The 72,089-nt window shown below is 41.5% G+C and overlaps 1 protein-coding gene and 1 long non-coding RNA gene across 5 annotated transcripts in view; both read left to right on the forward strand.

Moving 5' to 3' along the window:
• The first annotated feature begins 15,159 nt into the window (after positions 1-15,159).
• Positions 15,160-51,228, forward strand: N4BP1 (NEDD4 binding protein 1). 2 transcript variants are annotated; one of them, XM_032787074.2, is made up of 7 exons: positions 15,173-15,650; positions 26,891-28,686; positions 42,226-42,356; positions 43,489-43,585; positions 45,770-45,877; positions 47,932-48,039; positions 49,665-51,228. In XM_032787074.2, the coding sequence occupies exons 1-7, from the start codon at positions 15,405-15,407 to the stop codon at positions 50,008-50,010; spliced, it is 2,832 nt and encodes a 943-aa protein (XP_032642965.1). In that variant the 5' UTR covers positions 15,173-15,404; the 3' UTR covers positions 50,011-51,228. The 2 variants fall into 2 exon arrangements, with proteins under 2 accessions (XP_032642966.1, XP_032642965.1); XM_032787075.2 differs by lacking the exon at positions 45,770-45,877 and having other exon boundaries at positions 15,160-15,650.
• Positions 51,229-60,427: 9,199 nt separating this feature from the next.
• Positions 60,428-72,089, forward strand: part of LOC116828665 (uncharacterized) — a 72,964-nt gene continuing 61,302 nt past the window's right edge. For all 3 annotated transcript variants that reach the window (XR_012657262.1, XR_012657261.1, XR_004374576.1), the window contains exon 1: positions 60,428-60,472. This is a non-coding gene — a long non-coding RNA (uncharacterized LOC116828665). The remainder of the gene's footprint in view (positions 60,473-72,089) is intronic.

Here is a 72,089-nt window from a genome sequence, read left to right on the forward strand (position 1 = left end):
TCTATAGGTGTTGCCCAGGAATACTGCACAGAGTTAGGATACCAGTATATAGTCAATATTTATAACTTCAAATACAAAAATAATATATGCATATAAACAGGATAATCATACTCAGCCCATCGTAATTTTTCCATTGACACCTTACATGACATACTTCGTACAAGACTTGTGGCAATTGTCTAACAGTGGCAATATTAATGATATAAATGGTCATGTTTCATTCCTGCAGCATCACAGCTAGTATAAGTTTCCAAATTTTGTGGTGGCTGATAAGACTGTGTGCTGGGCCAGTATTTTTCAGCAGTAAGGCTGCAAGTGAGAGTTAACACCAGAGACAGAAGCTACATTTTCTTCCTTTGCTCTTCTTTGGTGTGTGTGTTTGCCTTGTTTTGCCTCTTGGAAGTGGGATCAGACTTTAACAACAGCAACGACAGTTTCATCCCATCTCTACTAATTTCTTCTCTTTTCCCCAAAAGGACAATTATTACTATTTTTAATGCCACCTAAGATACTGTCAAACAGCAGGGTTTTCCTTCCAAAAGGAAAATGAAGAAAGTAAAATGTTGTTAAAATGAAGGCCTTAGTTTCTACTTTACATTTCAAATGCTTTAACTGTTTTTCCTTCTTTTCTTCATCTTTAATAAATGGTTAAAAAACTAATACCGTGTTTGCTACAGTACAAAGCAGGCTAAAGTTTCTGTATATCAAACCGCAGATCTTGTTGAACCCTGTTTAATGTTAAACCATGCCTGGTTTATGTTAACACTTTTAACACATATATTCCATCTAAATTAATACAACACACCTGACCCCATCCCCTTCTGAACACCTAAAATGTGATTGCTAGATGGTGTTAACAGGCATTTATCCCTCAGAGGGATCCTACTCCATAACGCACCAGCTTTGGCTCAGGACAGAACATCACAGAGTTACATTACGTGTTTGGTGGCCTCTCTGCTGTCCAAGTAACAGCGTGAGAACTAACCAACCAATCTTTTAACTGGTTAAAAACTGAGCTGAATCAACATCCCAGCACCTCCTGCTCAACCACATTTTTTATTTGGAGCTATGTCTTCCTCCCTAGCTACTGTCATGGAGATAGGGGTCAGTCAGCTCTCCTTCTTCTCCTGGACACTATATTTAATTAATAAGAATTATATAAGTTGTGTCAATACTTCCACATAAAGATGATGTGGTCTGCATACACTTCTGATCAAGGGTAAATAGATGAAAAAGCATTGTCAAGCTTATCTTTGGATTCCTCTGACCTTGGAATTGCTGCATGTTGGGCCAGTCCATAGACCCTAATTGCTTCTCATGGCCCCAAAGTGCCAAAATCACAGCCAGAGATCAGTGTAGCATACAGGCTTCCTGGACAAAGCCTCCTTTCTTCCAAGCATGCCCCCTACCCCAGCTTGCCTATCCTGGAATGATCTTCCTAGGGCAGGATACTGCAGACCTAAGGTCAGATTCCATCAACAATACACCACTAAGTGGCCACAGTACATCCAAGTATTTGGCCCAATAACTACAGCCCAAATTAATTCCTGACCTCTGCCTATTTGAGAAAAAAAAATCCCATTTGAACTGTAAAAGTGGAAAAACAAGTGTTTACTATTCTAAGTCTACATTTGAATAAGCTATAAGCACAATAATATTTTAAAAAGTTTTGAACTTCCCACATTACAACTTCAGCAAGAATATTTCCTTCACTGACAGTTTCTGAAACTGCAACAAAGTGTATTCCTTTTAAACTCATGTATAGCGTAGTAATTAAGTTCATAATGTGTGTGTAACATTTCAGCTAAATTTGGGGCAGCTACTCCTAAAAGACAAAAGACAACCCAAGAACATCACTTGTCATTCTTGCAAGTAACTTAATAGTATTTAATTCTCTGGTAATGAAGATTATATTCCTCCATTATCATTTATTTGTCAACCATTCAAATGAAGCCAGCATACTTTAAAACACCACTGTGCATAGACCAAATAGTGTTGAAAACTTTAAAATGACTCATAATCATTCAGCTAAATATTTACATTAAAAAACTCTCTTCTGGAATACTTCCCAGTCTCACTAATAGTCTTTGCCAGCACACCTGCAGCTTTTTGTAACTAATTAAGGAACTCCAGCAAACACATTCAAAAATGCCTCAAAAACAGATGCAGACTCCATTAATTAAAAAAGCTAACACCAGCTTCAGCAATTGCTGAGTCTGTAATTGGAAAATGTGCTTCTTTTATTCCCTTTCTGAAAATTCAGTGGGTTTCAAAATTCAGCTTGGGGGTGGGGGGAGAGGTAATAAATCAACTGCTTTTGAAAGGGAAGGGACAAACTCAGGTCAGTCAAAAGAACTGTCCTAATTATCGGTACTAAACCTACACTTCATGTTGAATCATTTATAGAAACTCATGCTCTTGGAATCAAAGAAGTAACATCACTGTCTAGACCAGAGCATATTATACGCTAGGGTCACTACAGACTAGCTCTAGCAATAAGCTCCATGCAGGCAACATCTCCTTGCCTACAAACCACCAATCTCCACATGAGCATACAGGTCAGCAGTGAGCTCAGTGACAACATAATTGAAAACTTGAACAATGCAGTCTTCTTCATGCAGCTCTGTGAATCCACCTCAGTCTTTTTTTTAATCTATTTTTGCCTTTAGCTTTTTTTATTTCTATAATCAATGAATACAAGTCCTTAGAACCTCCCAAGGAGGACTCGACAGAGCCCTTGGAAGTGTGTATGTCTTAGGGAGAGGTAGTAGGTAATCAGGATTGGAGAGTGTTAGAAAAGTCGAAATCTTTTCGTTTCTGGGCCACATCATTCCTGATGTATCATTCCCAGGAAAATTGGGCAACTGTAATATTTATTGGATTGGTGTAGATTTAATCTTAGTTTGCTCTCAGCAGAGTCACACAAAGTAATTGTGTGCATATTTGTGTTTTAGGCCCTGATCCTGCAAACACTTACGTATCTGTTTAACTTTATGCACATAAGTAGTCCTACTGGAGTCAGTGACACTATCCACATGCATAACGTTATATGCTCATGTGTAAATGTTTACCAGGATCAGGGCAGTATTTGTTATGGGTATCATCAAATCATGACCGTCTCATTGAACAGCTCTTCTGTCAAGGCTCTAAAGGGTGATTTTGGGAGTGAGTCTCTACTCCATGCTGTGTCAAGCAGCAGCCCATGCTGTGTAGGAATGATCCCGGGCCCACAGGCCTGGATACCTTATTACTGAGGCATTTTGTTCTTGTCTGCAAACTGGGCACACCTGGTTTCTTATCTCAGGAACTTGGCCTTCCTCCATCCTCCCCTGTACTTTCACACGGACGGCCCCATCTGCATCTGGCGGTGTTTTGTAACTTCCCCCCTTTGCTTTTTCCCAGACTGCTGCGTTTGCAGCTGGGGGTTTTGTGCAGTCTGCTATGCCGTGTTGAGCTCGTGATGGGAGATTTTTGGTTAAGAAATCTTGATCTTGTGATGTAACATTGCGCATGTGTAACATCTTAGATAATAAAAGACGGCAGGTGAACTTCAGAAAATGCAAGCTTTTTCACTCTCTGGTTTTCCTGCAAATTGGTGTCGAGTCTTTCCTTCATCTGGCGCCCGAACGTGGGGCCCGAGCAACTTGGAACAGAGGTTTAGCTGTTGACCTGAAGGCACTTTCGCTCACCAGCCCGGCAAAGGTTACAGACGCATCTCATCAGAGCTCTTGGATCTCGGTGAGTATGGAGTCTTCCCTATCAGCAACGCGCTAAGCATAGGGATTGACTGTCTTAATTTGCTCGTAAGGCTCATCATAAATGCATGTGTAAAGAGCTTTCTGCTATGCTCAGCTAATAGCGGGAACAATGCCTTGTATCGCGGATGGGGCGGGACCTACCAATTATCGACTGGGTAAAAATGGCCGTACGTTTGCATGCTGAAACTAGGGCAACCGATTGAGGTGCTGCACTCTGGGATCTCTGCAGGGATGCGTGGAGCACTTTGCTCCCTCAAGGCTCATCGTTTGCTTGAATGTAGTACCTTCAGCAGCCTGCCCTACTATTTCCCCTCTGCACCTGTTGCTAAACCTAAAGTAACCCCCCTGTACCTGCTCCACACCTTCGTGGAACAACCTTTGCCCTCAATGCCCCAGGGCACCTTTGCCAGTCCCGTGACACTAGCACCTTCCTGTAAGGTACCGCAGCAAAACTGCTATTCAAAAGATGGTGGTATGTGCTAAGGTACGTCCCATGACTTTATCAGCTCAGAATTAGCTTGACTCGACGGCTGTATGCCTGTGACTGGTTGCAGCGGGGATCGGACGGGACGGTAAGATCCTACCGTTATTGGCACCTGGGCTGCAGTACTACCTTTCTCTGTTATGAGAGAGTTCGTATGCTATTAACGAAGCTTTGGATTGTGTTCAGCACTATTATAAAGGACTTATTGAGGGCTGAGGACTTGGGTATGCTTAGTAACATGTGATTTGGATAAGCATCACTGCATGAGAATGTTGCTTAATACCCTGGGACAGATATATGTGATCTTGGTAAGTGATTTCGTCAGGATGGCTGAGTATGCAGGCTCAAGTCCAGCCAATGTTACCCGCGGCGCGTGGTGGGTCGTTGATCATTGGTGGCCGGGGAAGGGGCGTGGGCGACGCCAAGATACAGCAAAGTCGCTACCTGCAACATTATCGCCCTCATCAATACAGCTTGTAGCGCAGCATGCGCTTTAAAAAGGTTTCCGACAGCAGAAAGCCAACTAAAAGCTATCGCCTCCATACCGTCAGGGTTGGCTACAGAATCGTTTTAGATTTTAGCAAATCGCCTGCAGGAAGGCCATAAATCATCAGTGTTGACAACCCGGGGGGATGCTCGAGGAGAATTCTGTTGAAAATGGGCCAGTAGAGCAGGCTAATGAGGATGTGCAAAAAGGCATTACAGGCAAGCTTCTGCTACCACAAATCTTTCAACTCTCAGACATGCTGCGTGCGCTGCCCAGAATTATTGATCTCAGACTCATAAGGCGGGTCTGTGCTGGCTGGGCCCTGCCTTAACCCGGAGAAACAGGACAGGAAGAAAATTGTTCTTTAAGTGGGAAGCCAGGACATTTTCCAGCTGGAGTGTCCGGTCTGCTAATTAAATCAGACATAAAGACCGTCCGAAAAAGTGTCCGAAGTGCCAGAAGGCGATATATCATTGGGCAAGATCAGTTGTCGCAGTTCAAGGGTAATCTGAGAACCTCGGGAACGTGGCGGAGAGCGGGTGTCAGCCCCAGACCCCAGGGGAACAAAAAAAGTGGCGTTCCTCTGCAATCCGATTCCCACGGGAGCAGCCAAGCCAGTGAATCAGCCTACGGGCTGCTGACGGCAGGCAGCGCTGGGTTGGATTTGATTATGCAGCCAGAACACAGATTTCACTCTCCCTGGTGAGTACATGTAGTTGAAACACGAGGCCTAAGAAGGACCGTCTTTCCGCAGGAATGGTAGTCTTGTACTCCCCGACGATCCCATGCGTGGTCGAACAAGGGATTTTTGTAATAGCCCAGGGGTAATTGATGCAGACTATCAGGGGATTATCAGAAGTGCAAGTTTGGATCAAAACCCCCCCTACCCTCAGAACTCTGCCCAAGGATCAATCCTATTGCTCACCTCATTTTATGCCTTATTCAGGTTCCTGGAGCGGTACAGCAGGAAAGAGGGATGCCGGCTTTGGTTCTACCTTGATAGGAGCTGACCACCACGTGTCACTGGCACCCCGGCCTACGCGGTTGGCATTAAATTGAAGGCGTCGCGTTTTCCTTGGTCTTCGCTGATCACAGGAGCCGACGTGACTGTGTCATTCGCCTGCAGGAGTGGCGTCTTCCTGGCCCTCTGAGCCCACAAAGAGAGTGTTGGGGCGTATGGAGGAATCAGGCAAGCAGTGCGAAGTCTCTCCTGGCTTTCAGTGTACTTCCAAAGAGAAGGTAGTAGCGACTATATGTCCATTTATAATTGCACCCTGCCCCATTGAATATTTGGGGCAGAGATTTGTTGGAGAAAACTTCGATGCACCGATTGAATAAATTGTGTCATGGGAACTCGCGTTGCCTCTTTACGTGGTGTTATACAACAAATCTGTATGGTGGAGCAAGTGGCCCGCTACAAGTAGAGGGAAAGTTGGACATTTGCATGGGCCCTTGGTTGCAGAGCAGCTTGCAGCGAGGGGCAGATAGTGAGAGTATGTCCACTAGTGCCCTGGATGGCACCGGTTTTGTAATACATGGTAAAAGTCAGAGGTGGGAGGGGGAGTGTTTGCATGATTTAAGGGAAATTAATAAATGTATTCAGCCGCCATGGGCCTCTTTCAGTTTGGTCTCCCAAATCCTAAATTGATTCTAATTCTTGATCAAATGTGTGTTATTGATTCTTAAGCGATTGATTCTTTTTAACAATTCCTTGCTATAAGCAGATCAGGGAAAAATTTGCATTACTGTGCGTTTCTATAACCATGCCCGAGTGCACCCGACACAACGTATCCAATGGAAGGTTTTTGCCCCAAGGTATCGCTAAATTCTCAACCAACTGCTTATGTGTAACATTTTGTTGATCTGGCTTTTGCGCGATGTTTCGCGTAACACACCCGATTCGGAGTTAGAGATTTATCATATATGGTGACATTTTGCTGCTGGAGTTGGTTGTTGATGAACCTTTTTGTTTTACAAGGCATTAGAACATACACTTTTGCGTTTGTTTGGCCTTGGTAGTTGCCTCCAGAGGTAAGGTTCTAAAGGAAGCACTTCTGGTTTTGTATTATCTAGGTTCGCATAAAATGCTTATCCACTTATCTGCCTCTCCGGCAGCCCCTGGAAGTGGTAATTCCCAACACCCTGACAACTGGTGGGGTTGTCAACGAATTAGTAGGGCACCTAAATTGGATTAGCCTTTTTTAAACTGCCACAAAAATTGTTACAACCTCTGTTCAGCTATTTTGAAAGGACCCAAACATCCAAACTGATTGATTTTCAATTACTCCAGCATTACAGCTTGTGTTGATTAAGTTGAATGTGGCTTAGCGAATGTATTTGTTATCGCCTCCAAGGCTTGGCCCTTTAAATTTAGCTTCTGTTACAGACTGCCACACCCCTGACAGGGTGTGATATGGTGTCGATTAAGGCAACCAAAATTTCTGTGTATAAGTTATTGAATGGGATGTAGTTTGCCTGTTCGACCCCCCACAGGAACCCCCATATACCCATATATGGATGCTTTGCCGATTTGCTTTCGGTAAAGCGTAGCATCGAGCTTTGCAGTTGCATTAGACTGGTTTGATCTTTTTTAAGGTCCTGTCTTGCCAATCACAGTGACCTAGGGACGGAATTTTCAGCGCATTTTACAGCAACCATTATCCTGTTTGGCAAATGGGGGCCTTTTCGATGATTATGTATAGAGAATAATTGCATATAATTCCCCTAAGATCCTCGTTTAGGTAATTGTACACAGTGTCCACTTACGCTCAAATCCCAAGCTTTTCCCCTGTATACCTTACAAGCCATTACAGTATTTACTGATGGTTCCCCACAACGTGGGGTTGTAGCCTAACCGGCCCCTGATACTAATGCATGGCAGACTCAGGTTTATCCTTGCCGTACAAAAGTCAGATCCCAACAGATCAGTAGATTGCAGCAGTCATTTTGGCTTTTCGGCTTTTTTGTCAATCAACCATTTAATTGTGTAGTTCAAACTGTTTATGTTTATCAGTTGCTGGATCACCTTCCACAATTCCTTAATTAACCCCTCCACTGCGATGCTGATTGTTTGTCTCTGTTCCTTACCTTCAATACTGATTACAGTCGACGGACTATCATGTTGGTGTGTTGCTGTGGCATGTGCAGGAAAGCCACGACCGCTGCCTGCCAGAGCATGCGCACACCAGAGGCAGAGGTGCTGTGATGCTGCTTAAGCACATTTGAAACACTACGGTTATGCATTCTTGTTTCTGATCCTATGATTCAAGTCATCGCCTTTTTTCATTCAAGTCTCTTAAAGTTTTGGCTAAAATAATTCTGCGGCTCCCTCAGCTCAGCAAAATTGTCCGGTGTCCTTAGCCCTCACTGTGCCATGATCCTATTGCCTTCCGCTCACGCGTAATCCAAGAGGGAACAGAGGCTAACCAGTTGTGCAATGGAATGGTGTTTTTTGCAGTTTGCTATGTGTGACTCGTGATGGAGATTTTTGTAAGAAATCTTGATTTGTGCTGTACATTGGCATGTGTAATCTTAGATAATAAAAGGCAGGTGAACTCAGAAAAAGCTTTTTCCCATCCTCGTTATTCCTGCAAATTGGGTCGATCTTCCTTCATCTGGACGCCGAAGTGGGGCCCGAGCAACTTTGGACAGAGGTTTAGCAGTACCTGAAGGCCTTTCCGCTCACATGTATCATATTTGTTGTTCAGCGTCGCATTAGGTCATCGGATATTACAGGTTTCCTTGGATGATATGATGATCCACTCGAATTTGTACTTAACAGACAGGATAAATGAGGAAAGAGTAAAATCTACGGATGATCCCTTTTAGAACCACTGGTCAAGAAAAAATTACAGAAAGTGGATCCATTACAGACCATACACCTATAATCATAGTTTTGGAGACAATTCCGCACTCGGCTTGGCTCCGCCTAGCCCTTGGTTCGTGGAGTCAGTTAATGTAGTGAGCTTCCCCTAATAACAGGCCTGCAACTGCAGATATATCGCAACTGAAGAGCTAAAGTTAGAAGAGATGGGGAGTTAGACCTTAAGTCTTATTCTGACTGGGAGTGGCCAGCGCCCTTATACCGTAAAAACCGCCTATTTGTGAAATAAACAACAATAAAAAAATGCCACCCGTGGAAACGATGAATTACAATTTCTGCAACAGCTTCCCAAACAATCCTGGAGCGTAGAAGGCTGAACGGAGAAAAGGAGCTAGGTATTATGGGAGTCCCACGGAACAATATGTCCTTGGTAACCGGGAGGTGGGCGGTATTTCCTTGTATTTTCGTTCCCATTTCTTATCGGGATGGGAAAAAAATTGGCCGTACGTATCGCATGCTGAACCTAAGGGCAAGCCGAATTGAGGTGACTGCAACCTCCTGGCATCTCTGCAAGAGGATCAAGGTGGAACGACTGTTGCCCTCCTCCAGAGGGTCTCAATCCGTTCTGCTTGAATTGTCCACCAGCAGAACTTTGCCTACTATTCTCTCTCCTCTGCAACTGTTCCAAACCTAACAAGTACCCCCTCCTGTACATGCCCACACCTCTACGTGGAACTAACACCCTTTGCCCCTCAAATGACCCCAGGGCCACCTTTTGCCAGTCCCCGGACACTAGCACTTCACTGTAAGGTACCAGGGGCGCCGCAGCAAACTGCTATTTTCAATGAATGGTGGCTGGCAGCTAATTTCGCCCGCCCAGTGAATTGCTAACATCTCTTCTTCTCTAGTTGATGAAATGAAGGAAGCTTCAATTTCAATTACAAGTACAACAAAGGCTAGGTACCAAGAATTGGTCCTCCAAATTTACGCTATGTCATGAATTGGGAATCACTTTGTTTATCCTGCAAATTGGTGTCGAGTCTTTCCTTCAATCCTGTATGAAGTATATCTCTCAGGTGTAAATATTTCAGGATGAGAGCCTAAAGTTCATTTTCCATGATCACTTGAGCAATCAAAACTCAGTTGCTGGAATTTCCATGGGAAGCACACAGGCACGTAGCATGGTTGAAGCTAGTTAATTTTTTCAGTTTGAGCAAATATAGGTCAGAAATGTTTTGTGGTATTTTCCCAGCTCTAATATAAATAATCGATATCTTGACATTCATCTCACATATATTACTGCTTTTGGATAATTCATAAAATGTCATAGGGGGTACAAGCTCCTTCTGGTACTCCATGTGGAAATCCAGGAGCAGGAGAAGGATACGGTTGGTCTTCTCTACTAACTGTTGACACATAATAAATAAATAAATAGATAGATAGATAGATAGATAGAGGTCTCCCTCCCTCAAACCTATGGGATGCAGCTACAGAGAGAAGTTCCCCTCTTGCTAACAGCCCCCTCAATTATGAGAGTTTACTGTGGAAAGCCTTTGTCATTTATTCGTTACTTTCTCAGCAAATGTTCATTGTTAATAAAGTAAAGTAATAAAAGAATTTGCTCAAATTCTGAATCTGATTCAAGTACAGTTCTGGGCCTGAGATAGGAAGTTAAGATCCCAGTTCAGACTTCTCTGTCATGGTAGGGGTCTGCTACAGACCACCTAACCAGGAAGAAGAGGTGGATGAGGCTTTTTTTAAACAACTAACAAAATTATCCAAAGCACAGGACTTGGTAGTGATGGGGGACTTCCAACTACCTAAACATCTGTTGGAAAAACAACACAGTAGGGCACAGATTATCCAACAAGTTCTTGGAATGTATTGGAGAAAAAATTTTATTTCGGAAGGTGGAGAAAGCTACTAGGTGAGTGGCTGTTCTAGATTTGATTTTGACAAATAGTGAGGAACTGGTTGAGAATCTGAAAGTGGAAGGGAGCTTGGGTGAAAGTGATTATGAAATGATAAAGTTCATGATTCTAAGGAATGGTAGGAGGAAGAACAGCAAAATAAAGACAATGGATTTCAAGGCGGCAGACTTTAACAAACTCAAGGAGTTGGTAGGTAAGATGCCACGGGAAGCAAGTCTAAGGGGAAAAACAACTGAAGACAGTTGGCAGTTTTTCAGAGACATAATTAAGGGCACAAGAGCAAACTATCCCACTGTGTAGGAAAGATAGGAACTATGGCAAGAGACCACTTTGGCTTAACCAGGAGATCTTCAATGATCTAAAAATCAAAAAAGAGTCCTACAAAAAGTGGAAACTAGGTCAAATGACAAAGGATGAATATAAACAAATAACAAAAGTATGTAGGGACAAAATTAGAAAGGCCAAGGCACAAAACGAGACCAAACTAGCTAGAGACATGAAGGGTAACAAAAAAATATTCTACAAATACATCAGAAGCAAGAGGAAGACCAAGGACAGGGAAGGCCTGTTACTCAATGGGGGGGTGAAAGCGGCAGGGGGGCTAGAGAATAACAACAGAAAATGCAGAAACGGCAGAGGTGCTTAATGACTTCTTTGTTTCGGTTTTCATCAAGAAGGTTGGTGGTGATTGGACATCTAATATAGTGAATGTCAGTGAAAATGAGGTAGGATCAGAGGCTAAAATAGGGAAAGAACAAGTCAAAAATTACTTAGACAAGTTAGATGTCTTCAGGTCACGAGGGCCTGATGAAATGCATCCTAGAATACTCAAGGAGCTGACTGAGGAGATAGCTGAGCCATTAGCGATTACCCTTGAGAAGTCATTAAAGAGGAGAGTGATTCCAGAAGACTGGAAAAGAGCAAGTATAGTGCAATCTATAAAAAGGGAAATAAGGACAACTCAGGGAATTACAGATCAGTCAGCTTAATTTCTGTACACAGAAAGATAATGGAGCAAATAATTAAGCAATCAATTTGCAAACATCTAGAAGATAATAAGTAACAGTCAGCATGGCTTTGTCAAAAATAAATTGTGTCAAACCAACCTGGTAGCTTTTTTTTGACAGGGTAACAAGCCTTGTGGATGGGGGGGGAAGTGGTAGATGTGGCATATCTTGACTAGTAAAGCTTTTGCTACTGACTCACATGACCTTCTCATAAACAAACTAGGGAAATACGACCTAGATGGAGCTATTACAAGGTGGGTGCAAAACTGGTTGGAAAACCGTTCCCAGAGAGTAGTTATCAGTGGTTCACAGTCATGCTGGAAGGGCATAATGAGTGGGGTCCTGCAGGGATCAGTTCTGGGTCCAGTTCTGTTCAATATCTTTCATCAATGACTTAGATAATGGCATATAAAGTACACTTATATAGTTTGTGGATGATACCAGTCTGGGAGGGTTGCAAGTGCTTTGGAGGATAGGAGTATAATGATCTGAACAAACTGGAGAAATGGTCTGAAGTAAACAGGATGAAATTCAATAAGGACAAATGCAAAGTACTCCATTTAGGAAAGAACAATCAGTTGCACACATACAAAATGGGAAATGACTGCCTAGGAAGAACAATGAGGAGTCTTTGTGGCATCTTAGAGACTAAAATTTATTTGGGCATAAACTTTCGTAGGTTAAAACCCACTTCATCAAATGCATGGAGTGAAAAATACAGTAAGCAGTATATATACAGCACATGAAAAGATGGGAGTTGCCTTACCAAGTGGGTGGGGGGGTCAGTGCTAACGAGGCCAATTCAATTAAGGTGGACGTCAGCCTATTCTCAACAGTTGACAAGAAGGATCAGCAGAGGGAAAATTAATTTTTGTAGTGAGTACTGCGAAAGGGATCGGCGGCAGGTCATAGTGTACCATAAGCTAAATATGAATCAACAGTGTAACACTGTTGCAAAAAAAACGAACATCATTCTGGGATGTATTAGCAGTAGTGTTGTAAGCAAGAAATGAGAAGTAATTCTTCTGCTCTACTTCATGCTGATTAGGCCTCAACTGAAGTACTGTGTCCAGTTCTGGGTGCCACGTTTCAGGAAAGATGTGGACAAATTGGAAAGTCCAGAGAAGAGCAACAAAAATGATTAAAGGTCTAGAAAGCATGATCTATGAGAGAAGACTGAAAAAACTGGATTTGTTTAGTATGGAAAAGAGAAGACTTAGAGGGACATAACAACAGTTATCAAATACATAAAAGGTTGTTACAAGGAGGAGGGAGAAAAATTCTTCTTCTTAACCTTTGTGGATAGGACAAGAAACAATGTGCTTCAATTGCAGCAAGGGTGGTTTAGGTTGGACATTAGGAAAAACTTCCTAACTGGTGGTTAAGCACTGGAATAAATTGTCTAGGGAGGCTGTGGAATCTCCATCACTGCAGATTTTTAAGAGCAGGTTAGACAAACACCTGCCAGGAATGGTGAAGACAACACTTAGTCCTGACATGAGTGCAGGGGACTGGACTAGATGACCTCTCGAGGTCCCTTCCAGTCCTATGATTCTGTGATTCTCCAAATTACAAGGGAGATTAGTTGTGAGCTATAATTTCAAGTGAATACAAAATAAATGTCTGCTGTAACCTACAGGTTTTGTCTAGCTTTGAGTCACAGCCACATGAAAAAAAGTTCCTCTAGGTTCCATCTGAAGTCATAAATCAGCCCAGATTTGCCTCACACTTGATGTATGTTTGCAAACCTCAGCAGACCTTTTGACAAATCTAGCTTTCATTTCAATTTGTAAGGGCCCCTAAAACTAGATCTCTGCTCCTTCATATGCTTACAGTATGTCTACATTGCAAAATAAAAACCTGTTGCACCAAGTCTCAGAGCCCACGTCAGCTGACTTGGGCTCAGGCTCTGGGGCTAAAAATAGCAATGTAGATGTTCAGGCTTGGGCAGGAGCCTGAGCTGACAGACCCTCCAAGCTTGCTGGGTTTCAGAGCCCAAGCCCAAAGGTCTACACTGCTATCTTTAACCTTACAGTCCAAGTCTATTTGACCCTGGCTCTGATACTCAGCGCCATGGGTTTTTCTTTACAGTGTAACCATACCCTTACACATCTGTGTAAAATTAAGCATATGCATAACTGTTCGCAGGATCACAACCTAAGCCTATAATTTCATATCCTATTTTAGACTAGAAATTTTAAAAAAAATTTTTTGTCTTGTCCTGAGCATTATAATCTCAGGTGCCATTTAATTTTAATGAGCAGGGACATGTTCTCTGAGAACTTTATTACAAGAAGGCTCAGATCATTGTATGCTACAAACTACATTTAATATAAAATTGACTATTTTAACGTATTGTCCATTCAACCCTTGGACCAAGACTTACAAATGCAAAGCACTGAGAAACACAATATGACAAAACATAGCACAAAGAAATAAATTAATAAAGTCTCAAGAAGGGGGCCACTTTGTTTATGAAACACTTAAGCCTTTGGTTGTGCTGAGTCATCTATAAAATGTACAGCAGACTGCACAGCTAGATCTCAAAACATTTGCTTTTGGATTCGTAATGATGTTCTTCTCTATCTCAGCTGCTTGTAATTCGCATCCACAATAAAACTTTCTACTTTCCACTCGGAATTACCAGAGCTTGCACTAGCTGCATTTGAACAACAGATGGCACCAATCATCTCAAGAAATCAGCCAGAGAGGTATTACGTATAGTCTAGGTTTGTTTGTTACAAAAAGTAGCATCATGATGGAAAAATAAAATGCAACTATGCAAGCTAAAGGAAAGGAGAATTCTCTTGCAAATAGTCTGTGTTCAGGAGACTAGAATTTCATTTTTAGCACGGTCTGTTTGTGCTAGGAATTACCTCATTTATATGCTCAAAGTCTGACCAAAAAAAAGCGCTCTGGTTTCACACTTTTCTATTTTTTTGCCAAGCCCCAGGCTGTTGGTCAGTGAAGCAAGCTTTGGAGCTTAGAGAGTTCTTCTGAAGAAGCAGCTTCTCTCTTTCACCAACAGAAGTTGGTCCAATAAAATAAATCATCTCACCCATCATGTCTCAAAAATCATGAGAATTGGTTTACAAATAACAAGTATTCCTCTGTAACTATGAGGGGCAGGAACTTACTTTTCTCTTAAATGAAAGCTGAGATTCTGAGGTAATAACATGATTCCAGGAACTGAGACTTTAAGGGAGAAGGGGAGGAACCCACCATGTATGATGAGATATACGAGAGGAGTTGAAGCCACTGGTTACTTTCCCAGAAAAGGCTCCGCTGCCCTCACAAACAAACAATGCAGCTTAACCGCTCTCCTTCATAAGGCAATTTCCATGCCCCTCTCACCGGCCCGAGCCAGCGTCGCAGTATTCGCAGCCCAAGTGCAAGGCAAGGCGGCTGTGCAGTGGTTTGTCACCTGCCCCAGGAAGGACTTTTCCCCAAGACACTCTGACCACACGCTGAAGGGAAGGGCAAGGCTGAGCTCCGACTGAAACGAGCTGGGGAATTTTTGAGGACGTTATTGGTGACGTTTCTGTCTCGCGTTTCGCGTTCCCCTGAAGGGCGGGGGAAGGGCGTTACTCTCAGTAAACATGGCTCATCTCGATGCAGCGTCGGACAGGGCACTTGTTTTGCCCTCAGTAAAGATGGCAGCTAGGCGTCTTGCCCATAACAAAGATGGTCGCCACGCGTCTTTTTCTCGGGGAAGCGGGTGGCCCCTCCTAATAACGTTAGCAGCGGTTGAGTGACTGGGCGGAGTCAGGGCACCCCGCGCTGAACTTGCGTCGCAGACGAATGACGTAATGTCCCGCCGTGATGAGGGCAGCAGGGGTTTCCCCGCTGATGTTGTTGTGCCTGGGGTCTGGAACTATGGGAGGCAATAGCGCAGGGTTCCCTGGCCGGCTCTGATGGCGGTGCCCGGAGCGGTCAGCGGCCCCGTGCCGGTGCTGGACGAGTTCACGGCTCCAGCGGAGAAGAGCCGCTTCCTCGAGAAGAGTCGAGGCCGCATTCAGAGCCTGTTCGGGGTGCGGCTCGCCGTGCTGGGGGCGCCGGGAGGCTGTGGCCCCTCGGGACAGCCCCCTGGCTCGGGCCCGGCCACTGACAGGATCTGGCTGCGGCTCTCCGGGGACAAGGAAACTGTGCGCAGCGCTAAGGTAACAAGGGGCGGGTCGGGTCGGTTCCTCAGGTACATCAGCCCTTTGGATGCTCCCAGCCGGGGGTCTCCCCTCCCGCCCGCCGGGAACTCTCCTCACCTGTCCCACCCACCTCCCCGCTTTCCCCCTCTTAATCCACCCCCCTCCCCCGGCTCCTGACAGGGCCCCGTGCCGCGCTGGACCCAGTGTGAGAACAAGGCTGGCTCACAGCCACGCTCTGCCTGGCGGGGAGAGGGGCCCTGTACAGCACTGAGCACGCTGTCAGCGTCTAACAAATAATGATGATGCCTATGTTGAGTCTCTACTGGCCACACAGGAAGTGGGGAGGGGGGGGCACTTCAGCACAGACTAGGGCCGGTTTTTGTTTTACACATGGTTCCCTGAGCTTGGTTATTTTTGAAGTGGGCCTGGAGGGAAGATGATGGCTGAGGTGTAATGTTGACTGTATGCAGGGAGTGGGAACATGAGGTTCAGATATTGGGGTTATCATAAGCATCTTTCCCAAATCTGGATCTTAGCGTCCAACATTTGGGTGCTTGTATGAAACTCCCCCAAGCTTACTACCAGCTTGGATCTGATCTCGCTGCCACCAGCCAGGAATTTCCAGGGCCTGACTCCCTCTCTGGTCTCCCCAAACCTTCTCTGGGGGACCCCAAGACTCAGAAGTCCCTGAAGGTCTACACCAACGAACCAACCTCCTCCGTCCCCCTTTACTCACCCCAGCTCCCACCTCCCTGGTTTCCTGGGCGATACTGTACTTAAAACTCATGAATGCAAAACAGAGGGGCAATTTCCTTCCCCTTCTCCCCCGGAGGCTTATGCCACTCACCTAGTCAGATACCAAAGAGAATTCTCCCCACTTCGTCCTTCCTTAACCTAGAGAAACCTCAACAAGTTTTAAAAAGCCTTATAAACAAAAAGAAAGAAAAACATAATCTTCTGTATCAAGGTGACAATTACAGAGTCAATCTAGAAGAAAAAATTGAAAATAAACAGCCTCGTCAAAAAGAGATAATCAATTTAACATTCCAGCACACACAACATAATACAAACAAAACAATATAAAGGCTATTGTTTTGCTACCTTTGTACTTACAACTGGGAAACTGAAGATGAGAAGCTTACAGATAGAAAAAGATCCCCTCTCATAGCTGAGAGCCAGACAAAGAACCAAAAAAATTCCTTCCCCTGAGCTTTGAAAAATCCTGTTTCCTGATTGGTCCTCTGGTCAGGTGTTTGGTTCCCTTTGTTAACCCTTTACAGGTAAAAGAAACATTAACCCTTAGCTGTCTATTTATGACAGGGGTATATTCTAATAGTTGAGAACCTCTGTCAGTCTTATGGAGGATAAAACTGATTCTTGATCTATGGGCTGATCTACATTTGAAACTATGTCTCTCAGGAGTGTGAAAAAATCCATGCTCTGAACTCTGTAGCTATGATGACCTAACCCCCAGTGTAGATGCAGCTAGGTTGAATGCTTCTGTCCACCTAGTTCCCATTGCTCAGGCAAGTAGTGATCCTAAAACCACAAAAAATCCCTTCATCACTGTAAACTGGATCTAAACTATGGGTAAGGCCCTCCATTTTCAGTTTTTATTAAGTTTCCCGGGAATTTGAAAAATGAATGTAATTCAGTACAAAAAATTAAGGTTTCTGGGTGAAATATTGGGGGATAGGAAGATAGAAAAAAGCAACAGAGTAAGAGTATTAAAAGGTAAAAGGAGTTTAGTGCTGTCACTTAATTAACTGTGCAGGCATGTGTTGCCTTACTTTAACAGACAGCCTCATGTTGCATCTAGACTAATTTATTAACATAAACATATCTACCCAATGTAATGAATTGGATTTTCTTAACATAATCAGTATTTTCATGTATTAATGTCCAAAATTCAGATGAAAATCAGTAAATAATAATAATAATAATTTAGTAATAGCTTTTGTAAAACCTGGAAATTTTTCAGTAAAATCTAAAAATGAGGTTAATTATGAAGTTATACTGGTATATAGCTATGGTGCCATAGCTGTGCTGCTATAGTCCCAATGGTATAGACGTGGCCTTAGAGTATGTTTGTATTGGTGTAACATAAACAGCTATGGATCAGCCCTACCCTACCTCAGATAGCTTTAGATTGAGTATTTGTGTGTAAAGGGAGGAGGCGGATGAAATAGAAATAAAATACATCTGTATAAAAAGAACTCCAACTCAGACACTGACTTGTCCTTACAAGTTGGTGTGTTCAGATTGCCAGTGTATTGGTTTTTGTGCCATTGTTTATAAGCATGGGAAATAAGGAACCAAACATTATAAGATTCTGTCAACACTACAGTGTAGCCCTGCTGTGTCACAATTGTGAAAAATGGCTGTGTCCTAAGCATTTTATATCAGTTTCTTCTAGAGTGTGCAGGCAGGAAAAACAAAACAAAAACCATATTCTAATCACGATGAGAAATGTTTTAGTCATCATGGTTTTTACCATGTATGCAACTTGATTTCTCCTTGAGAACTATCTGACAGTCAGGCTGCAACCATAATAATTTGGTTGAGCGCTGTGTGGATGGTAAAAAAAAAAAATGTTGACTAAAACATGTTTTCTTAATGTGATTAGTATATAGTTCTTGTTTTGTTTTTTTCCTGCCTGCACAGTCTAGAAAAATCTGTTATGAAGTGGTTATGCCCCAGCCATGTTATACAGTTATTTTAAACATGTCTATTTTCATGGCATTTTTGTAGCCTAAGTCTCTGTTTATCATTACATTGAATGGTTTTAACAGTTCTTCCTTGAAGAATGCTAACAGTTTGACATTGCTAATACCTCTTCAGCATCAGAACAGACAGAGCCTACATGATTTCATCAGTTTAGTTCTTGGAATAGGTGGCAGTTTATCCAATAAAAAAGCAAAAAAATGAGTTCTGCTAAGCCAGGAAAAGGCTAGCTAGTCTTTCCTGTTCTTACAGTCTCTGATATTTTGGAGTGTTGGGTGTGACACTAACTGATGTGAAACAATCTCCTAAGAGTGGTTTTGTAATCAAATTTCTTTGGCTCACTTTTTGGGGGTGCAGCTACAATGTTGCAATTGTCATTACTCCAATAGTTAATTACATGAACGTAACAACTGTAGCCCATTTGAGGCATGTGGGGAGAATGGCAGATTAAGCATCATAATTTGTTTAGGAACCAGTCTGCAAAGAGTAATTCCTGTTGTCTGTCTCCTCCTTGTATTAGTAGGGATTCTTAGCACCTATTCGTAGGTCTAATTCAATAATAATTTTAGCTTTACATTTTAGTTCTTAAAGTTTGATTCTTTAGCTGTGGAATTGCAGAATAATTTATTTCAGTTAACTCTATGAATGATTTCTAGATTGCAAAAGCCATCAAATCTCAGAAGTTTAAAGTTTTTACTATTATTTATATAATAGAAACCCTAACAGGCTCAGCATCTCATTGTCCCATGTGCTGTACAAACACACACAAAGAAGTTTCCCCTCTCCAAAGAGCTTCTATTACAACTGAATACGTATTTCTTTTCCTAACAGCAAGGTCGGTGGAAAGTAGCAGAAAACTTTAAAATGTGTTTTTTTTTTAGAAAAATTGAGTTTTCTTTGAACATTGTGGATGAGCTAGTCATTCTGTAAACACTGCTTTCAAGAAATGCCATGCGTCTGACGCAGTGGGTATTCACCCGCGAAAGCTTATGCTCTAATACATCTGTTAGTTATAAGGTGCCACAGGACTCTTTGTCGCTCTTTACAGATCCAGACTAACATGGCTACCCCTCTGATGCTTAAGAAAAAGTTACTTTGTTGTGCTTGTAAATGTGCTAGTCATAGCACTAGAAATTTAACTGCTCTAGTCATTTACAGAATAAGTAAAACACATACAGGGGAAAAGCCAATGGTCCTACTAATGTGCCTTCACTTGAGCATGATGATTATCCCCTACTTTATACTTCTAAATCAGTGATACTCAGGCCTCTGTGGTTCAGCAACCAAATTAGCCATCAACATTACCCAAAAGAGTTGCAGTAGTGTGAATTCTTCTTTTAATTTACTATAGTACTATATATTCATATTTAAACAGTATGATGGGGAAATACTTAGTTTATATTATTCTCACAGTAAAATGATTGACCATGTTGTTGTTTTATCATCTACAATTGGTTAATAACCAATCAGGATGCTTTTATTTTGTTAATAACTTTAGGTTAATAATTAAATCACACAGTGTTTTAATATGTGCCGCAAAGAGCCATTTGTAACTCTCAAACCTCAGTCTGAGTATCACTGCTCCAAATAAATCCTTGGCTTCTCTATGGATACTACCAAACAAAGTGCCGGTTGTGGGTGTTTGGGAGGTCCCCTTTAAATTCTTACTTTAACTGAAGCAACAAATTGTCAATATTTTAACCACAAAGTTGCACAGATCTGCTCTGGGCAGGGTTAGATGACACAGTGGTTAAAACTGTCATCTGGTGGACACTGTAGTATTTTTTTTATTTTTTATTTTTTTTTTGGAAAAACTTGTGACATACTAGTATAGACACAGCCACAGAGGTGATAGTATTGATTTTAAATTATTATTAGCTGTAACTACTGGAAATTAATTTGTACCTCCTAGTTCATGAAAAGAATCTGCCATATATATTTAAAAGAGAGATCATTCTAATTTGTTTTGGAAGAATTTGACCAGCTCTTTATAGGTGGAAGTGTCCAGTGTTAAGAACTGTATTCATGATTAATTGATATGTTGCTGAGATTTATAGGTATAGTAACAGAAATACTTTTGTTTAAGGGAAGCTGAGCTGCAGTGGAAACCCATTTAAGTGTTTTGCTCAATTCTGAGAAACAGATATTACAAAACATGATAGAGGAAGGACTCTCTTCAACCCAAATGTTGAATTTACCCATTGATCATGAACCTTATGAGTAGACTATACATAGATATCGTGCACACAAAGTGAGTATGCGCAGAGTAATGCTGGGTTTTAGCTCTGGTACGCTGCCTGACTACTAGGTAATGTAAGTGTGAATTTGTCTGCTCATTTTAGGTTCATGGTAAAATGAATCAGGGAATAAAATGTTACGTGTTCCACTATGATTGTCTTCTCTTCAACAACTTGAAAAGTTACTTCTGCACTGGATAGAGCAAAAATGTAGAATAAAACAATGGGTTTACAATTTCAAATATTTAATAATAATTCACAGATGGCTAGTATAATCCAAAATGACTGACATTTTGCATAGTATTTACAGTATCCATGAAATAACTAACCTGAAAATTGTTATTTATTTGATCAGATGTCTTAAAAATTTGAAATGGATAATAGAACCTAGCCCAGGTAGGTGATAACAAAAGTTACTGTTTGATGACCTGTGGGGGATGGTTAGTCGTTATAATCGACACAGATATTGGCAGGCTCAGTGAGAATCCAAGCATCTGAATGAGCCTTGTAGATCCCTCCAGGTCAAGATCTGAAAGGATATTGGCTGGGCAGTGTGTGTAACTGTGCATTGCCGTTGCCTTATAAAAACAAAGAATTTCAGACTCCAGGTCTGTCAATCACAAGCAGTAAAGTCACTTCAGAAAGCATTTTTACTACTGTATATATTACTTTAGAAACTTTCCAGATACTGAATGTCTCACTTTCACTACCATTGTATTGCTATGTTTATGGGGGAGGGGACACTCTTTTGTGCAGGCCAGAAAAACTACTTGCCTCATTCAGCTTATGTTACAACAGCAGTTTGTACTACTGTATAGTATTTTAGCATCCAGTCCTTAAAACTGTGTTGATGAGAATCAAAGATGGCACAAGGCAGTTACGCTGTCCATCACATAATATTTATTTTCAGTTCCATTCAAAACAAAGTGGAGAGAGAGAACAAAATTAGTTGGATGTTCTTTTTATTTGTTTTTTGTTTTGTTGTAAGAGTGTTGCAAACCAATAAATCACAAGTGGCCTTTAAAATCACCAGTGCTGCTGCTGCTGCAGACTGAATTGCCAATATATTTTTGTTTCAGTTACATGACCTAGCTTTGAAGCTAGAGATCGTTGATTTGAATCTTGGTGGACTACCATTAATCATGTTAATGTGTAGAGTTAATACATGATGTTTTGGAGCCTGTAGGTGTGCTAACTTCAGTAGTTTAGAAACTGGCTTCATGGCATGATAGAACGTTAACTGTAGAAACAGGAGGCTTTCGTTGGTGGCTTTTACATATTTAGAACAAATTGTCTAAATTCTTGTCCTGATATTGCTGTGAGCCAAGAACATGCTTGACTTTCTAAGTTATGCAAGAATTGTCAAATAAATGCAGCAGCTAAGGAGGAAGAGATGCCAAAAATCATTTATCTCCCGCAATAGATGCAACTGTGGTGTTTACTATGACTATCTGGATATTAAACTAATTTTGTATATGAGCACCTGCGCTTTTATTTTGAAAGTTCCGATAAGCTGAAAATGAAAATTAGACCTGCTTTTCTGAAGATGCCAGTGGACATGCTCACCTCCTATGGCTCTCTACTAAGCACTATTTTACAGGTTATAATACATTACCACAGCTCTAACTATGGATGTTTAAGAAAAAGGCTTGAACACCAATTCCCTAAAAACTGATTCTCACACTATGGGCTGTGAAACTTTTCTTAGTGGTCTTCAATATTAGATATTTTTTAAAATCAGGCAATCGTAGTTTGGGAGGTTAAAAGAGGTGGTCTGTAGAAAATGGAAGGGTAAGGCTTTTCTTATTAAATGGTCTTGAGAACCACTGCTGTGAAATAAGCTAGACATTTATCTTTAGTGCTAATTATTAGCATAAAATATAGTTCAGGACTAGGTATGGAGCCACAAAAGCCAAGATCAGCATAGTAGAGGCCTGGGTTGTGTACTGGCTGAAAAAAAGAAAGGATAATTATGTACTAGAAAGAAACAAATGCATGTCTGTTACATAGAAATTATATTTAAACACCTCTGTGGAAGATAGAGAATTAATTAGACATGTCACTACTTTAATTCATACCCTTATTGTCTGAAGAGAAGAGAAAAGAGAAACCCCAAAATTTTCTATATTGCTTCATTCTTTAAAACAGACATTGCAAAACACCCAGCTACACTGGCAAGGTTAATGCCAAGGTGCTCTTTATAGCTTAAATAAATAAATAAAAGATAGTTTTGTCAGTCCATTGTGAGACTTGATTTATTACCATTGTAAGATTTAAAACTAACTTTAATGGATGTCATTTGCAGCGGTGTTGTAGCCATGTTGGTCCCAGGATATTAAAGACAGAAGGTGGGTGAGATAATATCTTTTATTGGACGAACTTCTGTTGGTGAAAGAGACAAGCTTTTGAGAGCTCTGTGTAGCTCTTCTCTCCCCCATTGCCTCTTGAATGGATGTCATTCATTTTTCTGAAACAGAATTATATCCAAAAAAACCTGTGAAAAGACCATTAAAGTTTTGTGTTCAGCGCTTTGTGCTTAGATCCCTCTGCCCTGTCCCCTCTTGCCCATTCTACCACCCTATGCCTGACTTTTGCCCTGTCGTTCTCCTGTCCCCATCTCCCTCCTTCAGCTTCTACCTGTGTTCCCTTATCTTAACCGTTTCCCTTTTCCTCTCCATGGTCTTCATCCTGATACCTGCTCCTGTCTCTTTTTCCTCCATCGCTCCATCCCCCTTGCACCCCACCCCCATTTTTCAATCCCTCTGTATTCAAGTTAAGCTGCTGTCCTTCTTCACCTTGCTGTGAGAGCATAGAGAGATGTTCTTGTTGCTCTTGATTCCATTGCCTGCCATAGCAATGGCCCCGGCAGAAGGGAGGATTATTTACAGGGAAAATCCTGCTCTGCTCCCGGCAGCCTGGAATGGAGCATTCAGTTGATGTGTCGGACTAGCACAAATCTTTTCAGGTCTGTATATAAGAACTGAGGATAAAGCCTGCTCAGTTCACATGGACTTCAGAGAACTTAGCTGTCAGTTCCAACAGGTTTCTACTGAGCACGTACAAACTGGGTTTTGGTTTGTTTTTTTGTGTTTTTGAAGTTTATAGCTTGGCCAAATTTGGGTGAATTTTCATGAAAATTGCATCCCTGATGTCAGAACAATCATCTCTCCAAATTTCAAGTCCCTTCTCCAAAACATATAGGCACTAGATCATCTCAGTGAAATAATTATAGGATTTTTTTTTAATAGCCAAAATATAATTTTCCCTAACCTCATTCTCAGAGATGGCTGAACCATGTTAGCTGAAACTTTTAAAAAAAAATTCATCTAGAGACAGACAGCCGGCATGGAAAACTTCAGTCCAAATGATTAGTTTGGCAAAGTTTATAAGGAACTGAAAACAAAGCTTTGGAAAGTGTTTGCCTGTCTATAGATGTTACTAGCTGTGCCACCTATATTGTGATGACAACAGAAATGTGTCTACAAAGGAACAAACATACTTGGAATAACTTTTCTTGTTTTCTCTGTTTAGATATAGAAATGATTTAATTGTGGAGCTCTGTCATTCAATCACTCTTCCATTTCCTACCAGAATCTGTCCTTTTAGAACAGGCTTGCACAGCTCGTAAAGCGGCGAGGGCCGCATTACTCCAAAGAAAACAGCTGAGGGCCGAAACCCCTCGGCCCCGCGGAAACACCCTTCCCTGCCCCAGGACCTCCCAACCCTGTGGAAACACCCTGCCCCAGCACCGCCCAGCCCTACAGAAACAAACCCTCCTTCCCCAGCACCAGCCCACCAAAACAGCTGTGGGCCAAAAAGGAAGGTTGGGAGTGGGGAGGTGATACTTAATTTTAAATCAACCAGGGGCTCCCAGCTCAAGAGGTGGCTGGGAGCTGTCAGGGGCAAATTAAAGGGCCAGGGGCTCCAGCAGCTGGGGGAACCCAGAGCTTTGCGAGGCTGGGGCAGGGATTTAAAGGGCCCAGAGCTCTTGCCGCTGAGGGGAGCTTGAGCCCTTTAAATCCCAGCCCCAGCCCATCTGCTGGAGCCGCGACCGGGATTCAAAGGGCTCTGGGCTGCCCGTGGTGGCGGGGAGCCCTGAGCCCTTTAAATCTCAGCTGCAGCCGGGCATCTCTGCGGGCAGCCCAGAGCCCTTTGAATCCCGGCGCCAGCTAAGATTTAAAGGGCTCAGGGCTCCCCGTTGCTATAGGCAGCCCAGAGCCTTTTGAATCCCGGCTGTGGCTGAGATTTAAAGGGCTCTGGGCTCCCTGCCGCTGCGGGCAGCTCAGAGCCTTTTATATCCTGGCCACGGCTGGGATTTAAAGGACTCTGGGCTCCTCGTCACTGCGAGCAGCTCAGAGCTCTTTAATTCCCTGCCGCAAGCCGCACAATGAGCCTCTGGGGGCTGCGTGCAGCCGCAGGCCGTATGTTGTGCAGGCTTGTTTAGAATCTTATTCTTTAAAACTGAATTATAGAAAGTGTGGATGATTGTGTGTGTGTGTGTGGCTTTCTTTTAAGTATAACTACCAGTTCTAAATACGTGACTGACTAATGGAGTTGCAGTTTAAAATAATATAATGAATATTTTATTCAGGTAATGGAAGAATCTATAATTGTTGGCATCTGGATACCATGATGGGGTGTGTGTGGTTGGTTTCTTAAAGGAAATAACTACCTATATTAGGATTGGTATTGAAACTAGCTTTGTTAATGTTTTTGTAGCTTGATGTATGCATTCTGATTGTTTAAATACTGATCTCGAATGAATAAACAAACAGTACTAGCATAAAATATAACTGTAAAAAATTCTTGATACTACTAATTATACCTATTGCAATATTTTTAAATCATTTGTTAATTTTCTTCATTTTTGGTGTTGGAATACTATAATCTTTTAAACAGAGCTAAATTTGTGGTTTAAACCTCACCCCTCCGGTAAAAACATGCATCATTTCAGCATCAATTTTCTGCAGAATATCTTTGTAGCTGACACTGGGACATATTAGTTATATCAGACCACATTGCAGGACTGCATGTCACAGATGAACTTGATTTATTATTCATAACTATAGGGAAATTGCCATAAGAATAACCCTTGAAAATAGTCTCGTGCAAACTGTTTTTTTGTTCCAGCATGTTATTTATAAGCCAGAATTACCTTATGACATTGTTTGAGTCAACTTCAGAAGAGCACATCTCTTCTCTGACTAATATTGGTAAAATGCATCCTTATATTGTCTTTTTTTTTTTTTAAGAGAATCAATAAACCACCATGTCAACTTCAGCTATAAAAAACATAAGAAATCAATGTTTATTTCAAATGAATTAGCTGATAGCACAGCCAAACATAATAAATCAAAACCGTTTCTATTCTTACAAATCTGATTTAAAAAAAAAAAAAAAAAAAGAAGACTGTGTATACATTCAGGAATCTGTATCCCAAAAGAAAGTAAGACCTAATTACATATTGTATGAATATTGGGAATAACTTTTTTAACTTGGCATAGATTTCAGAGTTTTGAGGCAGATCTAGAAACTTTGATAGCCGCACTTTCTATGCATGTAAATGCTTCTATGCAAAGCTTATCACTTTGACAAACCTTAGATCAGTGATCCCTGAACTTTTAAGGGTTGTGCATCTCCTTGCCCCTGTCCATGCCCCTCTGCCACTGGGGCTGGGAGCGGGGCTACAGCTCGGGGTGGGGGAGGGGCAGACAGGGTAAGGGGAGCAAGGCCACAGCTGGGGGTGCGTCTAGGTCCAGGAGTGGGGCTGAGGATGGAGCCATGGTCAGGGGCCAAGGCTAGGGGTGGGAGTAGAGCTGTAGCCAGGCTGCGATAGGGTCCTGCAGCCAGGTGCAGCTCCGCTCCCACCACCAGCCTCAGCCCTGGCCCAGGAATGGAGCCAAGGCTGGGGATAGGGCCGGGAGCTGGGGCCACAACTGGGGGCTGGATGGCGCTCCTTCCCAGGCCCATAGGGGCTGGCCTGGCCCCCTCATGTCTCCCCCGCCTCCCGGAAACTTTCCACTTTGGGGCACACGCCACAGTTTGGGAACCTCTGCCTTAGACTGTAGTCTCCTGGGAAACCCATAACAGACATTTGAAATGCAATGTTCATGCTTATCTTGGATATCTTCCTCAAGTTGATAACTTTATACATCATAATAAACTGGCTTTACTGTCTATTATAGTGACTTATCATTGGCCTAAACAAAAAATATTGAAATTGTATAGACACTTTTAATTTGTAAAAAGTTGTTCATTATGCTTTCTCTCTTTTCGTCCCCCTGTCCCCCTTTATAGGAGTATATTAAGGGACTCTGTGAACCTGAACTAGAAGAAAAGGAATGTTATCCAAAGGACATGCACTGCATTTTTGTTGGAGCACAGAGCCTGTTTCTTAACTGTCTTATTCAGGATACCTGTGCTGATATAACAGTGCAGGAAATAGGATTACTTAGTATTAAGGGTGGTGCAGAGGCTGTTGTGATGGCTAGAAGTCATATTCAGCAGTTTGTGATGCTCTTTGAAAACAATGAAGGCTTATTAAGTGAAAAGGAATCAAACATAAAAAAGCAATTTAAACAATTTGTGGAAGCACATGCAGATAAATATACAATGGACTTGTTGATCTTGCCTAGCTCGCTTAAAAGAGAGCTTCTGAATCTTACACAAAATGATTGCTGTGAAGCAGATGGCAATCTTATAGATCTTACTACGGATTCTGAAAGTACACCAGAGTTTTCACAGAACAAAACCCCAAAACTAACTGCAATGAGTGGAGATGGAAGAACAATTGGAGAGGAAGCAAGAAAAAAAGCTGGAACCCCTGTAACAGAGCTTACAAAACAAATGGATACGGTGTTTTCCAATGCACCAGGAAGGTGTTTTGTTCCTATTAATGGTATGACTCCACTTGAGGCATCTGTTTCCAGAGAGAGACAGTCATGTAAAAGGAGGTGTTCTGATGCTGAGGAAAGGCTTCCTAAGAAACAGTTTTCATTAGAAAGTGATCAGGAGGGCAGGCCTACCCCATGCAATAAAGATGCAGATAGAGATGCAGTTATTGATCTGGTTTCTGATACCTGCAGTGAGTCGGATGATCCACACTTCTCTGTTACAGACTGTGATGACATTAGTGAGGAAATGGAATACAAGATTCTTGTAAACTTTTTCAGGACCATGGGATATTCCCAAAAAATTGTAGAGAAAGTTATTAGTGAACTGGGACAATCAATGGAACCATTAATGCTGCTGGAAGCAATAGAAAAGGAAAGTACAGCATTTCAGAAGGAAAAAGAACAGTCGCTGCAGATATCTAGAACCGTAAGTGTGCATTCAGATGGCAATGCAGATCTTTTACAGACTCTGAAAGACAGAGGTTCTATCAGTAAAAATCAACTTAAACCCAGTCATACTTTAAAGGAGACAAAAAACGTAAAACAAAAAAGAGCGAATTCACCATGTGCACAGCTCCGAGCAGAAGACAAAATGCATGTGACAGACTATAAAAATAAAACTGCTCTTCCTTCCACTGAAAATTCAACAGAGCATTGTAAACAAGTACATCTGAATTCTTCTGATCAGAGTCCTAGTTCCAGGACAAATGATATAGAAACTGATGGTCTCATACCATCTTTTAACACTGCGCAAGAATTAAAGAAATATGGAGCACTAAAAGATGTTGACTTTGTAGCAAGAGGGAGCTCAGACCGAGAGCATACATCAGTTCAGACTGAAACTGTAGTTCAGAAAAAATCTGCAGGGCCCTCGAATACGCAGAATAATCAACCTGTTCATGTGGAGAGACCAGGACATGGCAATCCTTCCCAGTTTAGACTCCTGCACCAACCCTCTTTTGATATCCCAAAACCCACTGAATGTCCTCTTCCAACTTCTGTGTTTCCATCCCAGCTGCATGCTTCAAATCGAGAGAGGAAGATAGTGGGACCATACAGTCATCATACAGATGCCTCAGTTACTGGGGTTCAAAGGTTTATGGATTCTCTGAAAAAGCCGTATAATCTGGAGTTGAAAAATGAACCTGGGAGAGCATATTTAAAACACATCATTATAGATGGAAGCAACGTTGCAATTTCGTAAGTATTGCTAGTTTGCGCTACTTTTCTTTATTAAGTGTCAATGAATTTCAAAGTGAAACTGGGAGGAGCGAGCACAACCTGGGTATAAAAGCTTTTCTTGTCAAAAATTCTTGTTAACTGGCCTCCATGTGACCAGCTATTTATTTACTACTCCAACAGAGTTCCCCAGCAATCTTGTAGTAATGGGCTAATTTGGTAAGGTGTATAGTGGTGAATTCTGTCCACTGCAAGCTAGATGAGCAACATGAACCTCATTTAATTGCCTATTTAAACTGTAGAAGAAATCGCAGTTTAATACCTGTATTCTCCAGTTTCTGTTATAAACATGTATGGTGTTACTGTTTTAATGGTTGCCATGTTCCATTTAGGTGCTTTAGAAATTCTTCTAGATACATACTTCGGAGATGATGCTCAAATACCGTGCTGATGTGGGTGGTATAAAAATAGCAGTCCCATTTCTGTCATGTGTTAAGCAATTCCCAGAGAAAGTGTGTATGTTTGAGGGGGGGAAGGACTTTGACCTTATGCTAAGTAGAGCTACTATCTATTTATTAAAGCTTAAAGTTTTTAGTATTTGAGAAAGTAGGTGTGAGTTTTTAACTATATTTTTTAATTGACTTACAGATATTAACAATTAAAGTAGTACATACTAATAGCTGAGAAACTATATATAGCCTATTGTCCTAATTCTAAGCTTTTATATTTTAAATGTTATTCTGTAGTACCTTTTAAAGATTTGACTTCCACATCTTGGCAAGAACTGAGGAGAGTCCTGAAAACATACAACAAATGTCCTGTGATTTAATTTCTTCAATTTCATATTTGTACACAAACACATTAATAGACATGATTGTAAATGATCAAATGAACACTTCATATTTTTACATAAGAATGTATATATTAATATAATGTGGAATTCTTTTTAACATTGTTTTGTAATATAGAAAACAAAAATCAGATAGGGCCAGGGAGAGAAGAGATCCTTTCTAAGGTAATTCAGTTTTCATTTTGCATTTATTAAATCTACAGGGTTTTTCATTAAGCAACTATCAAACACAGTCTGATATGTGCACTTTTTTAATCAACTGGTTTAAACAATCACTATGCAATCTCAATGAAACGCATCCCCACTTAAATTCAGAAAGAGAACTCAGCAGTGAGCCCTAACCTAATATTATAGCTTTATAGAAATTGTATGTTTGAAACTTACAAATAAACAGTAACCTGACATTTAGTGTTCTGGCAGACAACTAATGAGCATCTTCTTAACAAGTGAAAACAAAAATAATTAACAGTAAGAATGTAATGCTTGAGCAGTGAGAATATTTTATAAATTATCAATGGAGTTAAGGGTAAGCATCACATTAAAATCTAATTATTTAAAAGATTGAGTTAAAGGGGTTGGCTTTTTACATTTGCCTGAAGTTGTCTTGCCAATTTTTGCTTTTTTTTTATAGTCGCATTTTCCTGTCTCTAAAAATATTTATAGTGCATTAATACTCCCTTGCAATCAAGGATCAGGGCCCCACTGTGCTAGACACTGTGCAAACATGCAGTAAAAGTAGTCTCTGCCCCCTAAAAGTTGACAGACTAAGGGGTGTTGTGTATTTTGTTTGTTGCCTACTGGGTGCTGTGTGAAAGACTAACAAACAGAGGAAATAGTGAAAAGGACAGTGTACAAAATACACTTACTGAAAAAAGTGACGAGTCCCACATGCGTCTGACGAAGTGGGTATTCACCCACGGAAGCTTATGCTCCAATACTTCTGTTAGTCTGTAAGGTGCCACAGGACACTCTGTCGCTTTTTACAGATCCAGACTAATACGGCTACCCCTCTGTTACTGAAAATAGATTTTTACCTTTCAGTTATACTAACTTTAGGTGTTCGCAGTTTTTACCTGTACTTGTTAAGAGTGAGACAGAGGGCTAGTCTACGCTAAAACTGTAAGTCAACCTAAGTTGCGCTACTTCAGTTATGTAAGTTACGTTGACTTCAGTTACGTAACTTAGGTTGACTTACATTAATGCCTATACCACAATGTGTTGACGGGAGATTCTCTCCCACTAACTTACCTTCCGCCTCTCAGGGAGGTGGAGTACAGACTTTGACAGGAAAACGCCGTTCCATCGACTTAACTTGTCTTCACCAGACTCACTAAATCGACGCTGCTGCATCGATTGCAGCAGTGCTGATTTAGCTGTAAGTATTGATGAGCTCTGAGGTGGGACTTCTAAATTGCCCTCTCCTTTAGTTGATCTCATGCACCTCAAACTATGAAGTTTGCAAGCAAATGAGTAGTAGAATGATTACTTGCTTGAGAATTCTTCACAAAAATGGAATGTGGAAGTGTGATAATCTAGGAATATTTCATTTCTTTTTTGGGGAAGTGCTGTTTTCCAGGAATAGACTAATTGAGCTTCCTGTTGCTCCACTGGCTAATGCTAAGATAAGAAGTAACGCTATCTTGCTTTGAGTTCCTCTGCAATGAGAACAAAGAAACTGTCTACTATGAAAATAAGTATCTCATCTTAAAACTCACTAGCAAAAAGTAAAAATTGATTACTTACAGCAAAAATAAAATCAAACCAAAATAAACATACACCCTCTATGGATTAATTTACTCCCGATTGGCTAGGGCAGGAGTAAGCTAGACTTCATGTCCTCCTTTAAAACAGATCACTTATTTTAAATATATTGCATTAAAGGCAGGAAATACTAACTGAAGTGATATGAAGGACCTAATTATAGACATGAAACTTCAGGTGGGGATTGAGGTCAGTGTTTGAATGGGACACTTCAGAGAGTAGGCCAGAGTGCTGCCTGTAAGGGTGATTCAGTGACACACACTATGCTGCAGAAAATGCTCTCGGCTGGATGAGATATACAGCACATCATATTCAATTGTAGCCATTAGATCCAAGATGCTGTTAAATAGAATTACCTTGAATCTGTGTCCAAAACAAATGTACTTTAGTTTAATATTTCTCAGAATATGTAAATTTTCCCTGCAATATCAATTTACAGCATTCTTTATTTCCTGCTCTGAACACTTACTGTTTCTTTATGCTGTTAAAAAGCTGGAATATAGTTTCCCATCAGTATCTGTAAATATGTACGTATTTGTATATACATGCATGCATGCAAATGTGAAGTCTCCAAACTTTTGGCTATATGAGGATACAAAAGTGGACTCTACTACACCTTGTACATCTAGAAGCATCCATGGATTTAACCACCCAAACCACAACTCACAGTTCACTAAATTGTGAATCTTGTTAACACAGTGGACAAATTTCCTTAGTTGTTAGGGAGAACATAACTTCCACAAATTCCTCCAGCTCCTTACCCAACCTAACATCATCACTCTCCAAGCCCCAGTTTCATTTGCACACTAGAAGAGGCTGATAGCTATCAACATCTGGATCCAGTGAAAAGGATGAAGGACTTGAAAAGAGGCTTGCTTGGTCATAGAAAATGTGAGAGTGCAGAGGATGTCATGAATGCTTGTATACAACAGAATAATATTTAGTACAAAAATATCTTTGTTTTACCAAAGTACTTATGACTTAATATATATTCTATGGAACTCTTAACTGTGGATTATTTTGTAGTGTATCATGCTTCTGGTTTTGAAATCTCCTCTCATTTACCTTTATAATGGCTTATAAAAAGTCAACATTTATTGTAGTGCATTATAAACTGAGTATCATTTCAAGATTAGATATTTGAGGTTATGCAGATTGTGACCTTATTTTCTGCTATTCAGATGCAGATCATGGTTGTTTCTGAAGTCTCTCTTATTGTTAAGCTGCACAGTTAGTCTAGGTATCCCCACTTTTAATCATATCTTCAGAGTGTACTTACCTACAACAAAGGTAGCTTTTCCCTTATTTTGCTGGGAATAGGAGATTTGAACTTTATTTCATTCCTTCAAGGCTTTAAGAAAGATACCTTTCTTGCATTGGATATTTTAGCAACAGCTTGGCCTGTATTCTTTACATCCCTTTTGAGCTGGACGTTTTTGTTTTGTTGCATATGAATAAACATTCATGTGCTAAAGTTCCGTTACTCAGGAAGAAATTTATGCCATAGCTGTTAGAGCCGCAAAAGAAATTCAAAATTGAAGAAAAAAAATTCTGCATCTCTAGATGTTGAGTTGAAATTTCATGATGTTAAATCAGGTAGGGCTTTCGGCAGAAATTCGATCTCAACAGGTACTGGTCTCATCAGATGTTCCCTGGACTCCTACAAATCATCCTTAAAGCCTGATAGCTTCTCAGAAGAGAGATTAAAAGAAAGCAATTTGTCTTAAAACAGCAGCACCTGTTAGTACTGTAGTTAAGGGTATATGTCAGATTCCTAACAAAGTATGTTACTTTAGGAGTTCATATTGTAGCTCTTAACTGTATTTCAATTTAGACTGAAATCCTAGAATACAAAACATTAATAGTGACTAATTCTTTAGCCCTTAGTAGAATTAAAATAGGTTACTAACATAAATATCATGGACTGAATTTTTGCCATCTGAGAGATGTTACTTTGGGGGGGTGCAGTCTTTTCTACTTAGAACATCCTATTAGTCTATTGTCAGTATTTTTTAAATAGTTTAAAAATGGTCTAACTAGTGATAAAGAACAATAAAGTACAGGTACATTCCCAAAATTGTAGATTTTTTTCAAGGTTGCTCAGACATCACAGTACTAAGTGCATTACAAAAACTCTCTGATCTTTTTCTTCACCCTTTTATTCCATCTACTTTATGACAGATTTCTGTTTTTCATTTTCCCTTAGTGCTAGCCTGATAACTTCTGTTTCAGGCCACTTATATTTGCTGATAGTTGAGTAGACCTGGGAGTGTTTCCAGAACTGGCTACTATCCTCATATCTCATCTCTTGGAACCTTACCCATGGCCAGAGATTCAGTGCTTTCTGGCAGATCTCTAAGAGTATTCTTAAGGTTTCTTATTGTACCTTATTTCAAAAAGGTATTTGTAGCCTCCAGCACCGTAATGTCTGAGCACCTACTGCACTGATGGGCTTTAAATTCACAGGTGCCAAATATTCATGCTGAAAGTAGTTGCACACTCTTGCAGTCAGAGAACAAATCTTACTTTCACTGGCTAAATACAACTAATGCATTTTAAAGAACAAAGGTCTAATAATGGTCTCATGGACCTCTTCGTAATCAGTCCAGAAAGATTTTTTTTTTTTAAAGTGGGGGGAGGAGTCAGAAAAGCAAGTTTTGAGTAAATGAATATATCTGAGGAAATTGGCCTCTTTTTGCTTGTGGCATATCTTGAATGGTCAATGAAGTGAGTTAACCTTTTGTTCCAAGATAAATAATTTACCCAGTCTATTGTCAGATAATGTAGGAAGCTTTCAAATACAATGTTACCTTCCTTAAAGTATGAGGTTATTAACCAAAGGAGATAATTTGGTAGCTATTATTCTAACTTCAGTTTAAGGACGTATAGGTATATCCTCTGAAGAACTAATTTGGATACCAGTCTTGAAAATGCCAGTATTATAAGGGTTAACTGAAGTATTTGATTAACACTTCCTGTCACTTGACTGTTGCAGTCCTGGTAGCTCTTACAGGGAAATTTTTTATGACCCAGAACTGTATGACATTACTTGAATAAAAGTACAGTGTTTTCATTACTGTAAATAGCTTTACAAATGAACTATTTCCTCATTGTTCAGATTTTGTTCTTTAGAATATAGTCATGCAAACTGCAAGTCATAATTGAGTCATAATTTGTCTTAACCTTTTTAGACCGATTTCCCAAACTTATATTAATGGAAAAGAAATGCAAATTGCTGGGGTTATATAGAAAGTAACAAATCCACCACATCCTCTTTTGTATCTACTTATTATAGAAGGAGCATTTTTCTGGGAAAAGAGAATGGGGTTTTATGTAATAGTATGAGCTCAAAATTCTGTCAGAAGATATAATGTGCATTGTTCTTCCTAGCACTCAAGAAGGTATTGGATGCTTCAAAAAATAAATGTCTGGATGTATTATGCATGGTGTAAAAACTCTGAAATGACCACTTAATTAACAGATAGTGAATGAAAAAGAAAATACCTTAAAGCATTCTTAAGCCATTGCCTAAAGTTTCACTTCCATACAGACCCTTACTCTTAAGGCTTGTTTTTGTTACATTGTTAGCTCAAGGTATAACTTGAGTTTTGCCTCTAACCAACTCCCATCCACACAAACAGCTCTCTAGCGTGAGCTGAGTGGTCCTTTAAGCTCAGGCTAGCTTGCTGGTTGAGGGAGTGGTACAGGTTGAAGCCTGTGTGCTTTCTGATACTCAAGTTTAGGCTATGTCTACACTAGAGAGCTTACAATGGCGCAGCTGCTCTGTTGTAAGATCTCTCATCTAGCTGCTTTATGCCGATGGGGGAGAGCTTTCCCGTTGACATAGCTATTGCTGCTTATAATAATAATTGGAGCTAGATATATCTCCTAGAGCTGGAAGGGACCTTGAAAGGTCATGGAGTCCAGCCCCCTGCCTTCACTAGCAGGACCAAGTACTGATTTTTGCCCCAGATCCCTAAGTGGCCCCCTCAGGGATTGAACTCACAACTCTGGGTTTAGCAGGCCAATGTGCAAACCACTGAGCTGTTCCTCCCCTGCTTGTTGGGGGTGGTTTAATTATGTTGGCAGGAGAAGCTCTTCCTCCGACATAGTGCTGTGCACCCTACCACTTATGCCAGCGAAGCTGTCACACAGGTGTGACCTAAGTTTTGCCGACATAAGTGGTAGTGTAGACATGGCCTTAGTAATGCTGTGAGGATGCAGCAGCTGGAGTTTCAACTTATCAGCTATTAATCAGATCACTATATGCTGCTTATCCAATCACTCTGGGCAGCTTTTGCTTTTAAGTGTTTTGCAGTATGGTTGTGCTCACTAGAGCTAGACTAGCTCAAGTAGAGTAACAAGATAACTGTTGCAGTGAAGACAAACCCCTACAGAATGTCTACACTGTATCTGGGAGCAAGCCTCCCAACCATGGTGGAAAGACTTGTGGTGGTGGGGCTTGTGCTAGTGTGCTAAAAATAGATATGTAGACATTCTGGCTCAGGCTCTCAAGCCTAAATCAAAGCAACATAGCTATTTTTAGTGCACTAGTCTGAGCCTCACCACTACAAATCTGTGGATCCAGGGTGGGAGGCTCGCTCCCAGATGCAGTGTAGACTAGCAGTTCTCAAACTGTGGATTGGGACCCCATTGTAATGGGGTTGCCAGGGCTGGTATTAGTCTTGCTGGGGCCCAGGGCCAAAGCTCACGTCCCATTGCCAGGGGCCAAAGCTCAGGAGCTTCAGCCCTGGGTGACAGGGCTTGGGTTTTGGCTTTGGCCCTCCTACCCAGGGCAATGGGGCTCGAATGGGCTCAGGCTTTGGTCTCCCTGCTGGGGTCATGTGGTCATTTTTGTTGTCAGAAGGGGGTCGCAGTGCAGTGAAGTTTGAGAACCCATGTAGACATACCCTGAAGTGCTTTCCCTAAACCTATTCACAATGACACCTGCCTCCTTGTTCAGTCAGCTGAAAACTTTGATTACAAAAACATGAGGGTGAGGAAAACTAGCTAGAAGTAACAGAACCATCAAGAAGGTTAAATGCTTTACTGAGTATCTGATCTTTTGTCAAAATTGTGCCCTTGATTTGTTTATTGCAGCCTTATTGTGTGTAGGAAAGGCCTGAGTTTTTTTTGGTTTTGTTTAAATCCACAGCTTTCTATGTACTTTAAAGTGGGGATTTTGAAACTGTCATGTGCACCTCCACCAAATCATGCCTCCTCTCCCCCCATGCAACACACCTCTTTGGAAGGGAAAATCTCAGTCCATGCCTGTTAAACTGAAACTGAGTGGGCATCAGGCTCTAGACACACCTTTTGCCTTTTGAACTTGATTCTTTTAGGTTATGTCTATATAGGGAACAAGAAGTGTGGCTCTGACATGTTAATGTGTAAAATCCTGGTTTAGGCAAGTTGTAGTTTTAAACACTTGTTATGTAGTTCAGGTGAACCCTAGGGGAGTGTTACTTCAGTCAGCTTAGAGTTTACCTTAACCAGCTAATTTGTGTTTAAAAACATACCTTTTTTTTCTTAATGAAGAGAGAGCCTTTCAGGTGGACTGTGGGAAATATCCATGCAACATTAAAACAACATTTATTAAAATAAAAGAGAAAAATCAGAGCGGCATAAAAAATAACATCTCATCTGGATTCTTTGGAAAAGCTCAGCCAAGCTGGCTTCTCTTTTCTTAGTTATAGAAAAGAAAAAACCTTACATGTTCTAGAAATCAAATGGTGTCTCTGACATTGTGCTGCTGCTGCTGCTGCTGCTATGCTATGCAGTTTATTATCTTCTCTACTTTGCCTTGCTGTGGCCCCACCCCAGTTGTAAATACACAAGTTGAGGAACACTGAATTCCATAGGACATGAGCAGCTGAGAATAAGATGAGTCTTTAACAACGGTTACTTGCTGTCTTGTAAAGGCCTACCTAGTTCAAGTACCACATTTCATAGTTCAGCTTTTTCAGCAGTGCCCCGTTTACCCAGGCTTCATTATTTCGTTGTTGTTGTTGTTGTTGTTGTTGTTTGTTGTTTATTACAGTAGTGCCTAAGGTCCAACTAAGAGTGGGGGGGAGGAGAGAGCATTGTGCTAGGCATTGTACAAATCCAATACTCAACTGTCCCTGCCTTGAAGAACATAGTTTCAACAGCCAAGACAGATGCAAGGTGGGGAAGAGGGTAGAACACAAGCAGTTTAAATTCTTTATCAGTTTTCTCTTGTCATGAATTATCGATTGATAACCTTAGACCCCCTGACCCAATCCTACCTTCTCTATACATAATAAAGCAGCACAAATGCCCCTCCCTTCTTTTTGCCCATGCAGATCACCTTTAAGGAAGATGCACTTTCTTTATCACTGCACATTTTGCCTGCCTGCCAGCTCCATGAGACTTGAGGGTCAAGAGCTGCTGCTCTAAGGCTTCTGCCTGGACAGTTTGATTACATGAGAGAGATTGTAAGTCTATTATTCAAATGCAGGTGGCAAAATCATTCATTTGTGTCTTTTTTGCAACAAGAGAGACTGCAGGAGAGGCATAACTTACAGTTTTAGGAGCCGTTGCCAGTTCTGCTGCTTTCTGTAGCCTCCAAATTCTACACTCTTTTTAAAATAAAAATAACCCTTTTACAAAAATACAATCATCATGTGAATTAATGTGTTCTTTTATAGCAGAGTTTTCTGCAAAACAAGAATCAGTAGCAAAGATTTGAATGTCAAAAGCCAACTAAGACTATTCAGATGCTAAAATTATCAGGCATAGGTCTTTGTTTCTTTAAAAAAAAAAAAAAAAAAAAGGTTGCACAGTAGGGTGTTGAAGGTAAGGGTTTTCTGTGAGGGCTAACTCTTTATGACAATTGCATTACTTTATTTAAATGTTGATGTTTGTTGTGTGAAGCACACACAGTACTATTTCTATCAGGGAAAAGCACAATCATGTTGTGTTACATAAATGGAGCCACATTGTTTCTCGTTTACAGTTCAAATATAATTAGTGGTCTGTCTATCTTTCCCCTTCTGCTCCAGCCCCACTCAGAGAATTGATCTGAGATTGAAATAGGTGGCATCAAAAACAGAAAGCAAGGACGAAATTTAGAAAAAGAGGATTTAAAAAAAAAGGGAGGGAGGATTACTGGGGATTAAAGTGTGGTACAGACATTAATTTAGGATGTCTGCTAGCAGATCTTATTTTATAAGTTGGTTATTTAGTTGATCTAAAGTCTCTAAACTAGCTGTTCAAGGAATAAGTGTAGACTTCAAAACATTTAGGGTATGTCCACGCTGCAGCCAGGAGGTGTGATTACAGTACACACAGGAATACCCAAGGTAGCTTTGATCTAGCTAGCTTGCTAAAAATAGCAATAAAGCCATGGAGGTGCGCAACGTTGCCAAATCCACATATAGTAGGAAGACCCCAGCCAAATCCTGAAAAGTCGCTAGATGTAGCTGTTTAAGCACTCAAAAGGAGCCAAAAATTAATATATATTTACACACACACACACAAGTATAGTATAGTCACAAAATAATTCACAAGCAGCTCAATAGTGTTATTAAAATCCATTCCATGCTGTTCTTACTACATTCTATTGCACACCAGAAGCACCTACAATAGTACACTATCATCAGGAGGGTGCCCTCTGCTCATTGAGAAGGAAACTGCAACCCTCTGCTCATTGAGAAGAGTGCTCTGTACACTGCAGTCCAGGTTAGCTGGGGTTGATTAAAATCAGCTGAACCTCCCTTTCTTTCCAGCCTGGATTTGAGTCTACAGGTTAATGAAAGGGAGATCCCAGAACCAGGGGGAAGAGGGCATTCTTCTGACCGGAGCTCAGCGCTGCAGGGACCCAAGAAAATAGACTTAAAAACAAAAATCCGCTAGCCAGACCCCTTTCCCACCCCCACCCTCCATGCTTCCAGGGTTTTATTTTTGAAAACAGCTAGGCAGCTAATCCCAGGCCAAGCCAGGGAAAGGAGTAAAGGGGAACCTAAATCAAGCTAGCTCCACCTTTGATCCTGTAGTAAGGGCTTCATTCCTGGAGGCACGGTGTCCCTCCTCCCCATGCCCCGATGGGGCACATGGCCCTGTCTCATCCCCCACCCCCATCTTTCATCCTTGCAGCTCTCCTCACTGGCTAACCTGCCTCCTCCATCCAGTATAGCCGTATTTCCCTGCATCACAGGTTGTGCTGCCTATTACGGAGCAGTGAGAAAGAACACGTTTGAGTAAAAATAAGCCCTGGCAAAGTGCTGCTTTCTCCAAAGTGTGCCGGACTTTAGTAACATGTTTAATTAGCCTCCACAAACTTCTTTTCCTCATCCGCAGATTAGAGTGATCTCAGCCCAATAAGCCCTGGACTGTGGTTCCTTCCGAGGATATGCTCAATTGAGACATAATGTTGTTGACTTAGTGCGCAACAGAATGTAGTAAGACCAGCATGGAATGGATTTTATTAACGCTATTGAGCTGCTTATGAATGATTTTGTAACTATACATATTGGTGACTTCTTTTTCTGAATGTCACTGTAATTGGCAGTGAAACTTGCTAGATTTGTCACTGGTCACTTTGACACTTATCTAGGGCAAAGGTAGGCAACCTATGGCTCGTGCTGCCTAGGTTCTTATCTAGGGCAAAGGTAGGCAACCTATGGCTCATGCTGCCTAGGTTCTGGCCACCGGTCCGGGGGCTCCGCATTTTAATTTAATTTTAAATGAAGCTTCTTAGACATTTTAAAAACCTTATTTACTTGACATACAACAATAGTTTAGTTATATATTATAGACTTATAGAAAGAGACCTTATAAAAACATTAAGATGTATTACTAGCATGGGAAACCTTAAATCTGAGTGAATAAATGAAGACTTGGCACCCCACTTCTGAAAGGTTGCTGACCCCTGCACTAGGGAAACCAAAAAGTCACCAGATCTAGTGACAAAGTAACTAAATTGGCACAAGCCGCTTGAGTGAAGCACTTCTGGGACTTTCAGTATATATTCGGGCAGCTAGTCCATGTCATTGCCCATGCTGCTGTGGCTTCGCTGGTATTTTTAGTGAGATAACTAGATCAAAGCTAGCTCAGGTGTGCCTACCTGTGCTGCATCACACCTCCCAACTGCAGTGTAGACATATCCTAAAGTACTGAATAATGCAGCCTACTGCCTTATTTCTGAGATCTCTGATCTGAAATGCATATGATCCACGATGTGTTTAGTTCTTGCATTACGCACATAACTTTACATTCTCTTGGTGTCTGCCTGATTAGAAAACATGACGTGCTGAAACCTGCTGCCCTCGTTTCTGTTCAGAGCGATGTTTCATTAATTTGCTTTCCTGTTGATTTAAATTCTGTTGAACCTGTTATAATCTAACCTGGTGTCTCTACTCTGTGTGTGGCTCTCCTATAAATCTGGCTTCTCATCTGTAGAAGGATATGAAACATAGTGATTTTAAAAATTTAAACTGGTATGAGTCTTGTTTAATCTGTTTCATAAACTTTCAGTGAGATTTTGTTTTGTACTATAAGGAGATCTATCTCTACCTGTTGCTATTTAAGTCTTCCCTTTGCCCAATTCTCTTACCTAGTTCAGTTCTTGAAATTGAGTGGACTGCTAAGTGGCCTGTGCAACTTTTTCATTTGGGAAGTTGGATGCTGGAAGTCATGGTTTCTGGAATAAAAACTTAAATTCTATTCAATATTTGCCAATTTTACATGTACTGAATACTGTTCCATTCATTTTTGCTGAACTGCATTGGTTTCTTTTGCATATAAAAGCATTATTGTTCTTATCTGTTTACATCCTATCCCTAGTTGGAATTTTTTGAACAGCTGAGTCTAATCATTTTCAAAAGTAACTTTAGTAGAAGATAAAAATTGAAGTATTGGGCTGTTACACTCAGGGCTCAATATTTATTTTAACTGTAGCCACTTTTATAATCCAAACTGTAATTGCTGTGTATTATCACTAACCCTTGCTAAAGTCTGTATAAGTAATATTCTTCAGGACTATAATCATACAGTTATTAAATACTTTAAACATTTGTAATTGAAGGATTTAGCCACTGATTTGGGAATCAAATTCTTACCCGCCTATTTTCATTTCTTAACTTCCATCAAGTCTTGCTGTGTAACAAGACATCTTAACTTCTGGTAAATTGACCTGTATCTTCCATGTTAGGCTAGTTCCATGCTTTCTTGGTTTGCTTTCCTTTATTAGAGCCACTTGGCTAGGTCACAGAAATAGGAAGGTGGTACCACTTTATTCCTGTTGTAGTTTATCTGAACTGCAAAAAATTCAGAAAGCTTAGCCTCGGAGGTATTACGTAATCCATTGATGTTGCTAAAAATTACTGGCCCAAAATATTGGATAGGAAAGGAGTGAAGGGCCTTCTGTTTCCCAAACTCAATATCTGCTATTCCAAGGAATCTAACAAGGCAGGTCCTAACATCTGGCCCTCCCGGTGAAATACGTTTTGGTACCAACTGGAGAGAAGGTGGGTCTGGTGCTTTGCAGCACAATACTTATTTTCATTATAATTAATTGGATATGGATCATTTTAATCTGTAATTGATAGCTAATCATAAAACTTGAATATGCTTCAACTTTGGAAGTTCTCAGCTGCTGGGCTCTTCACAAGGGCCTGGTCCCTGCCATGACTGATGGCTTTAGTTCTGCCTGTAAAACTTGAAGCGGGCTAACCTGTGTATCTGCCTTGCTTTGAGAGGGAGGAGTCTGGTAATATGGCAGAAGAGACACTTCTCCCTTTTTTGCACTCAACTCTCTTCCTTGCATCAAGCACCTTGTATGTAACTAGAGCAATAAGCGTTCTCCTACCTTTATTTTTTGATGGTATTGTATTTATCGTGTAAGATATAACTTCACTGTAACACTTTCAATTTCTTCAATTTCATAGTTGCACAACTCATCATGAACCAATCTCACTTGTTTTTTATAGGCATGGTCTACAGAAGTTCTTCTCCTGTCGAGGAATTGCAATAGCTGTTGATTACTTTTGGAAACGTGGCCACAGAAATATTACTGTGTTTGTTCCACAGTGGAGAACAAAACGTCATCCTAACATCAAAGGTGAGGCAAAAAATGTCCTGCTTTATTTTCTTTTGGATTCAATCTAAGTAACTCTCTTTCCAAGTTCAGCTCTTGATATTTGGGACCTGTCACAAAAATGTAATTGATAAATAACCTAATTTTGAATTGCTAAGTAACTGACATTTCTATTAAGTTTTTTTTACATTTCGCTGAATTTTATTGGAATCACTTGACAATATCCAGTTAGGTGTTATATACTTTACTTTAACATTTGGGTATTTAGAGAAACCGTTCCAGGTTTTCTCAACAGTGTTGAAGACCATTATTTGAAGAGCTGATAATTATTTCACTTTCATTAAGACACTGAGGGTGCATCTTTATCATAAAAAATGTATTCTTACCTCGAGTTAGCTAACATAAGGTAAAACCCAGCATTGGCAGTTTGTCGGTTCATGAGAGTTAGCAGGTTGAGTTAAATCTTAGGTGCTCCCATAGTCTTTAACTTGACCTAACTTGTGTGAAAACTACAAACTACCTTGTCTTCACTAGTTTTTTAACTCGTGGTAGCTAATGTGAGTTAATCCCATCTTTTTCCTAGTGAAGGCAAGGCTTTAATGCTTACAAGTCCTTAAACTCACAGCTTTACCTCTCCTCCACTATTCTTAATTTCTTTTAAAATCATTCTCACCTCTTGAATAATTTTAAATTTTTAAACTTATTTATAAGACTGAGCTGGTTCATCCTTGAAACAGTTCTGTGAAGTAAAGAAGCAGTAGCTTCACTTTAATTAAGAAAATAAAACACTCAGTTAATGGGATTTTTGGGTGCCCACCATCACTGAAAATCAAGCTACCTGTTTAAGTGCCTAACTTTAAGCACTGTAGTTTGAAATGTTTTTAATCTAACTGACCTCCCACAGGTGGAGATGGGTTTTAGAGGCAGGTTAGAATTTAGGAACTTATGGGCCATTGACTCCATCCACGTCAGACTTAGCAGCAGTAGTCCATTTCTAAGATGTAGCGTGCCACCCATGCAGATCAGTAGGTACTGTTCTCAGAGAAGATAAGCTGTTTTGTGTGTTATGTAGACTAGATGTAAATTCTGTAAATAAACACTTTAAAGAAGAAAGCCTTGCCTTTAAAACTGAATGTTTGTTTTACCCTTTTAACAGAGCAGCATTTTTTAACACAGCTCCAGGATGTTGGAATATTGTCTCTAACTCCTGCAAGGATGGTATTGGGAGCAACAATTGCTGCTCATGATGACAGGTATGAAAGATGGGAGTTAAACCCTTTTAAAAGATACACAATGACTCTGTCACACCTCATGACTGATATTGTGAGAGAGCCATTAACCTGGAGAGCCAAGCACCAATTTCATGTCTAAAAGGTGTTCCATATCTTTGTGTGCAACTGTGGTGTATCTGTCCTAACCTTGTACACCTTCTGCTTTCAGAATGTCAGTAAGGCCAGCATTTTTAATGGCATTATATGTTGCCAAATCTTAGCAACTTTAAACTATCATCATTCATCCTTGCATGACATGGGTATTCTGTATAATTTGGTAGCTTCTATCATTAAAACTTGTCATGGATTTTAGTCCTCACTGAGGACAAGTGTCTGACAAGTTTTATATAAATCACTTGCTGAGGTTTACTAATTTATAACCCATTGACTTGTGGAGATTGAATACACACGTGTCTGGATCTATGCTCATTGAAATAACATGTGAACTACTTAAGAGGAACTAAAGAGGGAGTTTTTGCCTGACCCGTTTTCTACCTTCCAGCCCCTAAGATGGCGTGGGAGAGACGAGAGATTGTTACCTTGTGCTTGAGTTACATAGGTTGCATATGTTGAAATGTTGACTCTCTTAAGACTTGCTGCACTCAAGGTCATCATAGCCCTAGTGTGCCATATCGTAGTTAACTGCCTTTGTGTATAGTTTATGTCAGACTTGCATCCCAATTTTATTTAGAAACATGTCAACAAAATATCATAGTTATTTTAAACACCATCTCCAACCTTGAAGTTCTGGGGATGTCTTTCAACAGATCTGTCTCACTTATCGCAAGTGGGGGGTTTCTTTCTACAGTCAGTTAGCTTTCTTAATCATTGAATGATTACTACTAAAGTCTCCCAGTGCAAGGCCACTAGTTAAAAGAAACTTTTCTAGCATGCTCTTCTATCAGCTAACCCTTTAAAGGTTGGCAAAGACAAGCAGCTGAAGCTCTGAGCTAGCCATCTGGAAGCTAGCTTTTTGGCTGCATCTCCCTCCCTCCCAGTTGGTAAGCAATCCACCCTTTTGTTTTTCTACTGACTAAGGAGATGGCATGTGCTTGCACATAGTGCATGACTGATGTTGTTGAATATGCAGTCTAACCATCATGTACTCCATTAAACATGAAAATAAAAGTAAATGCACCAGCACATTTTAGTAGTTCTTAAAAATAAATAACCAAAACCCCCTCCATTAATGCAATGTTTTGTCAGAAAATTAAAAGGTACAAAATGTAGGCAATCCATAGTTGTTCCCACTGTAGTTATTTTATGTTCTGTCATCTCACATACTTTTAAACTTATGCCTTAAAATAGAACAGCATTTATTATAATACAAAATGTGGTATACTTTCAGTGGAAAGATTTCTGATTGCTGTGGAAATCAGAGTATCACATTGTGTTTACATTGAATCTGTGTTCACAAAACTCTTTGAGAATTATTTATTCTTTTTAAACTCCATACATCCAAAATAGTTCATAATTGGTATTTTTAAATAGCAAAAAGTGGGATTGTTTATTTCCAGAGGAATAAACAGCTTGTGTGCTTTCAAGGTGGTCCCTGTATTTCTTGTATTACTATATCAATAATAAAAAATTGCATTAATTTTAATCATATAATTATGAAAAGGATATATTACTCATTGATAAAACAGCTGATGAAACAGGCAAGCATAATGGTAGTAATGCAATGGGGCTGAAGTATTATCCTGCTGCACAAGGGGACGCAGCAGATTAGCCAAAAGAGAATGTGTGGCAGTGGACTTAGGTTGAATTGCATAATGAACTTTCAACTTTACTGGTTTATTTTAGACATGCAGCTTTATTCACCTCTACATACACATTTTGTAAAACTAATTCAACGTTCTTAGTTACCATTTCTATGATAACCACCAGCACCAAAGACTTAACTTAAAAACGTGCTTGAGTAAGCAGTGCAGCTTGCAGTCATTTGAGGCTTGGGATTCATTTTTTAGTTGGTTGGTTGAGGTAAACCAGTCTCTCTTTATAAAAACTTTTAAAACAGGTGTTTTAAGAGGCAGAACTATGCTGTCTAATTAGGGAAGGCTCCTCTTATATGACTATAATCCTTGTTTTCTACATGATGTGAATGGCTTTGGCCAGGACTAAACTGAAAAAATATTATAACTGTCTTTGAAATAAATGTTGTTGTAGATTTTTGCTGCATCTTGCTGATAAAACTGGAGGCATTATTGTTACCAATGATAATTTCAGAGAATTTGTGACGGAATCATATTCTTGGAGAGAGATTATTGAAAAAAGGTAATTATGTGGATTTATACAAACCCTAAAAGAGAGTCCTATCCTTATGCTCTAGATGCCCTTACTATAATTTTTAAAATAATGCTGTGACATAAACTTTAGCAATACCATACAACAAAACTCCTCACCTGACATCTTGCTCCAACAACTTACCCCCATTTTCAAACGTCTGGGGGGCAAAAAGGCATATCTGAATGTAATCCTTATTTGGGCTGTTTTAGACTGAGGTGGGAAGAAAATTTAAAGCTGTGCCTCCCTTCCCCTCCTCTCCCAAACATCCTGCCAGTAGTCCCTCCCATTGAAGATGCATGGTTACATAAGCTTGAGAACCTTTGCTAATCTCAGCTATGGTACTTTCGCATAAGGAGCAAGGCGGTTTGTCAGACAGGTAAGTAGGTTTGAAGCATTTAAGGCTTTGCGGGTCAAAACCAGTAGCTTGGTTTCTGGATGGAATTTCATATACCACTGACGTCAGATTCTTACAGTGAGATACTCCATTTCTCTGCTGGGTCATTCCATGCTGCAGAATCTTTAGTTTATCGGTGGTTTTAAGGAGTAGCTTTTTATAGGGTCCACTGCAGTAGTTTAATCATGAAATGACAAAGGCATATTGTAAATACCATTTTGGTGCTTCTGTATTGTACTTTTCTCATTTTAATGAAAAAATACAATGGCCAATGCCATATGGGTATTTATTAATTTCAACACTTCACTGATAATTTTTCCCATAGATTTTTTTCAGTGCTTTCTATTCTGAACATGTTGATTTTTGTCAAACTATCCCAATTAATGACATGGAGAAAAGCCATATTGCAGGTACAATATACCTGCATGTTTACCTGTAAACAACCTCCTTCAACAATTAACTTTTAGTTTCTTAAAGTTATGTAAACAAAGTCTAAAATCAAAATGTAAAATCTTAAAAATTGGGTGTGTCATATTAAATTTAAAGGATACACCAGTTATTCCATATTATTCAGGGTCTAATCCCAAGTCAATGGAAAGAATCCAACTGGCTTCAGTAGACTTTGAAACGGGCCCTATAGTCTATTAGTATTTTGTCTTCTGAATAAGTAGTTTTTATTAAAGCAGTATTTCCCAAACTTGGGACGCCACTTGTGTAGGGAAAGCCCGTAGCGGGCCGGGCCAGTTTGTGTACCTGCCGCGTCCGCAGGTCCGGCTGATCGTGGCTCCCACTGGCTGCGGTTCGCCACTCCAGGCCAATGGGAGCTACTGAAAGCGGCAGCCAGTATATCCCTCAGCCCGCGCCGCTTCCAGCAGCTCCCATTGGCCTGGAGCGGCGAACTGCGGCCAGTGGGAGCTGCGATTGGCCGGACTTGCAGACGTGGCAGGTACACAAACCGGCCCGGCCCGCTACGGGCTTTCCCTACACAAGTGGCATCCCAAGTTTGGGAAACACTGTATTAAAGAATTTAAATAGGAAGAAGGTGCTTAAATGGTACAGAAATAATCTCTTCCACTATTGTATTTCAAGTTTGTATTTAGTGTATATATAAACACAGGAACTTCTGATTAATGCTAAAGATTTGCAGCCAACTAACTTTAAATAAAAAAATCTTCGCACAAGACTAGTCAGCGTCTAGTGCCTATCCCCTGGAGACACACTATTGTGTTTTGGTCACAGATCCCAATCAGTTGTGCGACTTGAATGATGTAGGAGTCTTGAGCTAATCATTTGAATATACGGACAAGGAAGGAGAATTTAAACAAGTATAATACAATAAAATCTTCTGTAGTCCTTTCTCTCTCACGCTTGTTTTGCAGTGGCCCAGACCTTCCAGTTTAAGAACCCACTGTAGTCAGGAATAGTGGTGGGATTTTCATTTCCATATAATCACCCATTAATTCATGATTTTGAAAGGGAATATCATTTTTAGCTATAGCAGAATAGAAGTTCATTGATCAGACTGCACTGATTCTGGCTATGAAATTAGGTGGCTATCCTGAGGTAGTTAATTCTACATATTGGGAGTGGGAGGTTGAAAAAACTAATTGTATTGGTAGAACTATTTCATTATTATTTACTGTTGCAGGTTGCTCCAATACACATTTGTTGGGGACATATTCATGGTTCCTGATGATCCGTTGGGAAGAAATGGACCTAGATTAGAGGACTTCCTTCGGAGTGAATGCTGTTTTAGGTATAGCAGTCTCTTCATTCTGCTTTGAGAGCCAAGGCTTACGAGGGGCAATAAATGGTTTAACTGAAACCTGAAGCAATTTACTTAAACAAACAAAGTCACAGGGTACAGTATGAAAAATATATTAAGAACACAGGCTCTAAAGATGTAATAGCTTTACAGGAAAAAAATATGTTCTTATTTGTTACCTTAGTCTGTTCAAAAAGTGGTGGTGACATTATATGCATCTAACCAGGATCTCACAATAAGTAAGGCAAGTCCTCAGTAACTTCCTCTAAGGTTTGATTGTGGTGACGTTACATAAATGTGGTAGTCCACATAGCATATTGGTATTACACAAACCTATGATGCATAACTAATGACTCTGTTTCCTAAGAAATAGAATGAGTTCATCTAAATATATCCTTGATTACCCCTTACTGATGATCAGCATTTGGATGATAGGAGCACTATAGAAAAACCCAAGATAAATAGACATATTAACAGTATATTCTGCACATGAGAGAGAGACAACTTTTTTCCTATTTCTGTTTTCATTTTCCAAGCTACCCTCAGGTTACTACATCATACTATTAAGAATGCCTGCCAAGACTTCTGGAACTAAATAACTGTTAAATCTATTTCATTTTTAATCTTAATTTTGTTTTAAAATGTGTAGATTTAAATTTACTACCACATATTCAGAAATATATTTAAAAATCAGATCTTCCTTTATATTCTTACAAAGACATGAGTTCCGACTTTTGTTTTTTCCATTGCACCACGTAATGACTTTCCTAGTCTCTAAATCAGTGAAATGAATCTTGAACAGATAAGTAGTGGCAGTATTTTCAGCATTTGGAATAGAAAGAGCCCTGATCTGGGGATTCTTGACACTTAACCTTAAAGCTTGAAAATACTACAGTATTTATATTAATGATGATGATCATAATAATAAACACGTAACTCTTTAAAAACATGACTTTCATTAGAGATAAGATAAAAATAGTTATTGGCTCATTTTCAGCACCATGTATGACAGTTTATGTAATAAACTGGCTGACTTAATAGTTTTTTTAATCTATCTCTACTGTAACTAAGTAATACTGAAGTTTGTACATGGCATTTTGTAAAAATGTTTAACTGATTACTTGAATGTTTTGCCATATGTTGAGCACTCTTTACCTGTCTACAGAGTGCATCACAGCCAGTTATATCTAATGGTAATCCATGTTACTATCTCTTAAGTTTCAGATTTGAAGTCCCTTAGCTAGATTTTTGTACACCTGTAGCTCGATATAACGCTGTCCTCGGGAGTCAAAAAATCTTACCACATTATAAGTGAAACCGCGTTATATTGAACTTGCTTCGATCCACCAGAGTGCGCAGTCCCGCCCCTCCGGAGCACTGCTTTACCACGTTATATCCGAATTTGTGTTATATTGGGTCGTGTTATATCAAGGTAGAGGTGTACTTACTGTTTTGTATCACTTTGATGGAATCAAGTGAACTGCATCTTTAATCCAAAACAATCTGAAGAATACTAGAATGTAGGGGTTCAGAGCTTTATTTTGCCTACACTTTTTATGCTCAGAACAATATCACCTCTTCCTTAATTTACCAGAGATTTCATTTTTGTTCTGTAGAGATTTTCCACCAGCACAAATAACTCTACCGACTGGAAGACTGCATTCTTCTGAGACCTCACACTTCATCCCAATACCCAAGTCATGCAGTAATAATAGACAACCTATGAACCAAGTACGTGGTGGTCCTCCATCTGCCAGGCTTCCATTTGAACCAAACTTGCCAAACATACAGACTGGTCTAACAATTCCACCACAAAGATCTACTACAGAAACAATACGACTAAGGGAAGCATTGATCAAAATATTTCCTGATTCTGAGCAAAGACAGAAGATTGATCGAATACTAGCTGAACATCCATTCATGAGAGACCTTAATGCACTATCTGCCATGGTGCTTGACTAAGTATGATACAGGGGTCTTACATTGCAACTGATCCATCTAAACTTTGAATGTCAATGTGAAGATACATGTTGCTCAGTGTCATGTCACTTTATGAATATTCAAAAAATAATACTTTTATTTGTATAAAAAAGATATGAACTATTTTTTGTGCATATCCCTAGGGCTTTCAAGCGTCAACCTTTTTTGGTAAATTAAGTTATGCTGCTATTACAGATTTGTATTAACATTTTCTGTGAAAGAAAACAAAACTTTGCTTCTGCCTCCTTGGAATTGTTTATTAAAGAAGTAGCAGTTCACTTTAGAATAGTGTATTTGTACTCGTTTCTTAATTATACTTAAGGGGGGGGAAGATCATGTTTGACACATACTCAGATTAGAAAAAGCAGCAAAGAATCCTGTGGCACCTTATAGACTAACAGATGTTTTGGAGCATGAGCTTTTGTGGGTGAATATCCACTTCATCGGATGCATATTAGAATATTTATTTTAAAATATAAGATGAAAATGGAACCTTTAAAATAGTTTACCATTGGGGGATGTATTTGCCAGATGTATGCACATAGTCTCATTAGCATTAAGTACACACCTTCAAGTAATTGTTTTTTTGCCACTGGGTTGGAATTGCTTGTACTATTATAGATTACATTTTCTCTGTATTGTAGAAGTAATGCCACTAGGTGGCATCTTGTATCCATTAGTTTGTAATAACCAAAAAAAGGGCTTCTAACTGAAATTTAGAAATGCCAGTTCATATAATCAAAAGAACATACAAGCAAAGAGAACTAAATTGATGACTGAGACAGTGCTACTGTGGCAGCATTTAGGGACTAAATAGTGAGAGGGCTGTTGAACATAATTTGAAACAACATTATTCACATAAAAACCTTACAGGAAAGAATGCTGCTATTGCAGGAGGCCAGGAAATAAACATTAGTCTGTACACATGGGTGGGATTTTGGTTCTCAGGTAATTCTAAAATTGCTTCATTCTTAAGCTGCATTCACTCACCCTACTAATCCAGATTGGGGGTTAATACCTTAGGATATTTCCACATAGGACTGTTAAAACAGAAAGGTACATCCATAAGCCACTCTAACAGAAAAATGCTTTTAAAAGAACCACCCCAGTTTGAAGATGCCAAGTAACTGATTTTTATTTATTTTTTTTATGGTCAGAAAGGATCTCTTGGCCCCTCAAAAATAAAAAATCTTTACACTATTTTGTCCAGTGCTTTTCATATAAAACTTGCTGTTTATAAGTTACCTGTTCCATTTTAGTTGGTAGTACTGTGATCTCAACTTAGTTACTGAAAATGAAGCTGTATTCTTCTGTCCTATACATAATTACCAGTCATCTTAATTTGTTCTTGACTTTTCTTACAAACTGTATTAAATGCTGAGTTGTTGGTGACTAGAACTTCCCATAACTGAAGAGAGTGTTCATAAAATCTTGGCCGTTAAATACCTGAGGGCTGATTTGGATTGGTGTGCTGGTCCTAGAGGAGCTGCGCAAGATGCATTAAACTGGAGGCCCACCAGGGGCTGTCAGAGGGGACACTGAGCCTCAAAGCATTGTTGGAACCAGTAGCTCTACTTACTCATCACATCAGCAGCTTGGTTTAAGCTGAAGAAAAGGAGTTTGCTTATATAACTTTTTTCTAGGCTTTTTTAAATTTACATGAATCGAAGGAAAATTGTGCAATGATTTATTAAAATTATGTCTTTAGCAGTCTTGAAGGGGCAGTGTTGCCGAATCTTGTTTTTTATTTATTTATTTATTTATTATGAATGATGTGAGAAACTTCAGACCTGTAACTGGTTGCCTCCCCACTTGTCCATCTCCTGGGCCAGAATAACCAATCAGAGTTTGTGCAGGCAGAGCTCTCTTCTCCCCATAGCAACCCAAAGCCATTCTTGAGAGAGGTGGGGCTGTAATGGAGAGTTAAAGAGCCCAGCAACTCAGGATGAGTCTGCTTCTTCCTGTGAGCAGGGAGGACAGGGTGACTCCTCCCCTCTCCCTCACTACAGCACCTGGCCTGGGATAGGTGTAGGGAGGGGTGAAGAATTGTTAGAGCTGCACCCTCAGCCTGGAATGGGGAGAGGAGAATGAAGAATCCTAGGAGGAGAAGAAGTGAAGCTGGAGTGCCAGAACCACTGGGAGGGCTGAACTCATGCATGTTGGCACTGAGGAAGGCTGAACTAATAGGGGGTTTGAGGGTAGATTTAACCAGTGGTCAGGGCATGGGCAGATGCTGTGGTGACAGATTATTCACCAGGGGCCAAAATCACCTTACCCAATACATTTGGGAGAGTGGGTAACATTAAATGTCTTTCATGGAGGGGGATGGATGCAGGAGTTCAAAATTCAAAAGATGGACTTACATATATTTCTTTAGATCTCATGATTTTTGATCTCTTGAGGCTGGCAATACTGTAAGCCTGTGTGAGCAAAGTAGTGGATCTTTATACTGTTTCTAGTCTATTGATGGTATTTCTACTGAAATGGAAAGATTCAGAAAGCATCCCACCTGACCCTAACCAGGGTTTTCTTGTTGACCTGATAAATCCCAGGCATAAGATGCATATACCACCTGCTCACAGCTACAGGATTAGCTAATATGCTCACATGCTTCAGGAATACAAATCTAATAATTATAAATATGTAGATAAAGTCACAGTCCTTAGCAGCTCCAGGCAAAGTCTACTGAGCAAGTCAGGATAAAATATTCCTAAAACTGAGTAAATTCAGAAAAATAAGAAGAGAAACATTTTTAAATAACATTTTTATGTGCAATTCTCAAAAAATCTTGCTATGGCTGCCATGTGAACTGTAACTCATTCTACTTGAACATATGTAGTAGTCTTGGTCTGTGTGGTAACTAATACTTAATGAGTGTGCAATTTGGCCATGTTATGGTTCCCATAGCAACCATAGTGAAATTCTTGCCTGTACTGCATGTAAAATCTCAGCCCTAATAGGTCAAGGTAGACCACATTTCATTTCTTTGTAATGAGGCCCACAGCTCCTTGATGGTGGGGACTCCTCTACACAGCCTTGGAGGCAGACCACAGCTGTCAGTCAGAGGCAGAGGGGATGTGACTCCACCTCAGAAACCTGCTTGTGGCTGGCTCTCCAGCTGCAAATAGGGAGACCAGCTAGTCCCTGCTGCAGAGCAAATTTAAGATGAAAAAGCTTAATATTTCTAGGTCGTGAGGATCTGCCTTTATTGTCAGAAAGGATTACCTAGTCACAGGGACTCCCTGTGCTCCCCCACAAGGAGTGAAGAATGTCAGAGAAGGTGAAGAAAAGGGGAAAGCCAGACACCATGGCTCCAGCACCTCCCCCTCTGATTGAGAGCCTGCATGGAGATCTTTCTATGCTGTTCTGTGGAGACTTAGGCCCCTCTCAAGTGCTCAGGCAGGGGCAGACTTTCCTGTAGCCTCCCTCCCAGGACTTCCCTGGGAAGTGCTCTCAGGAAGCAGTGACAGCTCCTCAGCAGCACAATCCCTTCAGGCCTGGCAGAGGGAGAAGCAGTGGCCCTGGGAGTAGTACAAGTGGCAGTTCCCCCATTCCCCTCATGTGGCAGGAAGCAGGGGAACGTAGGTTGAAACCCAAAATCAAAGGTCCAAGGAATCTTCCTGTTCCCAACCAGCCACTGGAGCCTGCACTCGCAGATTTGAGTGACCATGAAGCAGTCGCCCAACCCTTCTCCCTGCTGCAGTGGCAGGGGGCTACTGACAGGGATCCAGAGACAACAACGAGAGCCTGGTAAGAGAGAGCCTCAGGCCTCCATCTGTTCTGTACCAAGTCCCAGTGCAGCTCCTGAGCCAAGGATTCCCTTAGACCCACCAAGGTTGTGTCTAAAGCTTCTAGGATGGGGTCAGCCTATGTCCAGGCAATGTCCAAGAATCTCCCTTGAACAAAACGTGGGATGCTGCAACCTTCCCCCACACACATACACACTCATCTGGATCTCCTCCACCACCGTCTTCCCAACCTGCTCCCCTATAGAAAACTACTCTAAAGAGTAACCACGAGGTCCACCCCTCCCTGCCCCCCCAGCCCTTGCAAATTAATCGCAAGTCAGGATTTTGGAGCCTGCAGGAGGAGCTCTTGCGAGCACATGCCTCTCTCTGCCCCAAGAATGGCTGAATCGCTGGCCCAGCAGAAGGCAGTGGAGGAGGGGAGAGGGCAGAGTGGAAGGGGTCCAAAATAGGGGTGGTTGGCCAGGGAGGGGAATCAAAGAAGGAACTGCAGGGGGTCTGGGAGAGATCAGGGAAGTATTTCTTGCAAAAGGCTATAAACCAATCCCATCTTGGTGTTACTGTGACATTGCTTATATAAATCATTGATTTTTTTGTTTTGCAAAAGAAGCATTGTTATTATAAGATGATTTTTGGAATATTACAAATACTTTCAACACATTTTTTTAGTGGCAGGAGATTATACAACACTGTGCTCCCTAAAGATACTGGTTATGTGTTAGCTGAACAATCACAAACACTGATTAATTATTTCATACTTACTTGCAAATGGCATCTGTTCTTTAATTGCAGTACAGTAACTCCTCACTTAACCTTGTAGTTATGTTCCTGAAAAGTACGACTTTAAACAAAACGATGTTAAGCTAATCTAATTTCCCCATAAGAATTAATGTAAATGGGGAGGTCAGATTCCAGGGAAATTTTTTTCACCAGACAAAAAACTATTTATTATATATATATATATGTACACACAGTATATGTTTTAAACAAACAATTTAATACTGTTCACAGCTATGATGATTGTAAAGCCTGGTTGAGGTGGTGAAGTTAGAGGGTGGAAGAGGGTGGGATATTTTCCAGGGAATGCCTTGCTGCTAAATTAGTGGTTCTCAAACTTTTGTACTGGTGACCCCTTTCACGTAGCAAGCCTCTGAGTGCGACCTCCCCCATATAAATTAAAAATACTTTTTTATATATTTATATATAAAATATATAATTTATATATATTTATATATATAAAGTAGGGTTTGGGGTGGAGGCTGACAGCTCACGACCCCCCCATGTAATAACTTTGCGACCCCCTAAGGGCTCCCATCTCCCAGTTTGAGAATCCCTGTGCTAAATGATGAACTAACACTGGGCTGAGCCCTCAAGGGTTAATTCATTGTTGTTAATGTAACCTCTCACTCCACAAGGCAACAGGAATGGCGGGGAAGAGGGACAGCATGGCAGACAGAGACAGACACACACCTTGTGTGTGGGAGAGAGACAGAAATACACATTGCCTCTTTAAGTAAGCTGACCCACTCTTAAGTGCATTGTCTTTTTAAGTGGATCAGGAAGTTGAGACCAGTAGCTGCTACCCCAGGCTCTCTCTGTCTCGCTCTGTGTCACCACCCTGCTCTATATGGAGAAGAAGGGGTAAGCGGGGTGTAGGGGGAGGGGGACACCCTGACATTAGCTCCTCCTGTTGGCCCCCCTAGCCCCTGCACAGCAAGCAGGAGGTTGGGGAGTAGCTCCAAGGAGAGAGCAGGAGCAGCACACGGCAGTGGGAGGAGGGTTAGCTGCAATTGACAGCCTGCTGGCAATTGCTGCACAGGGAGTTTAGAGGAGTGGGGAGCTGATAGCGGGGCTGCCAGTCCACCTTGGTTCTGAGCCCCAACCAGCTGGCTGCAACAGGCTACTCTTCCTACAAGCACTGGACAAAGCAGGCAGCTGCAAAACTACTTTGGAAGGGAGCATTGCACAACTTTATACGAGAATGTTCCCTAATTGATCAGCAACATAACAAAAAAACAATGTTAACCGGGGCGCCTTTAAGTGAGGAGTTACTGTACTACATAAACATATGAAATTACTTGTATGTAATGACAGAGCTGACTTCTCTTCTGTTGCGTATAATGCTCATTTTTGTCTAGGATCCCCATTCTGAAATATGACACTGCATGCTGTTCAGCTAAATTCTAAAAGCAGGACTTCAAATTCTTTAATATGTATACCTATAATTTATCAACCCTGAAATGTCATATATATTCTATTTGCAAGTGTGACTCATGCTGCATTAATTAGGTTAGTGGTCTCAAACTACTTACCATTCAGACCTTCTTTTAGCAAAGGAAATAAACTAGAAGGGGAGAGAGTCAAGATGCTGATAGTTAAGGCTAAGATTTTGTCATGGTTATTTTTAGTGAAAGTCCTCCTCAGTTTTTTAGGTGTGTTAGGATACCCTATATCCCACTATTACATCCTTACAGGCTGCACGAGGAGGGTTATATAGCTATAGCTTGTCTAAGGAATCTGCAAACCTTAGAGCAGTTTACAGCTCTCACTAATTTCTTTCCTCAAAGTCTATCCTCTGTGTATTTTCAGAAAATTCCCTTATGTGGTTGTGCATTCACACCTAGAAGAAACAGCACATCTATGGCATGGTCTTTTCTGCATTGATTTGTCATGTGTGAGGATGAGCAGAGGAACCCAGCCCTGATGATTATCCCCTGTGCTGCACTCCACGCAGAGCAACAGGGAACCCAGGAGCTGAGGACTACCTGTCTTACTGCACTTTGCAGACATACGCAGTTTGAGGGAAAGATTTCATTTTGTGCCTCTTAGGGCTTGTCTACATGGTGGCTTAGTTGTCACTAGTTGGGGAGTAAATTGTAACATCCAGCAGCATGACATACACTAACTGATCTGTGTGGACCCTGCTGGCATGTGCTAAAAGTTCCCTATTGCACATTAATGTAGTACTGTTTGAAATGGGACTGCATTAACATGCACTAGGAAACTTTTAGTGGGCACCAACAGGGTCCACATGGGCCAGTTACTGTGTGACACACTGATGCACATTAGAATTTACACCCCAGCTAATGTGAACAGAGGTACAGTGTAGACAAGCCTTTAGAACACCTCCTTGGAGAATCCCGTAAGTGAGACTCTTCAGAAGATGAAGGAAATCAGGGGGACTGTCTCTTCCCTCAGTGCTTTAGGTTAGGGTCGCTAGAGGGATTTGAACAACTGAGTCTTTTTTATGCTTTCCCTCCGGTGGAGAGAGAGAAATTTCAGACTGACAGTCCCAATATTGCTAACTTCAAGAGATCAAAAATCATCACTCAGAACCCCAAAAATCATGAGACTTAAAAAAAATGGTTTCGTGCTTTTTAGTCTGTCTTTTGAACTCCCCTTACTCCTCTGCCAATGTGTGTATGAGATAATTTCAGGTGGAAAAGTCAACCCTTCATGCATACAAAATGCACTCCTCTGCCTGACTGCTCAAATGGAGACTCCACTTACCTTCTCCTCACTTCTGAGACAGGGGAGCTGCCATCCATTTCCTATGAGTAAGGCTAAGATTTAGCCACAGAGGTCACTGCAGTCATGGATTGCGTGACTTTACTGGACTTCCATGACTTCTGCTTCAGCTGTCAAGGCCTGAAGCTAGGGCAGGAGACGGGACTGTGCACCCCTGATCTGCAACTGGGGCTGGAACCAGGACTCTGCAGTTTCTGCCCTGTGGCTTGTGGGAGGGGTTGCAGCCCAGCTGGGGGCTGCAGCTGGGGCCACACACCCCTGTTCGCAGCAGGGGCTGCAGCGGGGGCTGCACCTCCTTCCCAGGCTGGGGCTGGGGCTGTGCAGCCCTGTCCCACTGCTGCAGCCAGCTCCAGAGCAAGGGCTGCATGCCCCGTTTCTGCGCCCCTGCAGCTGGGGCCATGCACCCAGTGATGAGCTGCCAGAATATTAATAATCAGTTCCCTACTGGGTCTTCAGTGGCGGGTCCTTCACTAGCTCCAGGTCTTCGGTGGCACTTCGGCAGCGGGTTCTTCAGTGCCGCGAAGACCCGGAGCGAGTGAACGACCCGCCACCAAAGTGCTGACAACAACCTGGTAGGGAACCGGTTATTAAGCGCCACCCAGTGAGTACAAGCCCGAGACACACACCCCAACTGCCCCCCAGGGTTCCACCCCCTACCCATCTCACCCCACTCCCTGTCCCCTGACTACCCTGACCCCATCCACCACCACCCCGACAGACCCCCTGAACGCCCACGCCTACCCAACCCACCCCCATTCCCCGTCCCCTGACCGCCTCCCAGAACCTCTGCCCTCTCCAGCCACTCCTGGCCCCTTATCCAACCCCTCCTCCAGGCCCCAGCCCAGACCCCTTACCATGCTGCTCAGGGCAGCGTGTATGGATGCTCCGCGGCCCGCTGGAGCTCGCAGCCACATACCATGCCGCTTGAAGCAGCAGGAGCTGCCGAGCTGCCCAGGAATGGTCCAGAACGCTGGCACTGGGCTCTGCGAGAGAGGGAAGGTGGGGGAGGGGCCGGGGGAGCCTCCCCAGCCAGGAGCTCAGGAGGGCCAGATAGGACGGTCCCACAGGCTGGATGTAGCCCACGGGCCGGAGTTTGCCCACCCCTTTAACAACCTGTTCTAAACCAACTTCTAAATTTAACAACGGATTCGCGTGAACCGGTGCGAACTGGCTTCAGCTCACCATTGCATGCACCTGTGACTGGCGGCTGCAGCAGGGACCGTGCACCCCCCTTGTGACTTCTCAGGGCCATGGGGCGCCTCCCCTGCTGCAGTCGGGGCCACACACCCCTGTCCTGTAGCTGTGGCCAGCTCTGGAGAGGGGGCTATGTGCCCCCCATAGCTGCATCCCACACTGTGGCCGCTGGAGCCAGGGCTTTGCCCCCTTGTTCTGTCAGTTCCCCACCCCTGGGACTCCATTCCTCCCCCCTACCCAACCCTGCCCCCTGGTTGTTTTTAGTAAAGTCACAGACAGGTCATGGGCTCAATGAATTCTTTTTTATTGCCTGTGACCTGTCCCTGTCCATCATGGCCTAATCATTCCCAGCTCTTGCTGTGGGTCATCAGGCTCTAATGTCCTGCTTGTTGCTCCCAGCTCTTGTTGAAAGTTCCCAAGCCTCACGACCACCTCTACCTCCTTCCCCAAGCAGATAACTATGTAGTGATGAGAGGGACAGCACCTCAGATGTGCAAGTAATGGCAGACAGTGAAGGGCTTCTTGACCTGGCATTTCTTTCTTTCCACCCCATGCTCCCTCCCCACTCCTCTATTCTGTAAGGTCAGAACATTCCTCAGTGTGCACCAGTCAAAATTTATCCCAGTATCACTATAGAAGATCGAAGGGCCGATTTCCTTCATGGTTAGGAACTCATAATTTCTAACTGGAAGAGATTTTTACCTGTGCATGAGTTTCTATTGCTTGAGCTAAAGGACATGTTTCTTAGCCAAGGCTATAGCAGGCTCATCAATCTCTAGGCGGCTTAGACACCAGTAGAGGAGGACAGAGCGCCACTCCGACAAGCAGGGGTTACATACTCCTCATAGGCATTGAAACGCGTCTCTGAGGTTCAGCGACTTTCTCAGTTGAATTGCCTGAATTCCCCATACGGGCTACCACTTGTAACACCAACCTATGCAGGGGCATTGGCAGTAGGGATCAAAAGGGGGACCACCTCACTATATAGCCTTTGACAAGTAGCCAATTCCAAGCAAGCATATCTCAGCCCTCTCCTTCACACATGAAAATAAATATGGGGGTCATCATTAGGCCAAGGAGAGCAAACAAAAAAGAACTGTTGTCTGACACTCTATTACCCCCACATGCCTTCACAAGCAATGCTAATGGGTGGCCAAACTGCAGCTTGCGAGGCACATGTGACTCTTTTACAATTAAAGTGTAGCTTACAGAGCCCCCCCCCTAAAAAAACAAACAAACAAACAAACAAAACCTATCATTCTCCACCTACCAGATGGGGGGAGCTCAGGGCTTCTGCCCAGCGGAGAGGGGGATATTGAGGCTTCAGCTCCACAGGGCATCTCTGCTGGGGCTTCAGCCCCAAGAACCTCTCCCCAAAGGGCTGACGCCCTGAGCCTTTGCAGGTGCCTTCTGTGGGACTGAAGCCCTGAGACCCTCCTCCCCTGAGGGCAAGAGCCCCTACCCTCACCAGGCCACCCCAGGGCTGAAGCCCTGAGTTCTGGCTGGCGTGCTCCAGCTCTCAAATTTTTGAAGATTGTCGTATGCAGCTCGTAGGGTCAGTAAGTTTGGCCACCCCTTAATGCTAACATGGGTCTATGGCATTTCAAGGATGGCCCCTCTCAATTTCTTTAAAAATAATTTTTTTTAATTGCATGGCCTAATGGCCTCTTCCTGATGAAGAGGAGGAGTCATGACAAGTGCTTTCTTTGTGCTTTATTCTCCAGCATCAAAGGAACTTCGAAACTTCCATTTCCAGGTGGCTGAGATATTGTATCTCAGAAGCATAAAGTCAAAAAACGTTAACTGTCTTGCAATATTAGAGCTCACTCCCTCAGAGCTGTGGCAGCTTCATGGACAGAAATATCACATTCCTCATACAAGGAGATTTGTAAAGTAACCAGCTGGCCATTTATTCATACCATCTTCAGATTCTACAAACTGGACATCCTGTCAGCATCTGATTAAGCCTTCTGTAGGTGAGTGCTCCTCAATGTAATATCCGAGTAACTATTAGGAAAGGGTTATATTCTTTTGCATCTGTACATAACTGTGTATACAGTATGTTCCTGTTTATCTGAACAGTCTGGGGAACATCTGAAACTTTCAGATAATCGGGCATTTGGATAAACAGTAGTGCTATTTTGAACTGTCTTTTCACAGGGGGGATTTACTGTGGATCTGGATGCCTAGGGATTTTGGAGAAAACAAATTCAGGTACCTGGAATTATACTGCAGTTCCCACCAGCCCAAGTGGACACTGCTATGAAAATCCGAATGTCATGCACCTGTGAAACTCATTATGAATAAAAATAGAAAAAAAATGAACTATGCCTTATCTAAAAAATTCCTTTCTTGGTGTGATGAGGTCCATGAATCCAACTCACACCAAAAGTGCTCTTTGGAAAATGTCTCAAGTGGCAGTTTCTCAGAGGTGGAACCACAGTTCCCTGTCTCTGATTGACAGATGTTGTCTGCCTCCAAGGCTCCATAGAGCAGTGAGACAGTGTCATGGAACTGTGGATCTCATTATTCCTAGAAAGGAAATTTTGTGGGGAGACCTGGATACATTTCCCTGTTCCCTTTCTGATGAAGGAAAAAGACTTCAGAGTTCAAGTAGTAAGACACTCATTCAGTTAAGCTGCTCTGCAGTCTTGCACAAAACGTATTTAACTTGGATCTGGTGGCATGGCAGGCTACTATATCTGTGATCTTCTCTGTCTTGCTATAAAGTTGGGGAGGAACACGCTCCCCTTTCTCAACTACTACTTAAAATCTCTATGATTTTCTTATATCCATTGACTTCAATGAGCCTATGACAATTTGTATCAGCTAAGGATCTGCCCCGTAGTTTCCAATGTCTTAGTGCCATAGAATGTAGCACAGGAGTGGCCAACCTGAGCCCGAGAAGGAGCCAGAATTTAACAATGTACATTGCCAAAGAGCCACAGTAATATGTCAGCAGCCCCTCATCAGCTCCCCCACCCACTGGCAGCCCCACCGATCAGCACCTCTCCCTCCTTCCCCACACCTCCCAATCAGCTATTTCATGGCTTGCAGGAGGCTCAGGGTGGGGAAGGGGAGGAGCGAGGGCGCTGCAGGCTGAGGGGTGGGGGTGGGAAGGGGTGGAGTGGGGGCAGGGCCTGTGGCAGAGCCAAGGGTTGAGCAGTGAGCACCCCCCAGCACATTGGAAATTTGGTGCCTTTAGCTCCAGCCCCGGAATCGGTGCCTATACAAGAAGCTACATATTAACTTCTGAAGAGCCGCATGTGGCTCCGGAACCACAGGTTGGCCTCCCCTGATGTAGCATGTAGAGTGCTCAGAAGTTAAATTGAGCCTGCTTTCTAATATAGACAGAGTCTGGAATTGTAAAGGGTGATCAGAGTTAGCTGTCAAGGTAAGTGAATGGTATGCATTTTTAACAAATAAACACCTGAAGAGAGTCTTATCATTTAAATTCCTTAATTATAACCATTAATTATACCTGAATATTTATATTGTGCCAGAATTCAACATCTAGAATAAAACAGTTCTGGGTTCAGTTTCTTTGGCACAACAAATGGCCAGATCCTCAGTTGCTGTAAAATGGTTTAATTCTGTCGAAGTCAAGGTGCTTTGTTTCTGTAACTTCTTCATGGAGTTAATCAGTAATAGCTATTGCACTTTAAATTCACACCCTACATTAATTCAAAACAACTTTCAAGTGCAGACAAGCCCAAAGTAGTTTTCTAGTTCACTTAACGTCAAAGCCAATGCACTCTTTCCCTAACTGGCAACACTCATTCTGATAACTAAGGGGTTCTCAAACTGAAGCTTGGGACCCCTCAGGGGGTCGCAAGCTGTCAACCTCCACCCCAAACCCCGCTTTGCCTCCAGCAGTTATAGTGGTGTTAAATATACTGTATAAAAAAGTGTTTTTAATGTATAAGGGGGGGTCGCACTCAGAGGCTTGCTGTGTGAAAGGGGTCACCATTAAAAAAGTATGAGAGCCACTGTGATAACTTAATGCAGGCAATAGCCGATACTGTAGGCGACCTGATCTTGTTTCTTGCAGAATTTGGCAATCTTAAAACTCACTGCATACACCTGCCCACTTTCATGTGCATACGGGCTTCATTAACTTCCATCTTTGGAGTGCTGATGAGAAGAGTCCAACACCTTTATGTATATACATTGTGGTTTTTGTCCTTTTGTCCCAATTTCATACTTGCCAACATTTGAAAGCCGAAAAATGGACATCTCAACTGTACTGGAATACTTTTGGGGAAGCAGGTACAGTTCTCTGCTGCACCTCAAGAGGGAGCGGGGTACGGCTTTAAGCCACCTTTGTGCTCTTCTGATTCTGGCTATTTGGGTCAAAGTGGCCCCTGATGTAACTTAGCCCTGCAGGGGCTTCTCACAGAACTACATTTCACTCCCCACCTCCAGCACACTCCATATGCCAGAGCTGGGAAGGAGTCCTTAGAATACAGTCTCTGGGTGCTTTCCTCACTTCCTCCGCTAAGGATTTCTCTCCTGAGTCAGTGCTTTGAGTGGGAAACAGTAGAGACAATCCTGTCTAAATAGTGGGTGATAGTGAGTACTGTGTAGTCTGCTTTACCACGTGTAGGGTCTTATAGCATGCCCATCTCCATGGTGGCTGAATGCCTGGGCTTTTTGTACCCTGGCTTTTTTGTTCTTGCTGTTGTTGCTGAGAAGTACAAATTTGTGTAATATTGTGTGTAACAGACAAGAAAACGTGGTACCTGTCCTGAAGAGTTTAGGATCCAAGGGTTAGATTATATAGTACCCAGCATAAGCAGTGGGATCACAATCTGGCTCTAAATCTCTGCCTCTCATTCAGTGCCTACTCAGGCTTCTGGAATCTGTCTCTAGCTAATTTTTGGAAGAGCACTTCTGGTAATGGCATAAGTATCTGAACAGCCCTTCTGGGGAAGGACATTGACTCATACAGTGCTTTTATTGACTCTGATGTGGTCACCTTCTACTTTACAAGCTCACAGGCTGCATTTTATATGAACACCTCTCTCTCCATTATGTTTTTCTGCACTGTGTGCTATTTCTGGGTGAAGGCCTGATTATGTTCTGAATGGTTCTCCCACGTGGGAAGCTTGTAATTCCCTCTACTGCGATGTATGCAGTCTGACGTGTTCTTCTAATAAAAAAAAATTTGATTCTGCAAGTTTTGTTAAGACCTCCTAATGTGCTGTCAGCTGAGTAAGTTGTCATATTCTAATGCTAGAGGGGTTCTGATATGTGGAAAAATCTGCTTATAAAACTAGGCACATATCTGGTATGTTCCCATTTCCACCTGCTGGCAGAGGACATAAGCTCAACAGGCCTGTACCTGTACATTAGGGCTCTCAAGGATGTTTGACCTATTTTTCAGTGCAATCTCAACCAGACCTGTTTTTGTGCATATGTATTTGGTATGCTAATTATCTGTGCACACAGTTGAAAGACTATAATGCCTGGGCATAGCTGATAAACTGTTCATGCACAAATGGGTTTTGTGCATACAAATTCTTTCACCTACCTGTGCATACTTATGCTTAAAACATGTGGTTACATCTTACTCCTGAAACACTGCAGCTATGTAGACTACAATCTTCGTGATTTCTCAGGAAAACCAACTAGTTTTACTACCTTAATTACAACTGATTAAACCCCATAAGATTTCATTATATCTAAAATGATTGCATCATCACTACAAAAATAAGACACTGTCTCCCCCATTTAAAAAAAAAACAACGCATTCCAAAGAGTGAGGAATAGTCAGTATAAAATTGAGACAATTTAACTCTGTAAAATATTGCTAATTCTTTGATTAAGACTTGTATTGAATTTCTGAATATAAAACATTTTAAAACCCCAAATTCTAGGCAAGTATGTTCTAACAGAAAGCTCTTTTAGAGCCAAGAGGGTCCAAATGTTCAGAAAACAAACCCCATTTAGGTACATGCGACATTTTACAGCTTCTCAGAAGCAAATAACTGGCACATTTGAAAGAAAAGCAATTACTTATATCATGATCAAAATCTGGAAACTATGTTCTAATGACTGCAGTGGAACTGTGCCAATTTACACCACTTGAGCAACTGGCCTTATTTCTTGTACTCAACTACAAATGATAGAATAGGTGAGCCAGTCCTTTGAGTATCAGCCCACTGTGACCTGTTGTTCCACTGTCGAGTTTATAAATGGAAGTACATTATTCAAGGTGATGGATCTTTTAAAATCTGCAATGCCAGCGATAAATCTGATCGTTAGGGCCCTACCAAATTCACAGCCATGAAAAACATGTCATGGACTGTGAAATCTGGTCCCCCCTGTGAACTCTGGTCTTTTGTGTGTTTTTACCCTATACTATACAGATTTCAAAGGGAAGACCAGCATTTCTCAAATTAGGGGGCCTGACCCAAAAGGGAGTTGCGGGCGGGGGGGGGGTCACAAGGTTATTTTAGGGAGGCCATGGTATTGCCACCCTTACTTCTGAGCTGCCTTCAGAGCTGGGCAGCCAGAGAGTGGCGACTGTTGGCCAGGTGCCCAGCTCTGAAGGCAGTGCCCTGCCAGCAGCAGCCGAAGTAAGGGTGGCAGTACCATACCAGACTACCCTTACTTCTGCTCTGCTGCCTTCAGAGCTGGGTGGCCAGAGAGTGGAAGCTGCTGACTGAGGGCCCAGCTCTGCAGACAGCAGCACAGAAGTAAGGATGGCTATACTATACCATACCATCCTTATTTCTGCACTGCTGCTGGCAGCAGCTCTTCCTTCAGAGCGGGGCTCCCGGCCAGCAGCCAGAACTCTGAAGGCAGTGCTGCCGCCAACAGCAGTGCAGAAGTAAGGGTAGCAGTACCACAATCCCCCATACAATAACTTTGCAACCTCTCTAGAACTCCTTTTTGGGTCAGGACCCCTACCATTACAACACCGTGAAATTTCAGATTTAAATAGCTAAAATCATGAAATATACGATTTTAAAAATCCTATGACCGTGACCAAATTGACCAAAATGGACCGTGAATTTGGTAGGGCCCTAGTGATAATGAAATATGTTGTAAGAGAAAACACAGTCCAGCAACGATACCAGCAAGAAAATAAAATGAGGTTTTCATGTGAATAAAAACAAAAACAAACAAGCAGGCACAGTGGTAGCACGTGAAGATGAAGAACCAGTTGTCACTTGTTCTTCATCTTCACGTGCTACCACTGTGCCTGCTTGTTTGTTTTTGTTTTTATTCACATGAAAACCTCATTTTATTCACATGAAAAGCCAAAATCCATACACTCCAGGTCAAAAGAAAAAAAGAACAGGTCAAAAGAAAAAAAAATGATTAGCTGTCAGAAAACAGTCCATAGTGCCATTAAAACATCCCCTGCTGGGAAATCTGTGTGTTGATGGCACTAAAGTAACTGCAGGGGGAGCCCATAGCCAATTCTTTCAGAAGGAGAGGAAAAGTTACAATTTCTCAGCCATGAAGAAAAAAAGTGTGCGCTTATATAGCAATGTGTGATCATAGCAAACGTTTGCACAGTTACTCAGACTTAACACAGAAGTTTGTTTCTTTGTCCCATTGTTTCTTTACGCTCCCCCATTGCACTGTCAGTATCCCTCAGATGTCTCTTGCCCTTATACTTACATTGTAAACTGTTCAGGGCAGGGACCATCTTTTTGGTCTGTGTTGGTACAGTGACTAGCATAATGGGGTCTTGGTCCATGATCAGTCTGAAATTGCAAAGAGCCTGAAAATACTGGAAGAGCATGAAAGTCAGATCCGAGACTGGCAGGACTTCGATGGGGAAGGAGGAGGAGGATATGCTGTGGTTTGTAAATAGCTTTCCTCAGGAAATATTTACAACAGAGGGCTTTGAATTAGAAGTGTTTCCCAAAAGGTTCCAGGTTCCAGGAAAGGTCTAGGTGAGTCACGCATGCCCCAGAGGCACTCTCACCCCACAACTTCCCCTGGGAAGCGGCAGACAGTGATATCTGGGTGGCAGCAGCAGCGCAGAGGAAGCAGCGGGAGCCAGAATGAAGACAGTCAGGGGCCTGGTAGCAATCATGGTACACACACACCTTCACTCACTCAACCAGGTTTTTTTTTTAAATATATAACCTACAAAGATGGCCTTGCTTATATATAAGCTTTCTCGAGAAATACTTTAAAAGAAAGCAAAGGTGTGTCCCATCCAGTTCCTTTCAATGTAAAGTACTTTCTCCATAAGTGAATTCCCTAGAAAACATTTTATATCATCCAGACACAAAGTTGTACAATCTAATATCAGAATAAGAAAAGCAGTTCATTTGGTTTCTTTAGCATTGCTATAAGCATCAAAGAATAAACTAGCATATTAAGTAAGAGATAGGTCCCCATCTTACTCCAGCTGACGTCAGTAGTAACACAGGGTGGGAGGAAGAGGAAAAGATGGTTACAACCTTCTTCCATTGATTATACTGGGTCCTGATTCCTCACAAACATCCTCTCTGCAAAGGAGCATGAGGAAGCACTAGTATTGATGAAGCTCCATAATGAATTAAAACAAAAACAGTTCATGTTTCCTTTTGGAAAAGCCAATTAAAAATTAGGTAAATGATGGCATTTCTTTGTACTTTGTTCCTCTGAAAAAAAAGACTCTCTAGACATGTCATGAGGTTCAATAGCAATTATTTCCCTATCAAATCAGTTCTATTTATGACAGAAAAGATCATTTATTTTCCTCTCCCTGATTGTCAGCCCTGCAAACTCACCTTAGGATCATTCAAGGTGGTCTACTTATTTCTGATTCTGCACCAATAAGAAAGGCACCCTCAGCAACACCTGTGCAATCCTGTGTCCCTCAGTAGGTTTGCCCAGATGTACTGAATTGGAATTAGTCAACAATCCTGCTGCTAAAACAGACTCACCCTCACCAGCACACACTATCTGATCTATGGTGGCTGTGTAGGGCTCGTAGGAGTAAAAGGCAAAAACATAGGCCTACAGAGCTATCATAGGCCAGCAAAGACTTACCCATGTGCTTAACTTCAAACACTGTGAGTAGACCCTCTTGAACATATATGCATATAATAAACGGAACTCAATGGTGCTTAATGTGCATCATTTCTGTTCCATTGGAAACACAGGAAAATTAACACATGCTTAATCAGGGGCTTAATGTTAAGCACCTGCATAAATCGTTGCAGGATTAGGGCACTAGTCAGCAATCCTGCAGAACAACTTGTGGGATCAAAGCCATATTTCTGTCACTAAAATGAACAGATAGGACATTGGGTATACCCAGGGCACATCTTTGAGTAAAAAGATGCTGTTTTTACAAAGGTCTTGCCTACATGATGCCTTAGTCTCCACCTGGTGGGGTGTAAATTCCAATGCACACCAGTGTGTTATGCACTATCTGGTCCGTCTGAACCCTATTGGTGTGCAGTAAAAGCTCCCTAATATGGATTAATGTAGTCCTACATTAAACAGTACTACCTTAACCCATACTAAGGAACTTTTAGCATGCACCAGCAGAGTCTACACTGGTGCACATTGGAGTTTACACCCCCGTCTGATGCAGACTAAGGCACCATGTAGACAAGCACTGTCCATTCAGTTACTTTTCAGAATAGAACCTCACTTCACATAAATGGTGAGAATCTCTTGTTTAAACTGAGCTCCACACCAGCAGCTCCCTGTGCAGGAGCAAGGGTGGGGATATTTATGGTTTCTAGTTTCAAAGCAAATTGTAAAGTGGTGTAAGCCCCACATTCACCTATCTTCAAACTTGTGCTGTTGGAAAACATTCTCCAGTTTAAAAAAAATTCACCACTGAAAAGGCAACAGAAAATAGCATCTGTTTTTGTGGGGATCAATATTATTTGAATTATCATAGTGCTGAGAAGCCCCAGTAGTGGACCATCTCAGATCCATGCAGATATGCTCCCCAGCATTGTGCTTATTCCTGCTGACAACTTTCATGAGTCTAGTCCAAACCCAAAGAAATTGGTTAATTGAAGAAGTGTTGTTTTACTGTATTTCTAACAGAACAGAGACTAGGCTCATTTTTCAAATACAATGGATTATTTGTTACAGATCAAAAGTCTATTTTTAGAAGTGCCAAAAGTGTTTGTCACCAAATACGTTGGCTTACCACAGTTTGATAGAATTTGTCATTGTTAAGGGCTTGATCCTGCAAAAATTTATAAGTAACTATTGGGTAGACCCGTTTACTTAGGTATACTCATATGAGTAAAGTTATGAACATGCTTAACTGTCTGCAGGATCAGGGTTGGTATGTCCAATGTATTTCATGGTGGCTATTAAAATGGCTTTAAAATATCAACTAAATATTATCCGACTTTGAATAATTTATAGTGTGAAATGAAAGATCTTTTTATTTGATGTTTCTCATAACTCATAACTTCAATTAAAGGATTTTGTGTCATGATTTCATCTTCTTCTTTGTAATAGTGCCTGAAGGTCCCATCCAACATCAGGGCCTCATCATACTATAGAGCCCCAATCCTGAAAACATGCACATCTTCTCATAGAACCATCTCTTCTCATAGAATATCAGGGTTGGAAGGGACCTCAGGAGATCATCTAATCCAACCCCCTGCTCAAAGCAGGACCAATCCCCAACTAAATGGCCCCCTCAGGGATTGAACTCACAACCCTGGACTTAGCAGGTTAATGCTCAAACCCTCCACTTTACACACATGTAATCCCATTAAAGCAGTGTTTCTCAAACTGGGGTTGCTGCTTGTGTAGGGAAAGCCCCTGGCAGCCCAGGCTGGTATGTCTACCCGCCCCGTCTGCAGGTCCGGCCGATCGCGGCTCCCACTGGTCGTGGTTTGCTGCTCCAAGCCAATGGGAGCTACTGGAAGTGGCGTAGGCCGAGGGACTTACTGGCCACTGCTTCCAGCAGCCCACATTGGCCTGTGGTGGCGAACCGCTGCCAGTGGGAGCCGCAATCAGCCAGACCTGCGGATGGGGCAGGTAAACAAAAGTGGCCCGGCCCACCAGGGGCTTTCCCTACACAAGTGGCAACCCCAGTTCGAGAAACACTGCATTAAAGTCCCTTTGCAGTTTGTTGTTAAGGCGTTGGACTGAGATTTAGGTGACCTGGGTTAAAATCCCAGCTCTGCTATAAACTTCCTGTGCAACCAGCTGAAAGCCATACCTCATTAGAAAAGAGACAAAGAACAATTAAGTGACTTACCCAAGGTCATACCGGAAGTCTGTGATAGAGCTGGGCATTCAGATCTCCTGAGTCCCAGTCCAGTGCCTTAACCAAAAGACCATCCTTTCTCACCACTCCACCCCCTCCCATTATCCATTCTTTAAAAACTAGAATGTTACTTTGGTATTTTTTTTGTCATAACAAAGCCATGATTTTCCTAATTCTTTCCATTATAAACTGCCATAAATTCACTCCTGGTGGTGAATAGAGTATAAAGAGCTGAGGGAAAACAATGTCTGTCTCAAATAAAATAAATAAACAGGACACTGTCCCTCTCTAATGATTCCCTGGCTGAATTCTGGTTGAATGCAATGAAAATAGAATTGGCAATTAAGACAATTGTGAGAACCAACCAACCTTTGTAGTGTCTATATTTCAGTCATTTCATCCCCTCTGGGTGATCAGATATGGAGATATAAGACTTAGTTTTCCACTTAGGTTTTTCCATCCAAGCTCTTTTTTGATCCATTCCTCTTTTTTCCCTTCAATTTTTTTTAAATGTCATAATCAAGGCTCTGACTCACCAAAACCCTTTAGCAGGTACATAAGTGCTTTGCTGAATCAGGGCCAAAGAAAGCAAATATACATCACAACCGTCAGGGATTCACTGAACACTCTCACAAGGATATTAGAATAGGAATGTGGAATCATTTGGGACTTGCTTCTTCAGCCCTTTAGACAAGTGCACAGACCCGTTAAGGTTAATTGAGTAAAGTGTGCAGGTTGGGCTTCTGCTGAGCTGTGTGACAAACAAATACTATATTGTGTACCAGACATCCTTAATGAGTCTCTATTTAGAAGTCTGTGCCATGGTTCATGGATAGCTATTTCAATTGTATTTGAATTACTTCCAGAGACTGCTTTCTCTTACCTAGGTTTTTACTTATTTTCTGACCCATTCTAAAAAGAAAACCTCAGTGTATAGATTTCAGTTTGATCTGAGCATGTTGGCTTGAGCATGGACACTTTATATGACCCCCCACCCGACAGTCAGTCTTCTTCAATGAACTCTTAGGCTTACTCAATAGATAAACCAGCTGGGGAGGGTTCAGCAGCTAAAGCAAATGCCCTTCCCCAGACCATATGCTCTCTCTCCCCTTGACCATATGCCCTCTGTGACAGTTCTGGATTAACTCAGTGTGTGAACCCGTATCCAGCAGATGGCATCTTTGCAAACCATAGGAACAACTAATGGAACCTCTGGTATTTAAAAAAAAAATACAGACTCTGCCAGCCAGCAAAAGGACGAGTTAGCTGAGAGTTTTTCCATATCTTTTTTCAATATTGTCACAGCGCTTTGATTTCTTTGCCAGAAGCAGTTAAAATCTGTAGACATCTGGCATAGGCTTAGAAGATTGGTTTTATATGATTTTTAAAATAACATAAAAGCCCAGGTAAGGACACATCCTAGATATAACTGATGAGGTAAATGGAACAAATTGTCTGACCATAATATATTAATCTTGCAAAATCTGAAATAAGAGACCTGGCACCTTCAAACTTCACAGGGTGTTACACTAGTTTGCAGATTGGCTCTCGTTAGTTTTTTGTCCATGAATAATTTCATTTAATGAATTATAAGAATCAATATGTTCCACATTCTGATTGCAAGTTTGTCAGTCACAGCAACTTAATTAATTGGCTCAATAACTTGAAAGAGGTTAGTATTTCTGCAGGATCACTTTATATATGACTCTCCACAGGACAAGGAAGATTTAACAAAACACTTGTGTAACCTGGGAGTAATGCCACCATATTGTAAATTTTTGTTCAAGGAGGCTGAGCTAATAAATACAGAGGCAGCTGCTCAGAATTCTCTGTGGTTAAACAGACCAGTCATCTCTTCATCACTAATTAAATACAGAGGAATTCCAAAGGAGACAAACACTTATAAGAGGCTTACCTCACAACTGTCAGTGCACACAGATTAATGGCATGGCAGTTATACCAAGAATGTTGTGATCGTTATTTCATTTTTATGTACTGCGTTCATTGCCTGCTGTATATGTTTTCTTAAAACCACAAACAGTTTCTTTTTTAAAAAATAGCTTGTGTACAAAAGTTTTAAGTAAACACTTATAGGGCAACATTCATAACAGGAGTTTTGGTGGAGGATAAATTAAGGCCCGGGAACAACCGTGAAAGCAAAAACCATGAAATATTTTGGAAGTGTGTCAGGAGCTCTTTTGAGCCGTTAGGCATTGATTTCATACCAACATACAATCAAACCTTCACATGTTACGGGCAAATCAGCTAGGCTGCAGCAGGCAGGCATCCAGAACATCCATTTGGTGTATCATGCACATAGCCATTGTGCTGCAGGGAATGTCAGTCCTTTCAGAATGATTTTTAATAATTTATAACAAAACAATTAT

Source organism: Chelonoidis abingdonii, chromosome 19, assembly GCF_003597395.2.
Source record: "Chelonoidis abingdonii isolate Lonesome George chromosome 19, CheloAbing_2.0, whole genome shotgun sequence".
NCBI classification, from domain to species: Eukaryota; Metazoa; Chordata; order Testudines; family Testudinidae; genus Chelonoidis; species Chelonoidis abingdonii.

Coding starts and splice junctions, on each gene's coding strand:
- N4BP1 (XM_032787074.2), top strand. CDS start 15,405: ATGGCGGTGCCCGGAGCGGTCAGCGGCCCCGTGCCGGTGCTGGACGAG. Junction 42,357..43,488: donor ACGTCATCCTAACATCAAAG/GTGAGGCAAAAA, acceptor CCCTTTTAACAG/AGCAGCATTTTTTAACACAG. Junction 45,878..47,931: donor AGAGAGATTATTGAAAAAAG/GTAATTATGTGG, acceptor TTACTGTTGCAG/GTTGCTCCAATACACATTTG.